Source organism: Papio anubis, chromosome 8 (genome assembly GCF_008728515.1).
Source record: "Papio anubis isolate 15944 chromosome 8, Panubis1.0, whole genome shotgun sequence".
Taxonomy (NCBI): Eukaryota; Metazoa; Chordata; class Mammalia; order Primates; family Cercopithecidae; genus Papio; species Papio anubis.
The window spans coordinates 77,264,801-77,336,165 of record NC_044983.1 but is presented as its reverse complement, the minus strand read 5'-3'; the positions used below and the strand labels follow the sequence as shown (position 1 = coordinate 77,336,165).

Sequence of the window (71,365 nt, the reverse complement as noted above, 5' to 3'; positions counted from 1 at the left end):
ACCTTTAGAAGCTGGAAAAGACAAGGAATTGGATCTTTCCCAGAGCCTTCAGAAGGGATGCAGCCCTGTCAATATGCTGATTTTAGGACTTCTGACCTCCAGAATTTTAAGATAATATTTGTGGGTTTTGTTTTACTTTATTTTGTTTGTTTTTTTGTTTTGAGTCTCACTCTTTAGCCCAGGCTGGAGTGCAACGTCATGATCTTGGCTCACTGCAACCTCCACCTCCCGGGTTCAAGCAATTCTCCCACCTCAGCCTCCTGAGTAGCTGAGATTACAAGCACTTGCCATCATGCCCAGCTAATACTTTTGTATTTTTGTAGAGACAGGGTTTCACCATGTTGGCCAGGCTGGTCTTGAACCTCAGGTGATAAGCCCACCTTGGCTTCCCAAAGTGCTGGGATTAAAGGCATGAGCCACCACATCCAGCCTACATTTGTATTGTTTAAAGCCCCTAGGTTGATGCTAATTTGTTAAAGCAACAATGAGAAATCAGTACATAGAACAAAAGACCTGATCCAACTTGGGGCAGGTCCTAGATCCCTCTTTTGAGAGCTGAAAGATGAGGAGGAGATAACCAGGCAAATGTGGGGAAAGAAGAAAGCATTCCAGACTATGAGACTGGTCCCTGAGGTTGGGCAGGAGGACAACTAGTAAGTCCAAATAAGTAAGAAGTCAGTGGAGACACGAAAGGAGAGAGTAGTTTTATATGTGGGAGAGAGGGAGGCAGGAGCTGAGTCATTTTTATAAGCTATTCTATAGAATGAGGATAATAGTATCTAAAAGTGTTGTTGTGAAGATTAAATAAAATAATCCTTTTAAGTGCCTGGTACGTAGTAAGTAATAATAAGAATTGCAGCTGTTATTATTAAAATTTGAATTTAGACTCTTCAAGATTTGATTTTGAACATGATGTGCAAGACAGACTGATATCCAGAAAGGAAAAATGATTCTGTCATGTGAACTATGGAATATCTCACTTTTTATTTGTTTTATTCATTGCTTGTATATTAGTCAGATATTGCCATGATGATGCTGTGTAACAAAACACCCCAAAACCTCAGGACATACAACAAAAGGATTTATACTCATGCTCACAGATCTGCAGGTCTAATGAGATCTCACTGGGCTGGAAAAAGACTTGGCTTGGTAGCTCTTCTTCAGTTTATGGATTGACTGAACTTGCTTCCAGTTTGTGGGCTGGGTTTGGGTATATTCCGCATGTGTTCATTCTAGGGCCCAGATTGAAGGGCAGTAGCTACTTGCCGCATGTTCCTCTCATGGATGGAGCACTAGAGCACAAGGGCCAAGCCAAACCTCATGTAAGGCCTCTACCTGGGTCAAATCGGCCAGTGTTCTGTAGGCCAAGGCAAGTTACATGGCCAAGTTCGAAATTAAGGAGGTGGTAAAGTACACCCTGCCCTCAGTGGGATGGAAAGAGAGATATTTTCTGACCTGTAATTCAAAGTCACACTTGCTAGTTTATAACACTTTGTAAATTTCATATTAAGGGATAATAATCTCAATTAACAACTATGTTCTATTTTATCCACATTTATTAATATTATATTTAGCAGAAATTTTTCATATGACAGATTTAAAATCTATACATAATAATATAACTTATGGTAAATAATCACTATAATATGGAATTTTAATATAAACATCACTGCCCTCTTTTCAAATGTAGAACAACACATTAGGCATTTTCCCCCTCTTAATTTTAATTTTTAAATGTTATTCTTCAGTAATCATAACTTTTTTTTAAAGGGTAGTCACTGAGGATAACTACAGAGACTAAGCTCTTTTTTTTGTTTTTTGAGATGGAGTTTCTCTCTTGTTGCCCAGGATGGAGTGCAATGGCTTGACCTCGGCTCATTGCAACCTCTTCTTCTCAGGTTCAAGCGATTCTCCTGCCTCAGCCTCCTGAGTAGCTGCAAATTCAGGCGCATGCCACCATGCCTGGCTGATTTTTGTATTTTTAGTAGAAACAGTGTTTCTCCATGTGGGTCAGGCTGATCTTGAACTCCCGAACTCAGGTGATCTGCCCGCCTTAGCCTCCCAATGTGCTGGGATTACAGGCGTGAGCCACCGCGCCTGGCCTAAGAGACATATCTGAGGGAGAACTGCTAGTGTTTAATGGCTACTTCCATGAGAAGTAAGAAAGGAGAAGTGGAGAATAAATCCAAGATTGACCGGTTGAATGAAACAAGTATGTGGTAGGCTGCCTTTGTTAGAAAGGGGATGATATGGTAGGAAAGTATCCCATTTTGGACTTCAGACACCGTGACAAATGACGACACATAGATAGAGCTATCAGACAGTTGGAAATAGCTACTTCACGTTTGGTAAAATGTTCTCAGGACTGAGAATATGGGTATGAGAGGCTTTAATATGGAAGCCATGGGAATTTCACTTGTATGAGGATGTAAATTCATAAATGGACCAAAGACATAAACATAGTGAAATAGATGTGTTTAAGTAGCACCTAGAGAAGAAACCAGCAAAGGAGACTAAATAGAGAAAGCAGTGACAGCAACTGCAATCCTGGCTACTCTAATCATCTGATGTTCCATGAGGTGTCCAAGAACTGAAAAAAATAAAAATATATCCAGAATAATTGGACTGACAAAACATGTATTTGCCACCTATCTAGAACATTCCAAACACCTAGTAAAATTCCCAGAAACCTGTTATTGATTGATCTGATCAACTTAAACATAAAATCTAGGTAAGCGGCTGATCCCTAGATCCAAGAATACCAGAAGTCTTTAGTACTTGCATTTTTTGTCCTGGTTCATCCACTAAATTCAGCCAATCATTTAATGTCTATGAACTGGTTTTCTCATCTTAATAAAAGAAAAGCTATGGAGGCTGGGATAGCCAGATGACATCTTAGGTTACCTACAGCTCTAAAATTTAAAGTTTCTCCAGAGACTCAAGCAATTCTGAGATGGAAATCTTAAATAGATTGACTCAAGAGCAAATGCAGAAGTAATGATTACTCTTTCCTAGTGTCACCCTTCCCCCTACCTCAATGATTAATGATTGGGAATCCCCAGAAGGATATGGGAGGCATAGAATACTTTTCTAGTTCCCGTCAAAAGTGCTGGGTGATTGTCACCCATCCACACTGAGTGGTGCCTGGCATCACATTGGTGGAATGGCATTCATATGTAACCCACCGAGAAGTACCTCTCCTTCAGTACCTTTGCAGTGGCTCACCAGACACCTGATACTCCCCTACCTCCCAGTGGAATCCCATAAGCTTTCTTCAGGTAGTTGCGCTAAATGAGTCTGAGTTCTCTGAGGAACTCTGTAAGGTTCAGTACACATTCAAGGTCTCAGGAGTTAAGATTTCTCCCCACCCCCCACCCACCCACCAACAAAAAAAAAAAAAAAAAAAAAAAAAAAGGACAAGATAAAGAAAAAGAAACATTAACTTTTAAAAACCCCTGATGACTGTTTTGCAAGGGGCATGTATGTTACACTATATAATCAAGTAACACTGGTTGAGGGGTGGCTCAGGAATTGAATAACCAGTGTCTGTCTCTTCTGCTTGATGATTGCAACACTGTGTGCCGGGCACTGTTCTGGTTCCTGGAGTTATATTAACTTTTAAAAAAATAAATAAAAGAAAATTTCTGTGAAGCCGTTACTGATTTTCGTGGTTGTACGCAGGGAACCGCGGTACGCAATCGTTCAGAAAGGCAGGTGGGCATTTCTTTTTTTTTTTTTTTTTTTTGAGACGGAATTTCGCTCTTCTTACCCAGGTTGGAGTGCAATGGTCCAATCTTGGCTCACTGCAACCTCCGCCTCCCAGGTTCAAGCGATTCTCCTGCCTCAGCCTCCCGAGTAGCTGGTATTACAGGCATGCGCCACCACGCCCGGCTAATTTTGTATGTTTAGTAGAGACCGGGGTTTCTGCACCCTGGTCAGGCTGGTCTCGAACTCCTGACCTCAGGTGATCCGCCCGCCGCGGCCTGACAAAGTGCTGGGATTACAGGCGTGAGCCACCGCGCCCAGCTGCAGGTGAGTATTTCTTTAAGGACTGGGCGAGAGGCCTTCCGCTCCGAGAACACTTACAGAAAGTGGCCTTTCCTGGTCACTGCGAACGCACCTAGGACACAGCGAACAGCTGGCTTCCGGGCCCCGCCCCCACCTGTAGACTCCGCCTCTGGGTCCGCCACTCTCCCGTCAGGCGCCGCGCGCGCTCATTGCCCGACCCGTCAGGCTGTGTCCCGCCCCTTGCGGCCCCGGAGAGATGGCGGAGTTGGACATCGGGCAGCATTGCCAGGTGGAGCACTGCCGGCGGCGAGGTGATCGGGGAGCCCCCAGCCCCCATCCCCGGCCACGGGATACCGGGGCTCCGCTTTGGCTCCGCGGATGATGGCGGCGGGTGAGGGGAGGCCACAAGGCTGGGCAGAGCCTGAGGAGCGGGGTGAGAGCGTTTCTCCTGGGGCTGCAGTGAGATCGGTTGGTTCGTGTTTTCGTTGGCCGTGAGGCTTTGAAATGACTTGTGGTATCCTTGGAAGGAAGGTATCCTGTTTCAATTCCTGAAAACGTACCTTACAGTGTTCATTTTGGTTTTCGAGTGTGCCGTGTCCGAGCAGTGCACGAAGCCCACTGCTGGGTCGCGTGGCGCACACTTACCCTGCTGAGCGCGGGGATGGGACGCGTAGGATTGGTCTGAGAGTGTTGTCTTTTGGCTTTGCCACTGCGACCTACAGCCAGCCACTTTCCCAAACTTTTTGTTTACTTATCTGTTACTTAGCCGTCAGGAGGAGTTGGGCGAGATCAGCTCGCCCAACTGGTATTCACGTGGATTTGTGTCCGGAAGAAGGTACTTCCTTAGCTTGTATCAAATTCTCAAAGGCATCCTGATCCTCAGATTATTCCACCAAATGGTCATCATGCTCTCCTAGCTCTGTCATTCCCTGATTCTTATTATTATTGTTTGAACAAACATTTACAGATTATTGATTTTGGTGCTTGGACCACATAAGGGTGTAAACTAGTCATTTACATAGAAGACCTTTCCAACTAGTAAGCTGCGTTTTAGAGAGAATTAATAATATGGCGATGAGCTCTCCCCATTGTACTAAGAGACCTTGGGATATACCTAGTCCAAGGTAATGTGGCACTGGCTTCAGGATGCCATACACCTGGAAAAGGCAAGTTTTTGGAGCGTTAGAACCACACAGACTGCTCAGTCGTTGTTACTAGGTTTCACACACTACATAAGGTAGCAAACAGGTTTAATCTCCCCTTGCTACTTCAGTCATTGGTATCAAGTGCCTGAATACGGTGTCAGGGACTCTGAGATTTAGCCCAGTTTCAGTGGAGTTCCATAATTGATTAGTGATTTCTACTGTGGGTGTGCATGATAGGACAGGTGACAATCCCTTCTAGGTTCTTGTTACTTATACTATCTATGTATCTTTCACCACTGGCTGTACTAACAAGACAGTGTGACTTTTTTCATGTGGAAGCTTAGCCATTTGGGTTTTGACTGTAAATTATGTGTGTCTGTGCCTGATCCCCCACTAGTGAGTCCAATACACATTATATGCCATTCATGACATAGTTCATTTTCCTTTACAGCTATTTATCTTTTTAGTGTCAATAACTGAGATGAGGCCAGGCCTATCTGTTTGGGACTAGTGGAAAGCAGTTAAGATTTAGACTGTGTCAAGTGTATATCCTAAATTTTATCTCCCTTCTGGAGGGATTGAAGGATGGTATCAGGTGCTGGGAAATTGTCTTGACTTACCTCTTTCCCCTGGGTCCTTCTGGTTTGCATCTAATAGATCATTATTAAAAGTCTCAAAATATTAAGCCTCTCCACCCAGTCACTGCAGTATTGTTCTTTTTTGTTTGTTTGTTTGTTTTGTTTTCAGATGGAGTCTGGCTCTGTGGCCCAGGATGGAGTGCAGTGGCGCCATCTCAGCTCTCTGCAACCTCCTGAGTTCAAGTGATTCTCCTGCCTCACAGCCTCTTGAGTAGCTGGGATTACAGGCATGAACCACCATGCCCAGCTAATTTTTTTGTGTTTTTTTAAAATTTTTTAGTAGAGATGGGGTTTCGCCATGTTGGCCAGGCTGTTTTCAAACTCTCAACCTCAGGTGATCTGCCCGCGTCGGCCTCCCAAAGTGCTGGGATTACAGGCATGAGCCACCGCGCACGACGCCTTGCAGTATTGTTCTGAGTTGAGTGTACTCAAAAGAAGTTAATTGTTGTATTATTCTTATTAATTATAGTTACTGTATTACTATTCTGATCTTTTATATATATCTCATTTGGTTTTTATAAGTACACTATGAGGTCTGTGTGGCCTACAGCATAGATACAGATATAGATATATTCACACATGCATACACACACATATACATATATACACAGAAAGGATGTGCTTATCTCTTTATACCTGTCTCTGTATCTACCTGTCTATATCTTTCTATTTTTTCTTACCCAGTAATAGAGCTTTGGTTTTCTATATGTTTATTTACATACGTATATAGAAACACACACACATATACTTTATACTAACTACTATATATTACCTCAAATTATATATATTTGAAATACCATAAATCTTATAGATGTATATATAAACATAAATGTATTTGAATATAGTCAAGCTTTGGCGATATATGTATATGTTGTTCACACACAGATATATATTAGTACACAGATATATATATAAAAATATATATATTTATTGGATATATAAAAATATACATATATATCCAAAGCTTTACTGTTAAGTAACTTGCCTAGCATTGTTAGATTAGTAAGCAGTGAATCAGAATTGAATCCCAGGTTTTAACTCCAAATGCGGAATTTTTGCAGTATACTGTCATCAAAAACAACACCTAGTAAATCTGGGAAACAAAACAAAAAAGAAAAAACCACTAGAACTTATTTTTGTCTGACTTAGTAAAGTTACAAGTAACATCTATTAATACCTTCTGTTAATCCAATTGCTTTCTGTCACAGTTGTTGAAGTTGTGATTACTTTTGTTAGAGTGGTTACATAGTGCTTGCTACACTAGGATATTAATCAAAATGGGAAATTTTTCCATAGAGGTTGCCTTCTTGCTTAAGAAAACTAAATCAAAATCAGATACTGACCAGTATATACATTTTCTCTCAATTTTAGATTTTCTTCCATTTGTGTGTGATGATTGTTCAGGAATATTTTGGTAAGTTAAGTTTTTATGCAGGATTTGGGAGTAATTTTAATGTTTATTAATATGAGATTATTTCTGAAAAGTAGAATGATTTAAAGTAATTGTTACTTTAGCCATTGATCATTGATATTCTGTATCGTTATAGGCTCTGATTACTTCTTCATATATGTGACTAATTTTTAAACTTCCAAAATTGGGGTTATGTATGTGAATTTTATATAAAAGTTATATTTTTGTCTTTTAATTACAAGGAGAAAATAATATTCACAATATAAAGAATATGGTAAAAATCTAGTTATAATTATTACTCTTTATTTTAATTAATAAAATGAAAGCCCAATCTGTAAATGCCTTAAAATAGGAATCACAGCATTTGACTACGTTACATGCCAAGTAAAACCTGGGAATTAATCAAGAATTTTGGAAAATGGATTTTCCTTACAGTTAAACTTTAAAATGTCAAGTATTTGTTTTACAAAATAGAGCACTGAAAGAATGATTTTTTTTCAGAATATAATTCAGAATGATTTGTTGGAAGTAAATAAAAGTAATGTATATTTTTAAATTATTTGGAATCAGAACACTCTTTACATTTTACTGCTGATGATCTTTTAGAAATAAAAAGAGGTGAAAGATACGTTTATATTTTCATGTACCCTAAAGCATTCAAAGTAAACATAATTTAGGGTAGTGAATTGTTTTACTCATTCAAGTTGAACATTTGTGTTTTAAAACGTTTGAGACTATAGATGCTCCATCTTTAATTTATCTGACATTTCAGTTTTTTCTCATATTCAAAGTTATTAATGTAGTATGAGCATAATGTATCTTAAGAATATTGAACATTAAAATATCGCAAATTACTGCAGTTATCTTTAAGTATGTTATTTAAATAAACACTTACTATTATTATTTAAGCCTTGAACACAGAAGCAGGGAGTCTCATGGTTGTCCTGAGGTATGTTAATACTTTTCCGATCTGATAAAATGTATTTGTATTTATGTACTTTTATTCCAAATTTGATTAGATTTAAAGCCAGTCAGTGTCACAGAGATTAAAGTTTGGCACACTAAACTGATTAGGTAAACAGGCTTTTGCTTCATTTATATTATTTTTCTCTGTTTGAAAGAAAAATTGTTTTACTTGGTATTTGTAAATGTTTATCCTCATAATTCTTATTCTTTAACATTTGTGTAGGTAGCCCACTTACAGCGTAAGGCTATATATTTATTTGTTTGTTTTGTTTTGTTTCGTTTCTTTTGAGATGGAGTTTTGCTCTTATTGCCCAGGCTGGAGTGCAGTGGCCTGATCTTGGCTCACTGCAACCTCTGCCTCCTGGGTTCAAGTGATTCTCCTGGCTCAGCCTCCCAAGTAGCTGGGATTATATGCATTCGCCACCATGCCCAACTGATTTTTGTATTTTTAGTAGAGATGGGGTTTCACCATGTTGGCCAGGCTGGTCTGAAACTCCTGACCTCAGGTGATCTACCCGCCTTGGCCTCCCAAAGTGTTGGGATTACAGGCGTTAGCCACCGCGGCCATCTAAGGCTATATATTTATAAATATACACTTAAGTTAATGTCCTCCTTGTATATTCCCTCCAGTTCACTGTGTCCTTCACTGTTGTGTTCATTTTCACTGATGCCCGCTGATAGGATCTGTGGTAGTAAATCATTCTGGCTCAGTCAGCCTAAGATAACCAGGAAGAAACCTATAGTATAATAAAATTCCTACCCTAATTTTGCACAAATCATAAGTTAAGAAAGGTCTGGCAAATAGAGGTCAAAATATTACCCTTATTACTGGTAAAGATAAGTTGAATGATGAAGCTCAGCATAAAGCCAAATGGGTTTGCAAAGAAAATCCAGAATTAGGCAGACTTGCCCAGCAGTCACAGCAGTACTGGACCAGGTTAGGCTTTCTCCTGAAGGCAGTTCAGTTCCAAAAGGAAGAGAGAAAGCTAAACCCACCATGTTCAATGTGTTCTAACACTTTTCAGTGGACATTTATTCCTGCCCACCATTTACCAAGTGCTTTACCAAATATTTTCACATCTGTTTTCTCAGTTATAGAAAGTTATTAAAGTTACATGAGATTCAGTTGAAATCTGATTCTTTCGAGTTTAAATGATCAGTCAAAATTTGATTCTTTGAAGTTTACGTGATCTATTTGAGGAAAATTAAAATTACCTAGCATGTTGATTTTATGCAGCGTTAACTGGAGGAAATATTCAGTCATACAATAAAACTTACTGATGTTTCTTGCAGTTTATAAATCTATCCTGTATTTTCTTTTTTCTTAGGATATAATTTGATTTCTCTGAATGTCTCTCAGATAATTAGATTCTATTAATTAAATACTGAAACATCGTTAGGCCATTGCAACAAGTTCAAAAAGATACTTAAGTTAATTCCAGTAAGATATAACTATTATTTATAAAAAGAAATTCCCTTTGGTTGTAGTTTTCAAGCAATTATTTCCCTAAGTTTACTCATCTTTAGAAACCTGGTTTGTTAATGCTCAGAATAGCCTGGCTGATCTAGATTTTTTTTTTTTTTTTTTTTTTAGTCTTATAAAATCTTTTCTTCCTGTGGTGGAGTATTTGCTGGTAATAAAAATATGAAATAGGGCATAAAGAATAATATATGATTACGAAAACTGTCTTTAACCTTTTATCTCACGAATAAATAAATATTTTTAAGTGTTTTATTCTCTGAGTTAAGTATTTTATCTCCTAAAATTAGTGTGGAAATTAGATTGACTTGCCATTTGAGGGTTGATGAGATAATTACCTGAGCATATCATGGGGGCATCTTTGTATGAGACTGTTACAAAGCAGGTTAAAATTATAGAGCGTAATTAAATAGTCATTTCAACTTGACTTAGAAGACAAATATACCACAGTAGGAAAATTATGAAAATGTGGAACAGTCAGCATAGTAATCATTTGTCACACAAAACATTCATTATAATCTTTATGTGAGAGTAAGTAACTTGCTCTAATAAGTTTAAGCAAAAATAATATGAATGCTGCCTTCTAGAATAGACACATTGATTTGGTTTAGGTCTGAAATGTAATACATTTCATCCTTTTTGCATTTTCAGGTGACTGTAATCAATGAGAGACTGAAGACAGATCAACATACATCTTACCCATGCTCATTCAAAGACTGTGCTGAGAGAGAACTTGTGGCAGTTATATGTCCTCATTGTGAGAAGAATTTTTGCCTGAGGTGGTTGATCACTTAGGCTGTTCACACTTTGTATATCTATTTAAGTCCTATACAAACACATGAACTAGTGTCACTCTTCTGTTGCTCATAGACACCGTCATCAGTCAGATCATGAGTGTGAAAAACTGGAAATCCCAAAGCCTCGAATGGCTGCCACTCAGAAGCTTGTTAAAGACATTATTGGTAAGTATCTAGAAAGTGTGTTTTGTTGCTTTCCTAGTTCCAGAGCTCCTGCTTCTTATGTCTACTTTCCAATTACGGGAGGCATCATTAATAGCCCTAGTGGTATTTGTATTAACTTGCATTTTGATGATATTCTTGTGACAGTATATCTTACGAGGTCTACCTGAACAATGAAAATTTGGAAATTATTTAGAAAGTACTCCACCATAAGTACTTATCTCTTTTGCTGAGCCACTTAGATTAGCTAGTTAACCATTGGTCTAGAAATTGTATTCATGAGATTGAAGTAGTCAGCTGCTTTCTCTACAGACTAAACTCTAAACCTAGTCAGCTGTGCTGTGAATACTGCTGATAATAAGAGATACCAGAAATGAATGTATCTGTGACTTAAATCAGTCTTTCTGACGGTATGCTAGCTCAGAATTTTTATTCCATATTAAGGATAGTACCTTTATTAAAATCTTACATATGCAAATCTTAAGGTTGTCTGTAGAAGCATTAATGACTGCTTTAGGTTGAATAGGCTTAAGTTGGAAAGAAGCACATTATGATGAATTTTTTGATGTGGAGATTGCTTAGATCAATCTCAATGATATTTTTCCATTGACCATGTAAATACAATACCTATACAATGAATGTGGTCTCTGTATATCTCTCTTGTGTGTAATTTATATATGTTTCAGGGCCATAATTAATAAGTGTTTTATAATGAAACTCTATTTGTAATGTGAAAGTTTTATGTGATTACATGCTTATACTTCTTAGATTCCAAGACAGGAGAAACAGCAAGTAAACGACGGAAAGGTGCCAAAAATAGTGAAACAGCTGCAAAGGTTGCATTGATGAAATTAAAGATGCATGCTGATGGTGATAAGTCATTACCACAGGTTGGTCTTAGAGATTTTTTAAAACACAAAAATTTCAAATATAGTTGAAGTCCTCTTTGTGTTCCTCCTTCCCATCAATTAACAACTAACCTAAACCTAGTATGTATCATTCTTAATGTTGCATGGTGTATGTCAGCATAAATAATACATAGTTTTATGAGTCTTTTCACTTTATAGACATGACAGTGAACCATATGTGTCCTTCTTCGTGTTGGTTTTCTTTTTCCCACTTGGGATGTGCTGTTAACATTTATCCATGCTGAGACGTGTAGTCAACAAAATTCAGATTTTTTTCAATTTTTCGCTATTATAAACTGTCTGTGGCGACCATCCTTGTGTGTATGTAGAAGAGTTTCTCTAGGACTGTTCCTTTAAAACTTCACAATATCAGTTATTTTATATAACAACCCAATATATATATGCATACCCTAACACAGTTTAGTTGAATGGTACTTACCCTTAATATGTGTTATATTATAATATTTGTTATTCTATTTTAAAGATTGTTAGTCAGAACCTATTAGGTTGATTTTCCAACCTCTGATGGATTGAGACTCCCAGTTTAAAAAATGCTACTTTAGGGAATATACCTGGAAATAGAAAACCTGGATTATGGGCTTTGCTGATCTTCAGCTTTACTAGATATGATCAACTTCCTGTTGTCAGTGGTTGTACTCATTTGACTCTTTCTATTAGTGCTTTCAACCATGTCTGTTTTTGGCCATTTATTCCTTCATAAAAATGTTAGGATCACTTTGCCCTATTCTGTGAAATTATGATTTTGATAGGAATTATGCTAAATTTTAGATTAGAGACAGTTGACATCTTTAGAATTTTGACTTTTCTGTCTATGTCTGTGGTATATCTTTCCAACTTTTCTTTAGGTTTTCTTTTATGTGTAATTATAGAAGTAACATTTTATAATGCCTACCATAAATATTTATATACCTTTTCTTAGTTTTATTCCTAGGCTCTTTATAATTTTTGCTGTCATTATAAATAATACCTTTTTTAAAAAATTACATTTTCCTAACTATTGTTGGTTAATGTTATGTTGACCTTCTATCTGGCAAATAAATTCCTAATAGTTCCCATATTTTGTAGATTTTTCTGGGCTATTTTCTTTGGAGTTATATCTTCTCCAAATACCAATTTTTGTGGATTTTTTCTGCAGATTTTCTCTTCTCTTTTGTCCATTATCATTGTTTGTCTTAATGTTGAGATCTTCAGAACAATGTTGAATAATATGGGCAATAGAAGGAATCATCATGTTTCTGACTTTAATGCAAATGTATCTAAAGTTTCCTCAAGTATTAGATATACTGTAAGTTAGTGTTAGTAGCCTTTTTCTTGATACTATTATTTCTTTCTATTCCTAGTTTGCTAGGAATTTACATTATGAATGGATATTAAACTTTACTGTAAATTTTTTTCTTACATCTAGTAAGATCATTGTTTCCTCATCAATGTAATAAGTTTTATCAATCAGGTTTCTGTCATTAGATCATCAAATATTCCAGGATAAATCACTTGACTCTGGTATATAATTCTTTTAAATTGATTTGCTAACATATTATTTAGTGTGTATTTGTGACATTAATAGCAAGATTATGCTCAAAAATTAGTTGAGCAGCTTTCTGTCTTCTATTCTTTGAGGCAGTTGTAGAGGGTGGGAATCACTTGTTCTCGAAGGTTTCGTAACCCTCAGTTGTAGTAACTCTTGGAGAATTCCAAATACTATTCCAATGTGTTACATCTTTCTTTATCTGGATAATCTATTTCTTCTGAAGTCAATTTTGGTAAATATTTTTCCAAAAAATTGTTTGATGTAGATTTTTCAGTTTATTGTTATCAAGTTGTTGAAGTTACTCTGTTATACTTCAGAATCTCAGTGTGTCTTTAGTCATTCTACTTCTTTCTTAATATTTTTCATTTGTACTTTTCCTTCTTTCCCCTTTAAACAGAATAGCTACAAGTTTATCCTTATTTTTTCTTAGTGTTTTCAAAGAACTATGATTTGGATTTAAAGACCTCTGTGTTTTGTTTTCTGTTTCACTAATTGTTGCTTTTTTATTATTTCCTTCTGCTTTGTTTAGATTTTTCTCTAATGTCCTTTTTCCAGCCTTTCACATAGAATGATAATTTATTTATTTTATTTTTGTTTTGTTTTGTTTTGAGACAGAGTCTCATTCTGTCATCCAGGCTGGAGTGCAGTGGGGCAATCTCAGCTCACTGCAACCTCGGCCTCCTGGGTTCAAGTGATTCTCCTGCCTCAGCCTCATGAGTAGCTGGGATTACAGGTGTGCACCGCCACACCCGGCTAATTTTTGTATTTTTAGTAGAGACAGGATTTCACCATGTTGGTCAGGCTGGTCTTGAACTCCTGACCTCGTGATCCGCCCTCCTTGGCCTCCCAAAATGGTGGGATTACAGGCGTGAGCCACTGCGCCCCGCAAGTTTGTTTATTTTATTTTATTTTTTTGAGACGGAGTCTCACTCTGTCTCCCAGGCTGGAGTGCAGTGGCCGGATCTCAGCTCACTGCAAGCTCTGCCTCCCGGGTTTAAGCCATTCTCCTGCCTCAGCCTCCCGAGTAGCTGGGACTACAGGCGCCCGCCACCTCGCCTGGCTAGTTTTTTTTTTTTTTTTTTTTTTTGTATTTTTTAGTACAGACGGGGTTTCACCGTGTTAGCCAGGATGGTCTCCATCTCCTGACCTCGTGATCCGCCCGTCTCGGCCTCCCAAAGTGCTTGGATTACAGGCTTGAATATTTTTAATATACTTCTTTAGATGTAACAATATACTTTTTTGGTGTCTTTATTTTGATACCATTTCAAACAAAGGCAAGTTACAAACATAGTACAAATAACTTTTCCATACTTTTTACCCAAATGTACCAATTATTTATATTTTGCCCTGTTTGCTTTATCATCTGCTGTCTCTGTCTATATGTACCATATGTATATGTGTGTACTTAATTTTTGATCCACTTGATTTATTACTTTCTCAGGTTAAAATGTCCTACTATGGATGTGGTTTTGCTAATTTTTTTATGTAACTCTTATGGTTTGTAGAGTTATATATTATCAAGTGCATAGAATTTCTTCATTGTTATATGTTCTTTATGAATTTTGCCTTTAATCCTATTTTGAATTATAGTATTGTTTCACTAGCTTTCTTTTGGTGAATATTTAACAAGTACGTAATTTTTTCATCCCTTTATATTTCAACTTTTTTTGTTGTTTCATTTTAGGGTGTCTCTTGTAAGCAGCATATAGCTGGACTTTGTTTTTTTAAAACCAGTTTGATAGTATCTCTCTTTTGTAGGTGAATTGAATCCTTTCTTGTTTATGGTGGTCATTGGTGTATTTGAACATATTTCTTCCATCATATATTTTCTTCTCATCACCCTTTTTCTTTGACTCTTTCTCTTTCCTTTTGTATTGAATTTGTTCTGATGGCTTAGAGACGATTGATTACAGTTTTCTTATTTTATTGACTACCCCTGATATTTTCCTTTTTTGAAATTTTATTTGATTTTTTTAAATTGCAAAGGTAGTACAAGCTTTTAACAAGTGTAACTATCAAAAGATGCATATGGAGAAAAAGCATACATACTCCTGTGTCTCATCCATTTCCATCCCATGAAGCAGCAGTTCTTAACTGAGAGCAGTTTTGCTCCTTAAGGGGACATTCAGCAATGTCTGGAGACATTTTTAGTTGTCACAGTTGGGAATGGGGTGCTCCTGGTATTTAGTTGGTAGAGGCCAGAGATACTGTTAAATTCATACATTGTAGAGGACAAGGCCGACAACAGAGAATTTTTTCTTGGCCTAAAATGTAAATAGTGGCAAAGTTGAGAAGACCTGCTCTTAAGTATTCAGTAATACTTACATTACTTTGCAATTCTTCTATTACTTGAAAGATAACAGTGAAAACATCTACAAGACTTACTTTGAGATGGTCTTCTAAAACATTTCATCCTTGCAACAAGTTTATAAGGTATGCACTATTAACTCTTACCCAAAAAGAGTAACATTCTATTAACATAGCTGGTAAGTGGAGAACTACGAATTGAAACTAGGCAGTCTGGTTTCACAAATCATCTTTTTCACACACTTAACAATATATCATAAAGCATTCTATAAGTTTGTAGATAAATGTTTTTCCCTTTATTATTAATGTTTGTGTGTGTATAAATGTAGACATACTAGAGATATATGTGGGTGTCTATATGTTTATACATACTTACATGTATAATATATACCTGTGTATTGTATCCATGTATATACATATATGTGTAAGTATGTATTATGTGTGTATATATGTGTGTATATCATTTTACATAAATGAAAATGTATTCTACTTGTATATGTATGCAAAAGCATAAAGAATATTTTTCTGTCATTATTTTATAAAAATGGTATAATTCATTTAGTCAACACACTTAAAAAAAATGCTTTCTATATACCAAGCCCTGATGATACAGTAGTGAATAAAACAGACTCCCTCCTGCCCTTATGAATCCAGAGTTCCTGGAGTTTATATGCCACTGGGCTGAGACATATTAAATATATAATAGTTCGTGTAGTCATTAGGGCTATAAATAAAACTAAAGCAGGTTTGGAGTAGATTATATATCCTTCTCTCATTAATGCCTAGTAGAAATTCCCTCAAGTGAGTTGGTGTGGCCCTAAATCATTTTCTTTACAAACTGCGTCCTCTTCTGTGGTGTGGGTGTACTGTGGCTTATTTTGTCATTTTCCTGTTAATGAGCATTCACTTTGTTTCCAGTTTTGGCTACTGTGCTAAGTAGCCTGTGTGGTACTTTTCTTTCTGTGAGATAAATTCCCAAGAGTGTGTTTGCTGTGTCAAATGGTATGCATATTTTAAATTTTAATAAAAATTGTCAAACAACTTTACAAAGAAATTACAATTCACATTTCAAATCAAACTTCATTGACAGATTGCCTATACTAAGCATGGTTTTGTGGCTCTAGTTTTTTAATCACCTTTAGTACTTACAACTCTTCTGAGATATATTTTTGTCCGAATTTCACAGATGAGTAATCTGGAGTTAAGTATTTTTAAGAGCACTAACTTGGTAAGAGCCTGCCATTCTAACCAGTTCCGTGTACTGCCTCTTGTGGCCAAACATGAGAGTACCCTTTTTCTCCATGGGTTCCAGTAACTGTTAGCATTCTTTTTAATATTTTACAGTCTGGTGGCTATAAAAAGATATTTCATAATTGCTTTAATTTGTATTTTTGTGACTACTATTCAGTTTGGACAACTTTTAATATGTTTTTTAGGCATTTGGAATTGCCCTTCTCTGAATTGTTATTGAGTAGTATCCTTTGGTCATTTTTCTTTTGGGATATTTTTCTAATTGTTTTGTTTGGTCAACTTATAGGAGCTCTCAGACTATAAAAGATGTTAATCCTTTATCTATAATCATTATTTGTAAATTGTTTTTCAAATCTATCAGTATATTGATATTATTTACATTTCTAATTGACATAGCAATATTTTACATTTAAATTTTCCAAGTTCTGTCTTTTCTTTGATTCCTGTTGTGGTTTTCCTTTGGGTTTTGTATGTTGGTTTTGTTTTGCATTAGCCTTTTTTTTTTTTTTTTTTGTGACGGAGTTTTGCTCTTATTGCCCAGTCTGGAGCGCAATAGTGCGATCTCAGCTCACTGCACCCTCTGCCTCCTGAGTTCAAGCAATTCTCCTGCCTCAGCCTCCTGAGTAGCTGGGATTACAGGCATGCGCCACCATGCCCGGGTAATTTTTGTATTTTTAGTAGAGACAGGGTTTCACCGTGTTGGTCAGGCTGGTCTCGAACTCCTAACCTCAGGTGATCCACCTGCCTCAGCCTCCCAAAATGCTGGGATTATAGGCGTGAGCCACTGAGCCTGGCTTGTTTTGGATTAATCTTTAATCCACCTGTTTTTTTGGTTAGCATATGATGTGAGCTAAGGGCTTAATTTTATTTTCTTCCAGTTGTTTAGGTAGTTTTGCCATCACTGATTATTTAATAAGTTATCTATGTTTTATTGGATTGAAATACCAACATATCACCTTCATGAAAAGTTGAACATTTTATTTTCTGTATATGGATTTATTTCTTAATTTTCTATTACAGTCTACTCATTTTTTACTCATAAGTTAATACCAAATTGATTTGGTGCAATAGCTTTATAAAATGTTCTATATCAGATCATGCAAGTCCCATCCATATTTTTCCATTTTTTCTTAGTATTTTTATTAGCATTTATTTATCCTTCTGAACGTTATGATTATTATATCCAGATTTTGAAAAATACCACTCTTAGGATTTCTAGGTTACCATAATGGGGCAAGGTTGTGAATAACAGACTTCAACATAGCCTGTTAAAGAAGTTAGACTCTTTAAAAGCAAAATGTGGAAACTGAGAGTATGATTATAAAAAGCAACAGATAACACAGCGTAGTCTTAGTTCTATGAAGTTAGGTGAAGTACAGTTCGAATTCCCAGCAGTATCTACTAGCAATTCTAGGCTTTCGGCCTGACTCAGAACCGTTCCTGAAGGATTCACATTGGATTTGCTTTATATGCTATACATTAGTGTTGGAAGAAATGACATTTTTATGACATTGTCTTTCTTCAAGGACCTTATATGTCTTTATTTATTCAGATGTTTTATTCCCTTCTGTAATATTTTATATTTTTCTTCTTTTATGTTGTATTCCTTATTTTCATTGCTACATATTTTATGGTTTTTGTTTAGGTTGGGAACAGAATATTTTCCCTACTTCTATTGCCAAGTACTTGTTACTAATAAAGAGAAAAAAAAATCTTGAGTTCTGTATACTCATATTATTCAGCTACATCATCAAAATATTATTAATTTTAGGAGTTTTTTTCTACTAGTGTTTTTCAATTTTCTAGTTAAAAATTATACCTCATTAACAAATAAGAATAGCTTTAATTTTTTTCAGTAATTATACTCATTATTTCCTTTTTCATACTACATTGTCTATAATCTCCAATATAATATCCTAAAATGATAATGGTGGTAACAGCTATGTGCTTACATTCTTAACGTATATAATTAAATATCAGTGTTTTTCTCAAAGCCTAAACTTAGTTGGTAGTATATCCTCCTGAATACGAGCTTGAAATGCTTTATCCAGTTGACCCTCTCCTATCCCATCATCTTTTTTTAACATAAAAATTAATAGCTATTAAAATTTACCAACACTTTTTTTTTTTCGTTTCTCCTTCCTTAGGGCTCACTTTTATTTTTGCTAAATTACATTCTTTAGCAGTTCATTCAGTAAAGGTCTCTGGTAATAAACTCTATCAGTCTTTTGTTTGTTTGTTTGCACATGCCCTTATTTTGCCCTTACTTTTAGCTAGATTGTCTATTAAACTTTCTCATCACTTTAAATATACTTTGTCATCTATTATTGGAGGAACATCTGTGTCAGTCTTACTCTATGAGTAGTCTGTCTTTTTTGGTAGCTTTTAAGATTTCTTGTGCTATTTTCCAATTTCTGTGGAATGTTTCTACGTGTGGATTTATTTTAATTATTCCGTTTGCCACATTGTAAATTTTGACTTTTTGGAAAATTGTACTCATTTTCTCTCTAAATAGTGCTACTTCATTTATTCTTTTCTGAATCTCTCGTCGACATACTTTGGGGATCTATAGTTGTTTTTGTTTTTTTTTTTTGAGACGGAGTCTCACTCTGTCACCCAGGCTGGAGTGCAGTGGCACAGTCTCAGCTCACTGCAGCCTCCACTTCCTGGGTTCAAGCAATTCTCGCGCCTCAGCCTCCTGAGTAGCAGGGACTACAGGCGTGTGCCACCACACCTGGCTAATTTGTGTATTTTTAAGAGACAGGGTTTTGCCATGTTGGCGAGGCTGGCCTCAAACTCCTGACCTCAAGTGATCTGCCCACCTCAGCCTCCCAAAGTGCTGGGATTACAGTTGTGAGCCACTGCACCCAGCCTATAATTGTTTCTATCTTGTATTTCTTTATGCGGTATTCTGGATGACTTCCTCGTGTCCATCTTATAATACATTAGGCCTTTTTATTGAGGATTATAGAAGCTTATCTATAATAAATTTTGAGTGTTTTACTCCAGAAACTATTTTTTAGTTTTCATTTTTTTGACTTGGATCTTCATGTCTTTTATGTTTTATTTGTGCCTATTTTGGTTTTATAACTTCTTGTTTCCTTTTTTATCTAATTGTGCATCCTAAATACCTTTTTTTAATGTCTTTTTAAAGTTCAGCTGTCTTCATTTGCCCATAATGAGTTAATCTTCAGTTTGTTTTGAAATTTCAGTTACTAAATTTAACATGTTCATCTTGAATAGGAGGTTCTTCCTATATCTCTCCTTCCTCTCACTCACAGATCCCTGTCTAGCAATTTTATACTTAAGTCAGCATTCAGCAGTAACTTTAGCTGCCCTTCCTGGAGCAGAGGTCCCACATACTCCTCTGCTTCCGAGCAGGGAGCCTGACCCAGGAGCTTTATACGTATCTCCCTGTGGTGCTGTTACTTCCTCCTTACCTATAAGCTGACCTCCTCTTCTTCTGGAGCCCTGAGAGTCTGTGACTCAGCCAGCCTATCACCTTGCATTTCCTTTTCATTTTTGATCCTCATACATATTTATCTTTTTTTTAAAAAAAAAGATAAGGCTATATCTTATTTTCTCTTTCTGTATTTATCTTCATGCTACTTTGTTTTTAGAGCAAGTAATATTTGATTATAGAGGTGGCTCACAGTTTGAATTTCCAGTGATTCTTGTTTTTTCTTTTAATACTTGTTACCTGTAATAACACACCCTACTGTTGGATTTGTCTTCAACAAATCCAAATCCCTTAGTGCTGAGATGGGAATTGTGTTGAATTTATTATTTCTCAGAATAATTGTGATCTTTCCCCCACAACTTAGAGATGCTCCAGTTATGCCAAAATTTTTGTTTTAGCAAGAATTGACCTGTAAAGCCAGCACTTTTAAAAAGCAGTTTTTAGGAATCAGTGAAGAATAAAAGGCCAAGACTTTTGCTCCTACTCATTCTTTCCTGCTTTTTTTGTTTGTTTGTTTTTGAAATAGGGTCTTACTCTGTTGCCCTGGCTGGAGAACAGTGGCACGTTCACCACTCATTGTGGCCTCGACCTTCTTGGGCTCAAGTGATCCTCCCACCTCAGCCTCCAAAGTAGCTGGGACTACCGGCACACACCACTATACCCAGCTAATTTTTTGTGCTTTTTGTAGAGATGGAGTTTTACCGTGTTGCCTAGGCTGGTCTTGAACTCCTGGACTCAAGCAGTTTGCCTTCCTTGACCTCCCAAAGTGCTGGGATTATTGGCATGAGCCATCATGCTCAGCCATCCATTTTTTAATTAGGCAGGAAAATACAATATAAGGAGAGGGCAGATAGGATATAGAATACTAGAGAAATCCTTTCCAAGTCCTTTCTTTCATTGATAAGGTACTTGGAGTTTGGAGGTCTTTTTCTATCTTTTTTTCTTTTTCTTTTCTTTTCTTTTTTTTTTAATGTTTCCTTGTTCCAAAAAGTCCTTCTGTCTAAATACATAGTGAGGTCTTTCACACAAAAAGAAATGTTATATGTGTTAGAAATCTTTGAATTGCAAGTGACAGAAACTTGATTCCAACTAGGAAAATCAAAACAAACTTTTTCCCTCATATAATGGGGAATAATGAATTGATCTGGTCTTAGGGGATGAATAAATTCAGGAACTCAGATTATGTTGAAAGAGTTCATCTGTTTTCTTGTTATTTCTCTTTCTCCATTGACCTCATTTTTTCCCATTTGAGGAAACTTTCCATATTGGTTCAGGAACGACTGTGAGGTGACAGGGTTCACTGCAGGCAGCTCCAGGTTTAATTTGATAAAACTTAAAAAAATTAAGGAGTGGCCGGGTGTGGTGGCTCATGCCTGTAATCCCAGCACTCTGAGAGGCCGAGGCAGGTGGATCACCTGAGGTCAGGAGTTCAAGACCAGCCTGACCGACATGGTGAAACCCCGTCTCTAGTAAAAGTACAAAAATTAGCCAGGTGTGGTGGTGCGTGCCTGTAATCCCAGCTACTCAGAGGCTGAGGCTTGAGAATCACTCAAACCCTGGAGGCAGAGGTTGCAGTGAGCCGAGATTGCGCCATTGCACTCTAGCCTTGGCAACAAGAGCGAAACTCCATCTCATAAATAAATAAATAAATAAATAAATAAATAAATAAATAAATGAGACTGCTGTTTGTCTCCTAAGCTATTGAACATAAAATCCCAGGAACAGACCCTGATTGGCCTAACTTAGGCCACATGCCAGTCTTTGCACAGATCACCCTGGCCAGGGTCTTGGTCCTATGCCCATGCATTTATGTGTCTTTTTGGCTACTGTGATTAGTATTCCAAATAGCAGATACCTTGTTAGAGGGTAATTCTGCTCTGACCAGAAGAGGAGAGGAAGGGTTGGTACCAGACAAAAACTGATGTCTATTTTGTCTATGTAATGGTTGTTTTAACTTTTTCTTTTTACAGACAGAAAGAATTTACTTTCAGGTTTTCTTACCTAAAGGGAGCAAAGAGAAGAGCAAACCAATGTTCTTTTGCCACCGATGGAGCATTGGAAAGGCCATAGACTTTGCCGCTTCTCTAGCCAGTCTTAAAAATGACAATAACAAATTAACAGCTAAGGTAACATCTCGTTATAGTATTATTTCCGTAAAGGTTTTATGATGTTCCATTCAAGCGTGTTCATTTACTACAGTATGACTTACTTCTCCCTTCACAGAAATTAAGGCTGTGTCACATTGCTTCAGGAGAAGCCTTACCCTTGGATCATACTTTGGAAACCTGGATTGCTAAGGAGGATTGTCCTTTATATAATGGTGGAAATATAATCTTGGAATATCTTAATGATGAAGAACAATTCTGTAAAAATGTTGAATCTTACTTGGAATAGTCATTCAGCAATTCAAGTCAGAAATCACAAGGAAAATTCTATTACATGGTTAAGTCCATTTCTTTTACTACAGATACTGTTTTTGTAATTTTTTAAAGTTGCTTTTTAACTTATTTCCCCTTATGTCACATTTTAAATTATGAGTTTTCTATTAGAATTATTTTGTTTTAAGTTTAACTGTGTACTGATCCTCAGTTATTAGCAAATTCTTATATTTAATTAGTTTTCATTAGGTTATGCTGTAGTGACAACAACAAAGGTGTATTTCCTGGTGGGTGATGTCAGCTGTTGATTGGCTGTGGCACTGCTCTGTGTCATCTTCTTACCATGATCAAAGGTGAAGGAAGGACTCTCTTTTGGGACACTGTCATTGTTTTAGCAGAGAGAGAAAGAGATTGAAATACACTTCAGTTTTCTCTTAAAAGATGCATGTATAATACTTGCTTTAAGCAAGTCATGTGGCCAAGCCTAGCATCATGGAGCCAGAAAGTATAGCCTTGCTGTCTATGTACATCATGATGTATAAATTGATATATGTACATGAATTATAGAAACTTAGAGGTCATCTTTATTCAGTCTTATAATTTTTACATGAAGAATCTTAGACCTAGGAGAAGAAAAGAATTTTCTTTCTATTACCTAACTAGATTGGGGCATATTTCTGATAAAGACTCACCTCTAGTGAGATTCATCTTTTTTGTTTGTGTGACTATATTACATATGAGAAGAAAGATGGGATAGCTCAACTTCATTATATACCAAAGCAAAACACATGCCAAATGGTGACTACATTTTACCAACAAATTTAGACGAGTATTCTTGACTAGTGTTTACTATCTATACCCCCAAAACTACTACTATATAGACAGAATAGAAATTATTTCTAGTTGTCCTTTTGTTTTTTTCTATTCTAATTGTCATGGACATATGTAGTGGCTATAGGTTTACTTAAAAGGAATAAACTTGGATTGCTCATTTGGTTTATTTCCTTTCTAATTCTTCATATTTTTATGTGAGGAATGGAGATAATTTCCAACTTTTATTATGTTCTTATACTTTCATTCATTAGCATAGTTATTTGAGTTCCCATGAAATGTAGAGATTTGTCTCTAATTGCCATGATTAATACAATGAAGATGTGTATACATACAGGTATACCTTGGAAATATTGTGGGTTCAGTTTCAGACTACCACATAAAGCAAATATTGCAGTATATTGAGCCAGACAAATTTTTTTTGTTTCCCAAGGCATATAAAAATTAAATTATGTTTACACTATACTATAGTCTGTTTAATGTGCAATAGCATTATGTCTAAAAAAAGTATATACCTTAAATAAAAAATGCTTTATTGACAAAAAATGCTAATAGTCTGAGCCTTCAACCATTTGTAGTGTTTTTGCTGATGCAGGGTCTTGCCTAATTTCAATAGCTACTGACTGGGGCGGTAATTACAGAAGAAGGGGGTGGCTGTGACAACTTCTTAAAATAAGACCACAGTGAAGTTTGCCACATCGATTGACTCTTCCTTTCAGGAAAATTTCTGTGTAGCATGCAATGCTTTTGATAACATTTTTTTCCTGAGTAGAACTTCTTTCAAAATTGAAGTTAATCCTCTTAAACCCTACCACAGCTTTATCAACTAAGGTTATGGAATATCTAAATCTTTTGTTATCATTTCAACAATGTTCATAGCATCTTCACTAGGAGGAGATTCCCTCGTATTTTATTTATTTGTTTGTTTGTTTATTTATTTATTTATTTATTTATTGTTTCTGAGATGGAGTTTTGCTCTTGTTGCGCAGGTTGGAGTGCAATGGCGTGATCTCGGCTCACTGCAACCTCCGCCTCCCAGGTTCAAGCAATTCTCCTGCCTCAGCCTCCTGAGTAGATGGGATTACAGGCATGCGCCACCACGCCTGGCTAATTTTGTATTTGTAGTAGAGATAGGGTTTCTCCATGTTGGTCAGGCTGGTCTCAAACTCGCCACCTCAGGTGATCCGCCCGCCTCAGCCCCCAAAAGTGCTGGGATTACAGGCATGAGCCACAATGTCTGTCCGAGATTCCCTCTTAAGAAACCACTCTTTGCTCATCCATAAGAAGCAACACCTCATCCATTCAGCTTTTGTTAAGAGATTGCAGCAATTCAATCACATTGCCAAACTCTACTTCTACTTCTTGTTTTCTTGCCATTTCCACCACATCTACAAGTATAAGATCATGAATTGCAGATCACAATAACAGACGTAATCATAATGAAAAAGTTTGAAATATTGGGAGGATCACCAGACTGTGACACAGATACACAAAGTAAATGCATGCTATTAGAAAAATGGCTCTGGTAGGCCCGGCATGGTGGCTCACACCTGTAATCCCAGCACCTTGGGAGGCCGAGGTGGGTGGATCGCTTGAGGTCAGGAGTTCAAGACCAGCCTGGCCAACGTGGTGAAACCCCGTCACTACTAAAAATACAAAAATTAGCTGGGCGTGGTGATGGGCACCTGTAATCCCAGATATTGGGGAGGCTGAGGCAGGAGAATCACTTGAACCTGGGAGGCGGAGGTTTCAGTGAGCCGAGACTGTGCCACTGCACTCCAGCCGGGGTGACAAAGCAAAAAAGACTGCATTTGATTTAATCTGATGCAACATAAAATGGAGCGCCATAAAATGTGCTATGCTTGCACTTATATGCAAAGTAGTGTAGCAGATACTAATTTAGTAGATAATAAGTATGCTTATGTTCCAATAACCCTTTTATCAGAAAGTATAACACTTAAATATATCCCCAGATACCAATAAGTTTTAATGACAACTAATACCGTATGTTTATCACAATTGCTTGCACATACAAGAAGATCAACACATGGTCATGCAGTTGACTAAAACTATGCCGGAAAAATAATAACAAGGTTGAGAAGTGGGGAAGTAAGGCTGACAGGACTTGAGTTAAACCTAAGGAGAATGAAGAAGTCCTATCAATGATTAGATAGTAAAAAGGCAAGGCAGTCTGGATGGAAGGACTCATTAATATTAGCAGGCTTACTGGTGGTAAGTTAGGTGTGGTCCCAGATAGTGGAGCAAACTTGTCTGGTGGAGACAGGAGCTAGCATCCTTAGTACTGGGACTGGTGCCTACAGCAGGAGCCATCTCCTAAAGAGAACAAGGTGTGGGAGAAAGAAAAGACTCAGTTTCTAGTGCTCTATTTCTAAATTACTCAGCAGACAACTTTCTCAGGCTTTCTATTAGGGTTTTCAGTTGAGGATGCTTACAAAAATTTTAAAGATTCACTCTCCCCACTCCACTCTAGCATCTTTCCACCTGCTTGCAGACAAAATTTTAAGTAGGAAATCCACAAAGAGAGTAAAAGTGTTTTAAATTTACGTAAGTAGTGGAAATAACAATATAATACAAATGGGTTCTAGTTTAAAAAATCAGGCAGCAAATGCTAGGGAACTTCAAAGAGTTCATGGAAAAACTGAAAGATAAAAATAGGCCAGAGCTGGGCACAGTGGCTCAAGCCTGTAATCCCAGCACTTTGGGAGGCTAAGGTGGGTGGATCACTTGAGGTCAGGAGTTGAAGATCAGCCTGGCCAATGTGGTGAAACCCCATCTCTACTAAAAAGACAAAAAACTAGCCAGGTATGGTGGTGCACGCCTGTAATCCCAGCTACCTGGGAGGCTGAGACAAGAGAATCATATGAACCCGGGAAGTGGAGGTTGCAGTGAGCTGAGATCATACCATTGCACCCCAGCCTGGGTGACAGAGCAAGACTTCGTCTCGGAAAAAAAAAAAAAAAAAGCCAAGTGTGGTGGCTCACACCTGTAATCCTGAAACTTTGGGAGGCCAAGGCAACAGGATCACTGGAGCCCAGGAGGTCGAGGCTACAGTGAGCCATGATCTTGCCACTGTACTCCAACCTGGGCAACAAAGTGAGACCCTTTCTCAAAAAAGAAAACAGATAAAAATACAAAACATAAACTTTATTTTTCAGCATAAGCTCCATCGAGTTTAAGACACTTTTGTAAGCAATGATACCATCCAGTTAGTCCATTCCACAATAAATGATGGTCCTGGATATTTAATCATGTTATTGCAGTCTTTGCAGTCTTTTTATTAACTAAAGAAAAATGGGTGCCCCTTTGAAGTTATTTTTTTTAAAGATTAGGAAACAAGAAGTCAGAAGAAGCCAAATTAGAACTCTAAAGTGGATGTCTAATGATTTACCATCAAAATTCAAAATTGCCCTTGTTTGATGAGAGGAATAAGCAGGAGCATTGTCCTAGTGGAGAAGCAATCTCTGGTGAAGCTTACCTGGGCATTTTTCTGCTAAAACTTTGCCTGTTTCTAAACACTCTCATAATCTTTTTTTTTCTTTTTGTAGAGGTAGGTTTTGCTATGTTGCCCAGACTGGTCTTGAACTCCTGGCCTCAGTGGATCCTCCTGCCTTGGCCTCCAAAAATGCTGAGACTACAGGCATAAGCTACTGTACCCAGCCTCAAAACACCATTATAATAAGCAGGTTATTGTTATTTGGCTCTCCAGAAAGTCAACAAGAAAAATGCTTTGAGCATCCAAAAAAACAGTTGCTATGACCTTTGCTTTTGACTGGTCCAGTCCACTTTTATTTTGACTGGACCGCTTCCGCTTCTTGGTAGCTATTGCTCTGTTTGTGCTTTATCTTCAGGATTATTTTGGTAAAGCCATGTTTCATCTCCTGTTACAATTCTTGGAAGAAATCCTTCAGGATCTTGATCCCACTTGTTTAAAATTTTTATTGAAAGGCAACTGAAATTTTAAGTAGAAAACCCACAGAGAGAACAAAAGTACTCTTGTCTGTAGCTGATCTGGGTGCAATAGTTTCAGTACTCATCAAGTGGAAAGTTTGCTCAAGTTTAATTTTTCTGTCAGCATTGTGTAAGCTGAACCAACTGAGACATCTATGGTGTTGGATATTGTATTAGTCCATTCTCGCACTGCTATAAAGAACTACCTGAGGTCGGGCACAGTGGCTCATACCTGTAATCCCAGCACTTTGGGAGGCCAAGGCGGGTGGATCACCTGAGGTCAGGAGTTCGAGACAAACCTAGCCAACATGGTGACACCCCGTATCTACTAAAAATACAAAACCTTTCTGGGCGTGGTGGCAAACGCCTGTAATCCCAGGTACTCACGAGGCTTAGGCAGGAGAATCACTTGAACCTGGGAGGCAGAGGTTGCAGTGAACCACTACAGCGCCACTGCACCCCAGTCTGGGTGACAAGAGCAAAACTCTGTCCGAAAAAAAAAAGAATTACCTGAGAGTGGGTATTGTATAAAGAAAAGAAGCTTGACTCACAGTTCCACAGGCTGTACAGGAAGCATGTCTGTGAGCCTCAGGAAACTTAAAATCATGGCAGAAGGGGAAGAAAGCACATCTTCACATGGCCAGCAGGAGACAGCATGTGAAGAGGGAGGTGCTACACACTTTCAAACAACTAGATCTCATGAGAACTCTATCATGGGACAGCACTAGGGCGATGGTGCTAAACCATCAGAAACCATGCACATGATCCAGTCTCCTCCCTAGATGTCCCTCCTCCAACACTTCCTCTCATTACACTTCTACACGAGATTTGGGTGGGGACACAGAGACAAACCATATTAGATATTGTCTGTGCTATAATCGCTGGTTCTCTTCAATGAGGGCACAAACAAGAGTAATTTTTTCTTCACAAATTGCTGTGAATGGTCTGGTGCTGTTGGCTTCATCTTCAACATTGTCTCGTCTCTTAAAATGAATTATCCATTTGTAAACTGCAGATCTCCTTGGGGTATTGTCCTCATAACCTTTATGTGAAGCATCAGTGATTTCACCATTCTTCCACCCAAACCTCACCGTAAATTCGATGTGTGTTCTTGTTTCAATTTTATCAGAATTCATGTTTCTCTGATAAAAGAGCTCTTTTCTAAATGTCTTATCTTTGTTAGTGTCCCTCACTAGATCCTGTTGAGACATGTTATAAAAAGTCAGTTTATTCTGGTGCAAAAAAAATTTGAAATTCACACTTTTTTATAACACATATTTTCCTTGAAAATTTTGAAGAACCCTTATATAGATGAATGATAGATTATCAAAGTTTTCCTAAATTTGTCAGGCTTTATTCTTCACAGTTTTCAAATGAAAGGGCTTGGAGAAACCGAAGAACTAAAAGGGTTGCAGATAGAGTCCTGAAGGGAAAGAAAAATTGATATACTTACATCTTCGACCTGGGCAACAAAAGTTATGAGTCAAGATATTTGGTCACATAATCGTAAAGATAAATTAGGTTTTATGACATTTTTGTTTTTTGTTTTGTTTTTGTCATTTTAAAATAGGGATGTTTTAACTGAAATATCAATGAATAGTCCCATTCCCTATTCTCACCATTGGTACAGTGGATCTTGTTTTCCTTAATGTGGTACATATTAATAAAATTTATGAGATCTAAGGTCTATTGCATTTGAAAGATTAACTAACATAAACGGTATACTTTTATAAAACTCGTTCAAATGACAAAAACGGTTTCACATTTTTGAAAAACAAAATGATCTAAAATACTTAATATGAGCTGGCATTACCTTGAACACATTGCATCATGATTACATGAAAGAGCTGCTGAAACGGTCATGTGTTTGGAGACTACTACATCTGTAAGCTTAATAGTAAACAGTTGTTTGGTTGGTTGGTTTGTTTGCTGCTTAGCATCAGGACATCCACTCCTTGTGTGGGAAATGTACAATTGTGTGAGTCTACGGGTTGAAACCCAAAAAGCCTGATGCTTTTTCTCATTCCTGGCAACCGAGGGATATGACCAAATTGGGTCAATTGAATGCCCTTGCCCCTAACTGTGAACAGAGACTAGTGTTACAAAGAAGGAATAAGAGATTGGAATCAATGCCAGTGTCTTTCCATTGCCCCATCGCGTCAGGGTCCAAGTATCCAGGAGCTGTGGTCCCTTAACCAGCCTGTACCTTTGGCCATGGCACCAGCTACCTACTTTCCCTATGTTCCCAAGTTATCTGGTAACCATTCAGGAAATTATTTTCCTACTTAAGTATACAAAAATCAGTGTCAGCTTTTGCTTGACAGATTCAATCATCCTTCAGAGATGTAGGAAAACTATCAGCAGCCAAGGGATGCTGCCAAGGCCAGTGTCTGGACTCTGCAGTTTTCTAACTTGTGATATTGGGTCACCCCACTAAGTTCCAGGAGAGCAGCAACTGCATCTGGCTTAATCATTATGGGGTGGCCAGCTCCCAACTCCATGCCCTAGGCAAACAGACATTCAGTGAATATTTATTTGACTTTGACTTGATTGAAGAAAATAGTAACACTTGAACTCTAGGTGTCCTCAGTATCTATTACAGATTTCTTGATCATGACTGCTTTAAATTTTTTTTTTTTTTTTTTAAACAAGAAAACTAATGAATGATGACCCTACGCTTTAAATTCAAGTAAATAGAGGGCTGGTTTTTTGTTGTTTGTTTTTTTGTTTGTTTGTTTTGTTTTGTTGCATAAGCAGAAATGAGGAATTCAAGAGGAAGAGATTAGATTTCTGTTGTGATAAATCGAATCTGCTAAATGCCAGGGCTTTTTAATTGTCTTAATCACAAGTTAAACCAGTTGTGTTGCTGCCTAGATGGCTATATATTTGTTTAAAAGTACAACAGTCCCTCCTACTGGACTTTGATCCTGCAAAAGCAACTGTTATCTAACTCACCCTCAGACTGTCACTGGAACACCTGCATGAAGAATGTTCTTTCATTTTTTAAAAAAGATTTTGCATATATGATTTATGTCAGCTTTCAAAATGATTAGAAAACTTTTTATTTTTCTACTTTTGCTGCTTGTGACTATAGAAGAAGCAAGGATGTCATCTCTCAGTTTTCTGAATATAGAGAAGACAGAAATACTATTTTTCACAAAGACTAAAGAAACCATCATTGTAAGTTCAAGCTACGAAGATAAACAGCCTAATTCCAGCCACCTCTTTGTGAAAATAGAAGATCCTAAAATACTACAAATGGTGAATGTGACCAAGAAGATCTCATCAGATGCTACAAACTTTACCATAAATCTGGTGACAGATGAAGCAGGAGAAACCAATGTGATTATTCAACTCTGGGATTCTGAAGGTAGGCAAGAAAGACTCATTGAAGAAATCAAGAATGTGAAAGTCAAAGTGCTCAAACAAAAGGACAGTCTTCTCCAGGCATCAATGCCTATTGATAGAAATATCCTAATGCTTATATTACCACTAATACTATTGAATAAGTGTGCATTTGGTTGCAAGATTGAATTACAGGTGTTTCAAACAGTATGGAAGAGACCTTTGCCAGTAATTCTTGGGGCAGTTATACAGTTTTTTCTGATGCCATTTTGTGGATTTCTTTTGTCTCAGATTGTGGCATTGCATGAGGCACAAGCTTTTGGAGTTGTAATGACCTGCACCTGTCCAGGAGGGGGTGGGGGCTATCTCTTTGCTCTGCTTCTAGACGGAGATTTCACATTGGCCATTTTGATGACTTGCACATCAACATTTTTGGCTTTGATCATGATGCCTGTCAATTCTTATATATACAGTAAGATATTAGGTTTGTCAGGTACATTCCATATTCCTGTTTCTAACATTGTGTCAACACTCCTTTTCATACTTGTACCGGTATCAACTGGAATAGTCATCAAGCGTAGAATACCTGAAAAAGCAAGCTTCTTAGAGAGAATAATTAGACCTCTGAGTTTTATTTTAATGTTCGTAGGAATTTATTTGACCTTTACAGTGGGATTAATGTTCTTAAAAACAGATAACCTAGAGGTGATTCTGTTGGGTCTCTTAGTTCCTGCTTTGGGTTTGCTGTTTGGGTACTCCTTTGCTAAAGTTTGTATGCTGCCTCTTCCTGTTTGTAAAACTGTTGCTATCGAAAGTGGGATGTTAAATAGTTTCTTAGCCCTTGCCATTATTCAGCTGTCTTTTCCACAGTCCAAGGCCAATTTAGCCTCTGTGGCTCCTTTTACAGTAGCCATGTGTTCTGGATGTGAAATGTTACTGATCATTCTAGTTTACAAGGCTAAGAAAAGATGTATCTTTTTCTTCCAAGATAAAAGGAAAAGAAATTCCCTAATCTAACAATTAAAGCATTACTGAATTCCTACTCTGGGTGGGGCACTGTGGGAGAGTGAAAGAATAACTACAATGATACCTGCTCTTAAGCCACTTATAATCTAATTAAAAATCTGACATTGGGGGTAGAGAATACACACACACACACACATATATATGTATATGTGGGTGTATCTATATATATACACACACATATCCGTACATGCTAAGTACTCAATGAGTGGTGGAGATGATAACACGAAAGTTCAGAGGAAGGAGACAGCTTTTTTTTTTTTTGAGACAGAGTCTTGCTCTGTCGCCCAGGCTGGAGTGCAGTGGCAATCTCAGGTCACACATCCTCTTGCCTCCAGTCCTACATTCTCCTCCTCAGCCTCCATGAAGCTGGAGACTACAAGCGCCTGCCTACGCCCAGCAAATTTTTTTTTTGGAGAGACGGGGTTTCACTGTCTTAGCCAGGATGATCTCGATCTCCTGACCTCGTGATCCGCCCACCTTGGCCTCCCAAAGTGCTGGGATTACAGGCATGAGCCACTGCACCTGGCCGGAAGGAGACAACTTTGCAACTGTGTTGGTTTGAGAATGTTTTGTAGGCTGTGATGTGAATATGATACTTTCAGTGGTCTCCTATATGATCAATGTTAGATTTTAGGAAAATTAATCTGACAGTGAGTAGAGGGTGGAGAGAGAGGCCACAAGCCAATTTAGAAAGGTTTAGGGAAGAAGCAATATAGTGCAAAAAAAAAAAAGTGATAGCACTGAGAATTGAGAAGAGCACTGGCAATTGAATTATAGGCTGTTTCTGTAGGAAATGCATTCACTATAAAGAAAGAAAGAAGACAGAAGAGAAACGAGGTCGAAGAGCTGACCCTGTGTTGCAGGGTAAACAGTAATGCCTTTGGTAGGTTAACATGGAAGGCAGGAGAAAGCTCAGCTCTGAGGGCAGAGATGCCACATTTGCTTTAAAACATAACTCATTTTGATGTGCTAATGAGAGCTCCAAATAGAAATTTACAAATTCATTCACTGAGTGAGAATTTACCAAATGTCTGCTATATGGGTGTTCCTTCTTTAAATACCTAGGATATATCATAATCACTAAAGAAGTTTTCTATTGCTCCCTCCAAGAGGGAAGTCTCCTTAGGGAAGGTTGGAAGAGTGAGGAGCTGGACGTCATGCCAGGAAGCAGAGTTTGTGTTGCTGTCCCCTCCCGCCCACAACCACCTGGGCACAGCAGATATTCTTAGGTTTGGGAACAATGGCTGCAGATGGGACTGTAGTTTTAAAAACTGCCCCTTTGGGAACTCAAGGGCCATGCATCCTGTACTGAGGTCTCTGCAGCCATGTGAACTACCTTCACAGCATCAGAGAAAAGATCCTTTAGATTTGTGAGACCAGTTTCCAGCCCTGCTATATTCAAGCCTGAACACTAAGACTTCCCTGTGCACCAGCAGATGTTTACTTCCTTCACTTTCAGTAAGGCATTTGGAAGCAGAACAGCCTCTTCGGACTGAAAAATACTGAGTTACCTGAGAACAAATGTGAAGTAGACGTTGAGGTGAGGCCTCTTGGAAAAACTGGACTTCCTGCTCACCTGACATAGGAAGCTTGAAAGGTTTTAATTTGAAGGGATAAGATATTTGATATTTAGTTTATTTTACTTCAAACTGTTTATGCTGATTTTAGCAGTTTTTTCAAGTCACTGAAACCGTATTCATTTACATGAACTTAGATGACGGATGACTTTTCTGCCAAAACTTGGGAAATATTAGTTGGTTACGAATGAACACTTGTCAGCATGCAGTTGGCAATGTTTTTATTTTAAGAAGATTGGCAATGAAGAACCGAAAAACTAGCCTTGGAAACCTTTTGTTTTTTTTTTTTTAATTTAAGAAAATTAAAGTATCATTTGATAGGCATCCAAACCAGATACCTAAAGCATCACTCTTTTTTGATTAAAGACGTGTGTTGGTCCTTGTGAGGTGTGAGAATTGAGTCCAGTCCAAATCACTCGTCTCTATGACATTTCATTTGAAACATATTGGTGACATTTTGTCTTTTGATTAAATAAAGAGAAACACTAACTTCCTAAGCGAAAAGTCAAATAACTAACTTACTTTCCTGGTCCAGTTGTAGCTAGGACATCTTATATCTGTGCGATGCTTTTTGCACTATGATGATGTATGTACCACGATGTCACTCTTTCTTTCTTTCTTTTTTGAGATGGAGTTTTCCCTTTTGTTACCCAGGTTGTAGTGCAATGGTGCTATCTCAGCTCACTTCAACCTCCACCTCCCAGGTTCAAGCGATTCTTCTGCCTCAGCCTCCTGCGTAGCTGGGATTATAGGCACCCACCACCATGCCGGGCTAATTTTTGTATTTCTAGTACAGACAGAGTTTCACCATGTTGACCAGGCTGGTCTTGAACTTCTGACCTCAGGTGATCCACCTGCCTCGGCCTCCCAAAGTTAATGGAATTACAGGCGTGAGCTACTGCACCTGGCCAACTCTTTCAAGAAGAAAAAACATTTTAAGACCATAACTAGTCCTTGTACCTCATATAATGTGATCTGATTGTGCCATATATTCCCAGTGTGTAAACTTTTGTAGGGCCAAAGAAAAAACTTCCCTTTTGTCCTCTGAAGGTTTGCTGAACATCAACCAACAAAGGCAGATAAATAGAAGAAAAGGATTTTATTTCATCATAGTTTTATGTGACTTGGGAGCCTTTAGAATGAAGACCCAAAGGTATAAGGGGGCAGTCCATTTTATGCTTAATTTCAACAATGTATGGACAGCTGTGTAGAATATGGTTGGACAAAGAGGGTATAATCTAATGCTATTAGACGGGGAAATCCAGTAAGACCTGTCTGCTTAGATTCTTCTTGGCCTCTCTCCATAGGACCCTCTTTGGAATGGGGGTCTTATGACCTAAACTCAGACAGGGTTAGTCATATAATTTCTTTGTGGTCAGATTTTACATGGAAACACAGGGAGAATGCTACAGTTATATATATATATATAAATTTTATTTATTTTTTATTTATTTATTTTTTTTTAGATGGAGTCTCGCTCTGTCACCCAGGCTGGAGTGCAGTGGTGTGATCTCGGCTCACTGCAAGCTCCACCTACCGGGTTCATGCCATTCTCCTGCCTCAGCCTCCCGAGTAGCTGGGACTACAGGCGCCCGCCACCACGCCTGGCTAATTTTTTTGTATTTTTAGTAGAGATGGTGTTCCACCATATTAGCCAGGATGGTCTCGATCTCCTGACTTCGTGGTCCACCCACCTCGGCCTAAAGTGCTGGGATTACAGGCGTGAGCCACCTTGCCCGGCCTAGAGTAGTATTTTAACGTTTTATGGCTGGCTTTATAAAAAAGGGATCCTGATTTCTGGGACCTGATGTGGGAAAGAGGAATTCTAGTTTCTGTGACTAGTCTAGGGAAGAATGTGGGACCAGAGACAGGAGAGCAAAAGGAGTCAGAAAAATTTTTGCTCCTAAGGCTGCTTCTGATGCCTTTATTGTGGGGTATCATTTTCTGAACCCCAAAACTTTGAACTCAGTGTGTTTCACTCTCTGCTCTTGCTGTGTGACCTGAGGACGAATCACTTAACTACCCTGAGCCTCAGTTTCCTCATCTGTCTGACAAAGCTAATCATACCTTTTTCAAGAAACTGTTAAAACTTTAAGGAAAATAATGCATATAAAAACACAATTCGGCCAGGCGTAGTTGCTCACGCCTATAATCTTTGGGAGGCCGAGGCAGGCGGATCACTTGAGTCCAGGAGTTTGAGACCAGCTTGAGCAACATGGTGAAACCCTGTCTCTACAAAAGAAACAAAAATCAGGCGGGCGTTGTGGCAGGCGTCTGTAATCCCAGCTATTCAGGAGGCTGAGGCATGAGAATCGCTTGAAACCGCGAGGCGGACGTTGCAGTGAGCCGAGATCGCACCATTGCACTCCAACCAGGGCGACAAAAGTGAAATTCCGTCTCAAAAAAACAAAAAAACCGCACACAATTGATTGAAGCATAGTAAGTCCTCAATAAATAGTATGTAAGAAAATTATCAATAATTGGGCAGATGGTCCTGGTGATCAGTTATTTTTATTATTATTTTTTAATCTAGTATAGGTTTACCAGCTTTAGGTTAGCACCTAAAAACTGCACAATCGGAATCATATCTGCAATCTGGGTTTTGTCAAAATAGTACTATAGAGTAAATGGGAGAAAGAAGAAAGCAAGCTAAATGGGAAACTGTGAATGAATGGAGGATGAAAGAAGAAAACGGCAAAATAGAGAAGTAATTTTTAAAACTTGAGAGATGAAAAGGCAAGCAGGAGAAAAGAACCGGAAGCGATAAAGAAGAGGCAGTGTCTGATGCTCCAGCGTGGATCAGAACCCGGCCGGGCCTGGCAGAGGCTCGCAGGGCGCAGCTCGGGGCGGGGCCCAGCAAAGCAACCACGCCCCCTCAGGAACCGAGTTTTTAAAGGCGGAACTTCCTGTTGCGAGTAGCTCCTCTACCTCCGGAAGAGCCGAGCGTGATAACACCAGGCACAGAGCTAGCCGGACGTCCTCCAACCCAAGGTGAGACCGTTATTTTCCTCACGCTCCCCTCGCCACACCCTCCGGGTTCAGCGGGCGCTGTGTGTTTCCCGAGCGGCCTCTTCCCTCCGCAGGGGCGGGGGCGAGCGCTGTGCGCGGTAGGCGCCTAGGGCGGAGGCCGCCTTTGGGTGACCCCTGCCTGCCGCGTTATCCGGAGCTACCCTGGGCGACCAGGAACAGTTCCGACATTGGAGTAGCGGTTGGCTTACGCGACCTCACTTAACCTCTGTGGCGGCTTCTATAGAATAATTGCCCCTTTTCATGTCCCCAACTCTGAAAAGCTCCGAGAAACTTGGTGCATCCCCAGGCCGAGGTAGTCACTCTAAGTGATGGGGTAGCGCCCAGGTCCTGTGCTGCCGCAGTCGCGCTGCTGGGACAGGTGGCCTGGCTCCCACACTGGAAGGCTGTGACCAGGACTGAAACAGGAGAAACAGTTCAGGTGTTTATGGCTTTGGGAAAATGAAAGTGAGTAAACTACAGACCCTGCCCATCAATAAATATACTGTGATTTATAGAGATATGACTATATGTTATATATAACTATATAAAAAAAGATATATAAAATGTACTTATATACTTTATACATAGTATATAAATATTCTTATGTATAGTATATTTACTTATATATAGTATATAAATATATAGTGTGTATATATCTTAAGTGTGTGTGTGTATATATATACATATGGTTTTCATCCACCATTCCTGGCTCATAACTCCCATAGCCCTTGACAGGAATCTTGGCTCACCTTTCTGTCTTAGAACTGACCATGAAGAAATTCTCTGACCTACCTTGTCTGGTTGTAGATCTTAAGACCCCCATTTCAGTAGGGGTCTTGCCCCATATACAGGAGAAAGGAATGCTGGACAGAGGTCAAGATGAATCTGAAGACAGTCCTTGCTGGGTTTCCACAGTCAGTCTGCTCCATTTGGATCATACTGATTTTGTGGGATCACATTTCTACGCAGTTGTCAATCATGCCTATCCAACGATGTCCAGACTCAGAACCTCAGTTGCTGTCTGCTCAAGTAACTTACATGTTTCTATCTGCAGGCCATACCTGTGCGCTCAGGATCCATGATTTAGCTGCATAACTGACATCTTTTGATTTTACAGAGGCCTCTCATCTTCTGCTAATTAAACTCCTGATCTCTCAAACTCCTACCTATATCCCAAACTTGACTCTTTTTTTCTTGCTCCCTGTTTCAGTAGACTGTGACCATTATCCATACAGTTGCCAGAGTGGGAAATCTGGACTCTTCCTGTCCCTGGTACTCTGTAGCCAATCTGTTACTGATTTCCTCAAAACAGGTATCTCTTGACTCTCTTAACTTCTCTAACAGCAAAGCTTCCCTCCCAGGTTTCAGCCAATCATCAGGTATCCTCCCACCACTGCATCCTGAATGTAAATCTGCTAACCCTGTATCCACACCCATTTTCTACCCTTCTATTCAGTAGCCACAATGAAGTGATTCCTGAAGCCTCTTCAATCAGTGTCTTATCCGTAAGGCCCCCCTAGGGGATGATCCCCACTACCTCCCCAGCTTTATTCCTCCTGTTTCCCTTAGTCTGAGCTGTCACACTGAGGCCCTTCAGTTAGTCTTCATGCACCAGGCATCCTGCAGTTGAGTGAGTTCATGCGTGTTCACTTGTTCTTCTCCTCTTGGTTTAATCTTGTCTTCAGGGAAACCTGATCTGATGCCTAAGTCCAGGTGAAACCTCCCTTTTAGACGCTTCTCATTGCACTTCTCCTCCTTAACTTTTATTATTCCAGTTGTTATTTTGCATGTAGTCTTTAGTTTTTTATTAATATTGAGTCCCTCCTGGAAAGTGTGAACAGGACCTGATTTTCCTCCCCATGGTGCAGTGTATAGCATATAATAGGTATTCAGTAAACATCTATTGAAGGGTGAAGGACATAGTGACTTCTGGGTGGAGAATCCCTAGAAGAGACAGTAGCTTTTGAAATGGGTCCTGAAGAATTTGTAGAGTTACATTAGTGCTGTTAGAAGGCAGGAGTGTGAGAGGCTTGAGCTGTTTCTGGCAGGAAAGCAGGTACAGCTTGAGAACATCTAGTTCTGTTAAGACTAGTGGAGCAGAATGGGAGTAAGAGTGGGAAAAAAAAGTTTGGAAACTTCGTGAAGAACTTGAAGGAGTTGCTTATATGACTCACAGAGTGGCTTCCTTTAAAACAAAATTTTAAAAAATGTTTTATCAGGAAGAAAAAACAACAGGTAGAAATTTGGCGTGTGGGACTTTTGCCCTTCCTTTCCACTCCTGTCCTCTTTCCTATAATGTGGGCCCCAAGATGAATAGTCTTCAAGATGTAACTCTGTGTCTATTATTTTCTATTGGAAAGGAGACAAAATTAGGGTTGCTTTTTAAATGGTGCCACAGTTTTTAGTCTGACAGCTTAAAAAGCTTTACTGTGCTAGATGCAGACTTCAGAGTGTGATCAAGCCAGTGGTGAGTTATTTTAGTCTTCAGAAGTCAGTGGAAAGCTGGACAGTTTGGAACACGAATACATGTTCGGTTTTTTTTCCCCCTCTCTGAAACTCAGGGAAACAAATTTGCTTTTTTATTATTTTTTTGGTCCTGGAATTTTCCTTTCTCAGAATGTTATAATACAAAGAGCAATGGACTTTAAAATCGGAATTGAGTTCAAGTTCTGTGTCAGTTGTCTGTAATTTTGGGAAAATTATTTCTCATCTCTGAGCCTTAAGTTCTTCATCTTTACACGTAATTTTTTTTAGTACCTTTTGCTGTTTCCCTTCAAGGTTCTTTTTTAGTATTCCCAGTGTTCTTTCTCTTGTTTTCACTTTATTCTCCTCCCAAATATTATGCTAACTTTTAAAGTATTTCTTGCGTTGTTTCTTATCTATTCTCCAAACGAATGTTTTGGGTTTTTTTTTTAAAAAAAGTGTAATATGGTATGGACACACTGGGAAACAATTTCATAGAATAGTCTTTATTATGAAAATATTTTAATATAGAAATGAGGTAATTTAGGTGAGAAATGTTTTTTACTGGGTATAGGCATAAATCTTGGGAAAAACTCTAGGGCAGGGGGTGAATCCTGAAATGACAGTCTGTTTCTAATTAAGATGCTTTTGTGAACTAACTATTCTATAATTAAGAGTACTAAGACAGTTGTAACTACTTTGTACAGATATTTGTCAAATTTTTTCAGAAGATGGCTGATCCTTGGCAGGAATGCATGGATTATGCAGTAACTCTAGCAAGACGAGCTGGAGAGGTACGAGCTAAGATTTTGTCAGTTATAATGTGATTGGTGGGGACACTGTGTTGTTGCCTTGTTTTGTTTGTTTTGGTTTGGTTTCTTTTTTTGAAACGGTCTTGCTTGTCACCCAAGCTGGAATGTAGTGGCGGGATCATGGCTCACTCCAGTCTCAACTTCCCAGGCTTGGGCTCAAGCAGTCCTCCCACTTCAGCCTCCTGAGTAGCTGGGACTGCAGCAGGCATGAGCCACCATGTCCAGCTACTTTTCATTTTTTAAATTTTTGTTTGGAGATGAGGGTCCAGGCTGGTCTTGAATTCCTGGACCACCTTGGTCTCCCAAAGTGCTGGGATTACATGTGTGAACCACCACACCCAGCCTGCCTTGTTAAATAAAATACATACTTTGATCAATCTACATTTATTTTCATTTTACTAAATACTTGAAATAGAGCGTATACCCTGATTTTATATGATCAAATTTTCTGTGATGACAGTTGTGAATCTAAAATAAGATGTAAGATTATATAATTTTTGTTTTTAGAAAGACGTAACTATTAAAGGCTTATTTTATAGATGTAAGATATTTTTAAGAATGTCTTTAAAGAATATTATTTAAGACAGATTGAATGTCTTAAACCATTTATGTATTTTTATCTGTTTGTTTAAAATTATGCCTTTTCTATTTGCTTACCAAAACCTCTTTTTAGGTAGTTTGTGAAGCTCTAAAAAATGAAATGAATGTTATGCTGAAAAGTTCTCCAGTTGATTTGGTAACTGCTACAGACCAAAAAGTTGAAAAAATGCTTATCTCTTCCATAAAGGAAAAGTATCCATCTCACAGGTATTTTGATTTATTCTGTACAGGAAATGTTTATTATCTCACCTTTGGGGTTCTGCATATGAGAGTAGCTTGACTACATGGGTCTTGCTAAGGTCTTCCATGAAGTTACAGTCAAAGTGTTGGTCAGAGCTGCAGTCAACTGAAGGTTGGACTGGAACTCAAGGATCCATTCAGTCATGTGATTGTTGGCAGATGTCAGTTCCTGGGGGAGTTGTCTGCTGGTAGCTTCTCTCAGTTCCTGACCATGTAGCCTCTTTACAGAGTAACTCACAACGTGGAAGCTGACATCTAGTCCGGTGCAGGTGGCACAGGGAGGGAGAAACAGTCTGAACCAGATGCAAATTAGAGGGGCATTTTGTGAACAAGTCTCCAAAGTTTTGTATACTGTCACTTACACTTTATTGGTTAGAAACAAGTATCTGTGCATAGCTCACACTCAAGGAAGGGATATTAGGCTCTGCCTCTTGAAGGGAGGAGAATATTAGAGAGTGTCTGGACCTTTTTTTAGTCAGAGTCTCGCTCTGTCACGCAGGCTGGAGTGCAGTGGTGCGATCTCGCCTCACTGCAACCTCCGCCTCCCAGGTTCAAGTGATTCTCCTTCCTCAACCTCCTGAGTAGCTGGGATTACAGGCACGCACCACCATGCCTGGCTTATTTTTGTATTTTTAATAGAGACAGGGTTTCACCGTGTTGGTCAGGCTGGTCTCGAACTCCTGACCTCATGATCTGCCCGCCTCAGCCTCCCAAAGTGTTGGGATTACAGACATGAGCCACCATACCTGGCCCCTATTTTAAACATCATTACATTTCCTTAATGATTTCTCGTCTGCTGCAAATGTGTGTGTGGACGCACCTTACCCTGGTATAACATCTTAGAATTTGAATTTTGAAATTTTTCTGCGGGAAAGAAATTAAAACTTCCTTACATTTATCAGTCTTTACCTGAAGGAAGAAGAAGCAACAATAGAAAAGTGTAGGGTACAGACTTTTGCTATGTTTTTTTGTTTGTTTGTTTGTTTGTTTTTGTTTGTTTTCCTGAGACAGAGTCTCGCTCAGTTACCCAGGCTGGAGTGCAGTGGCGCAATCTCAGCTCCCTACAACCTCCACCTGCCAGGCTAAAGCCATTCTCCTGCCTCAGCCTTCCAAGTTGCTGGGATTACAGGTGCCTGCCACCATGCCTGGCTAATTTTTGTAGTTTTAGTAGAGACAGGGTTTCACCACGTTGGCCAGGCTGGTCTTGAACTTCTGCCTCAGGTGATCTGCCCGCCCCAGCCTCCCAGAGTGCTGAGATTGCAGGCGTGAACCCCCACGCCTGGCCTGCTATGTTTTATAGTACTCTGTGTAGCTAAGGAAATGTTATGATTTGGAAATTGTTGAAATCAATGTAAAGATTAAAAGTTTGTCCTGCTTGCTTTTAGTTTCATTGGTGAGGAATCTGTGGCAGCTGGGGAAAAAAGTATCTTAACCAACAACCCCACATGGATCATTGACCCTATTGATGGAACAACTAACTTTGTACATAGGTATGTTTTTAAATTTCTAATATAATTACTCTTTGCATATTAACTGGATTGACCTGTAGATACTCTGTTTAGGAACATGTACACTTTAGAAAATTGTATACTTTGTTTATGCTTCTTTATTCTAATAAAGTGTATATAAAATGTAATAGTGGAGCAAAATGTATTATGCAGACTTATCAGATATGGAGGAGGTAAAGAAATATTAATGTGATCTTGTCCTGTGGTGCCAAGTGCCCTGTTCACCATTCTTTTTCCCACTGTTGGCACTATCTAAAAAGGGAAGCAAACAACATTGCTGCTTTGAGAGTGGGAAGGGCACTTTGCCCTGAATGCCATTTTCTGTTCTTTGAGTGGCACATACCATAGATTTATATGGATCTACTAATATGGATCTATTAGTAGTAACTATGTAAAAATATGTTTTGTTTGTTTCTGTTTTGTTTTTTGAGATGGAGTTTCGCTCTTGTTGGCCAGGCTGGGATGCAATGGCACAGTCTCGGCTCACTGCAACCTCCACCTCCCAGGTTCAAGCAGTTCTCCTGCCTCAGCCTCCTAAGTAGGTGGGGTTACAGGCACCTGCCACCACGCCCAACTAATTTTTCTATTTTTAGTAGAGGCGGGGTTTCACCAGGTTGCCCAGGCTGGTCGTGAACTCCTGACCTCAGGTGATCACCTGCCTCAGCCTCCCAAAGTGCTGGGATTACAAGCGTGAGCCACTGCACCTGGCCAAAAATATGTTTTCAAAAAATAAAAATAAATTTTAAAAATTTAAACTATGTTTAAAAAAAATGTATTTTAGTAAAACTAATGCAGTCACTCTTGGAGAGTGTTGTCGACATAGAATGAGTTCAGTCCAGGAGTGAAAAGCAGGGTTAAAAAGTGCAGGGGAGGCCCCTCCCCTTAGCCCTTAGGGGGATGGGGTTGGGGCCGGGACCAGCAAAAAAAAAAAAAAAAATTGCTTGGGCGTTAGGATCAATAGACTTGCATTCTGGTGCTTTTTTGGTGGCTTTTTCACCTTAGGCAAGTTAGTTAACCTTTCTAGGCCACAGTATTAAAAAACATTTATAAAAAGGCCATATTAATAGTACTTGCCTCGTAGAATTGCAACTCAACTCTACGAATAGTACATTCATATAAGAACTTAGTATAGTGCCTGGCACAGAGTAAGTATATGATATTACTAGAAGAAAGCCTGATGGAATTGCCCGTGAGAGTTAAAATTATAGTAGCTGCTTCTGGTGGGATTACATATAGATGTCATATTTGAAGTTCCCATGTAGTCATACACATCTGTACTATATATACAATCCTTGAAGTCTACAAAGCTAAGGTTTAGAATCTATATGTGATAGAATGTTGTATCTTTTAAATGTGGAAAGATGCTAATATATTTTCACAGAAGAGAAGACTGTACAATACACTGTGTATCGTATCTTATTTTTGTTAAAAACTTTATTACATATTTAAAAGTTTTTATTTTCAATAGCTTTAGTTTCAATAGTTGAACCTTGATCTTGTCTATTTCCTTGATCTTAATTGTCTTGTGAGTCAGCAGTTACAACCTGTGTTCAGACTATCATGCAGCTATGGAAAAATTTTGGCTCAAAGTCTACTTTTCAGAGGCCAAGCCTAAAGTTTGCTGTTGGAGTAGAGACAAGTGACAGTCATTTATTTTGTGCAGTGCAGTATTTGTGTTTATCATGATCTAGGACATAGGGGAAAAAAAATCACAGGCCAGGCGCAGTGGCTCATGCCTGTAATCCCAGCACTTTGGGAAGCTGAGGCCGGTGGATCACCTGAGGTCGGGAGTTCGAGACCAGCCTGACCAATATGGAGAAACCCTGTCTCTACTAAAAATACAAAATTAGCTGAGTGTGGTGGCACGTGCTTGTAATCCCAGCTACTTGGGAGGCTGAGGCAGGAGAATCACTTGAACCTGGGAGGTGGAGGTTGCAGTGAGCTGAGATCATGCCTTTGCACTCCAGCCTGGGCAACAAGAGCTAAACTTCGTCTCCAGAAAAAAAAAAAAAAGATAAAAGAAAGAAAGAAAAAGAAAAAATCACTAAAATATATGCTTTTTAACCAAATCGATTTAAAAGTTTTTACAGTTTTCTTTTTTAACCAAATTGATTTAAAAGTTTTTACAATTTTGGCTTTTTTTTTTTTAAAGGGGGACAGCGTCTCTGTCACCCAGGCTGGCGTGCAATGTCATGATTACGGCTCACTGCAGCCTTCACCTTCTCGGCTCAAGGGATCCTTCTGCCTCAGCCTAATGGGGAAGCTTGGACTATAGGCATGCACCACCACACTCAGATAATTTTGTAATTTTTTTTTGTAGAGACAGGATCTTGCCATGTTGACCAGCCAGGCTGGTCTCAAACTCCTGGGCTCAAGTGATCCTCCTGCCTTGGCCTCCTAAATTAGTGCTGGGAGAAGTGAGCCACTGTGTGCGGCCATGAAAAAATATTTTTACATAGCTACTATATTCATAGAATTTGACCTTCAAAAGATAGAAAACGTGGTGCAAAATGCCCTTCGCACTTCTATTTCGGGTTTCCCAGGATCCATCTCTGGAGATGACCACTGTTAGGAGTTTCTTGTGAATCCTTTCAGAGATGTTTCATGCCTGTAGAAGCGTCCTGTGTGAACGTGTGTGTGTGTGGGTATGTGTGTATAATACCTCCACTTTGTCCTGTTTACAAAGGGGTGTATACTGTACAAACTGTTCTGCATCTTAGATTTTGTGGGGAGTGGAGATGAGACTTCTTATAGGAAAAATTTTAAGAACACTTATATTATGAAAAGATTAATTTTATTAGCAAAAGTTCTATGTTGGTTAATTTGTGTTTTGTCCTTTTTTTTAAAAAAAGATTTCCTTTTGTAGCTGTTTCAATTGGCTTTGCTGTAAATAAAAAGGTATGTTTTTTTAAACGTATATTTGATTATATGCTTTGCTCTCATTTTCTGAGAAAAAGTAAATGTGTTTTCATAATAAATTCAGGTTTGTCTATATATTTGATTTATATAACTGCATTATTTTGAATATAAGCTACAGGACTGTTAAAATTTTCATGGTACATTTCCATTGAATAAAATTTAATGTATTCTAAGAAGCAGGAGTTGTAAGGAGAAAATATACACAAGTAACTGAAATACAACTCAGTATTTAGTAACCATTATATATGTGATAGAGTCAGATGGGATAGCAGTTGATACGTGATCCAAAATGCTTCGTGGAAGAGGTGAGATTTGAGCTGGGAATGCTTTAGTAGGTGTTAGTGAAGAAATACGTTTAGAAACCAGCAAGTAGCAGGGGCCAAAGCATAGCTGGAGTAGAATAAAACACATAGCTATAGCATTTCCTTGCATTTGGCTACTTAGTTGGTCTACACTGAAGAGTGGTTACTAACATTTTACCTACCTATCTTCAAGGAACTTTTCATAATGTAAAATCAACATGTATAAAAGCAGTTATAACATTTCTGAACGTAAAACACAAATTAGACAAATGACAGCTTAGCCCCAGGGTTGTATTAATTAGTGAGAATGTCCAGAAGAAGCTAAGTGAGCATTCAGTATATAATCAGCTCTGGGCTATGTGCTGGCCCTGCCATTGAACTCACAGCTCAGCACAAAGTTAGATGTGTGAACAGGTAAGATGATATGTGGTGGAACCGTGAAAAAAAATACTGTGGGAACACATGATGTCACCAGTTCTTCTGAGAGTGGGTTGGTAAAATCTTCATAACAGCAGGGGTCTTAGAAATTGGTCACGTGAGTCGGCCCTTAGAAAACTAGGGGTTTTCCAGATTGGTGGCAGGGGGGTGGGAGTGGGTGGGAAGAGAAAAGCGTTTTAATCAGAAAGAACAGCTTGGAGAAATTGAAGACCATGATATGTGTGGGGAATGGTGAGATGTTCATGGAGAGGGAAGTGCTCCAAGTGGCCAGGACAGAGGTTAGTTTGGCCTTACTGTGAGGCACTGTGGCCAGTCCATGCAAGAAAATTGTTTTTGTTTCTAGGTAGTTGGGAACCAGTAGAGGTTTTGAAGTGGAAAGTGACAGATAATTCTAGCAATGTAGAGATTATACTGGGGTGTGGGTGATTCTGAACTAAGTATAGGCAGTGAGAATAGCCAAGGAAATGCAAAATTGGGAAGTATTTTTAAGATTAAATATGAAAGAGATTTATGGGGAAGGAATGGGAGGTGATCAGGCAATGAGTGATTTTGTCTTTGAAATTCTGCAAGACTAAGTTTGGAACCATAGGTTCTTCCCCCGATTATGAGGTTGATGGGAGCCAAAATGAATTTGTGGACTGGAAAGAACCAACCTGTGTGAATATGGAGAGCTAAAAGGGAAATTGAAGCAATGGGAGAAGGAAGAAAAAAGCCTGAGGTGCCTAACTTTTCAGGGTGAGGCAGAAAAGAATGTTCTAAAGTCATAACTCTGAGACGAATTAGTAGGTGAGGTAGAACTAAGAGAATAATGCTGGGAACATGAAGGTAGTAAATTAAGTATTGAATAAGTGTTGAGCCAGCAGGCTCCAATTCGTCAGACAAGGCATTTGAGGCAATAAACAAAGTTTGTTTATATTCTCTGTGGTACTTTCAGAAGAATGAGTGATTTGGGCAGAAGCCACATTGTAATATATTAAGAGGAGAATAAGAGATGCAAAGTTACTCATTGGCAGCGAAGGGAAAAGGGTAGAATAACATTTCAAAAGTTTTGTAAGGAGGAGAGAAATTTAATGAGAAGGTATAAGAAGAAAAATCCAAGAGACGAGGGAATCAGCTGATGGAGCAGTTTTTGAGAGAATGTATGTGAGGGTAGGAGTCCTAACACCGGAGAAGTGTTCACTTGGAAAATAGGAAAGCCCTGTCTTCTGAGGCAGGAGGAAGAGAGGTAAGGTGGGTGTTCTTAGATCTGGACTTGGATGGGAGGAGAGTCAAGGATATCAGTTCTGGTGACCTCTTTCTCTTAATTAGTCTGGAAATTAACATTTTAAGTATCCCACAGTTTAGCCATTTCAGTCCATTGTTATTAGTCGGTATACCAGCTTCTCTTGTTATTTTCTTAGAAAAAAGTATATGAAAAATACTTAGGTTTGGTAAAGGAAACTTGATTTCCTCTGCAGATAGAATTTGGAGTTGTGTACAGCTGTGTGGAAGACAAGATGTACACTGCCAGAAAAGGAAAAGGTGCCTTTTGTAATGGTCAAAAACTACAAGTTTCACAACAAGAAGGTAGGGTTAATTCCAATTTTTGGTGCTATTCATATTGTGTACTCAATATTTTATTGTTTTCTAATGTTCACCTGTGGAATTCTCTAAGTGTTAACTGATTCATAAATTGTGTTTATTATCTCTTTATTCTTTTTTACTTCAGTTTTGAATGTGGAGTAGAAGTAGGGAAAGAAATGTAATTGAGCAAACACTTCAGGCTCAACATTATATTTTGTGATAGAGATAGGAAGATGATTAAGACTGGCTTCCGATTGTGAACCCTAAATATCTGAGACAGGTCTCAATCGGTTTAGAAGTTTATTTTGCCAAGGTTAAGGATGCACTCATGACACAGCCTCAGGAGGTCCTGACGACATGTGCCCAAGGTGATTGGGATACAGTTTGCTTTTATACATTTTAGGGAGTCATGAAACATCAATATGTGTAAGATGTACATAAAGGCAGGACAACTAGAAGTGGGGAAGGGGGCGGTGTTCAGGTTATAGATAGATAAATGACAAATGATTACATTCTTTTAAGTCTGTAATCAGCCTTTAAATACACAGTTGAGTCTGGCTCAGTGAATCTGCATTTTTACATAAACAATAGGGCAGAGGAAGCAATCAGATATGAATTTGTCTCAGGTGAGCAGAGGGATGACTTTCTGTCCCACACCTGTGAAGATAAGCTATCAGTCTACATTGCCAGGGCAAAATTCAGCCAGAACTGTTTTAGGGTAAAGATCTTGAGGTCCACAAGGAATTTCCTTGTGGGGAAATTGTAAGGGAGGTATGTAGCTCTTTTGCCTTTGTAGGTGTCTTATTTAGGAATTAAATGGGAGGCAGGATTGCCTGACACAGTTCCCAGCTTGACTTTTCCCTTGGCTTAGTGATTTTTGGGTCCTCAGATTTATTTTCCTTTCACACTGTCCTTGTAGAGTTCATGGTTTATGTTTTATCTACTACATCTAAAATTCTTTATAGAATTCTTCTGATCTGATGCCTCTAGGACCAATTACTACAAAGTAAATGGGGGGGAAAAAAGCCCATTAAAGCTGGGAGTCACTGAAAATGAGACATATATTTTATATGAGCCAAATGGCAATTTAAGTTCTTCCTTCTCTATTACATCTGTCGGCCTCAAAAAAGGAAGCACAGGCAAAATTAATGTAGAGAGTTTATTTGGGCCCAAGTTGAGGACTGCAGCCCAGGACACACTTCTAGATTACCTTGGAGTGTGCTCCAGAGAACTTAGCAGAGGCTCAGGTTTTTAAAGAAAAAGGGACACACTGGGAGAGGGGATGATTAGAAAAGTTGTACTTCAGAAATTCTCATTTGTTTACAGAAATAACATTGCTTAGTGATTGGCTATACACTGTTGAATTATAGGGTGTATGGCATTTTATGGCTGCTTGGCATCAATGAGTCTAGAGCCCCCATAGCAAGCGGCTTCAAGTGGTAATTATTTAACTCCAGGGGAGTGAGACTGTGTGCTGGTATATTTTAAATGCCTCTTTGGGCTTGATAATTTAAAGGTACTGGCATTCTGCAGATTAAAACTTTTCTTTTTCTTTATCACAGCTTACTGAAGTTTTGAGTTACTGTTCTTCCATAAACCACATCAAACATTTTCCACAGTTTGCACTTTGAGATTCTTTTCAGTGCAGCAAGAACTTAAAAGTACTTGCAAAACAATTTGAGTTTAGAATCTTTTTAGGCTTTTATACTTTTTCCCCTCAATCAAACACTTAATTTAAGAGCAGATTTTTAGGCTGTTTCCTTTTTATTAAAATCTAAGACCCCATGAAATGGAGGATGCATTCTTATTTTTCTAGATGTCAACATGTGAGAAAATACAAATCTTAGACCTGAAGAAATATGGTAGCTTTCATAGAAACAACTCTTTTCCTTTGCATAGTCGTTCTTCACTTTACAAAGTACTAAATTATGTAACCCTTTTTTTTTTTTTTTTTTCCTCTGAGACAGAGTCTTGCTCTGTCACCCAGGCTGGAGTGCAGTAGAGTGATCTCGGATCACTGCAACCTCCGCTCTTGGGTTTAAGCTATTCTCCTGTCTCAGCCGCTGGAATAGCTGGAATTACAGGTGCGCGCCACTCTGCCCAACTAATTTTTTGTATTTTTAGTAGAGACGGGGTTTCACTATGTTGGACAGGCTGGTCTCGAACTCCTGACCTCGTGATCTGCCCACCTCCGCCTCCCAAAGTGCTGGGATTACAGGTGTGAACCACTGTACCCAGCCCTAAATTATGTAACTATTAGAAGTAGTACAACAGTTACAGAAATGCTCAAACACAGCCACAGCTGGTGAACATACATCTCAACTGGTGAGAGGAGGTGAGATGTGGGGTGTTTGGTGTGTCCTGAGCTTCAAATGGAAAACCTTGGATAACCTGTCAGTCTTGTAAATGGATGTCAGAGAATTTTACTTTTGTTGTAAAGTAAAATTTTTACTTTTACTGTAATTTTACTGTAATTTGTTTTCTTTCAAATCTATACATAAATCCCTTATTGAATTTAATCTCTCCTTTTTCCTTTTTAAATATTTAAGGCATTTGCTGTTTCCCACTAAAGATATTGTGTATGCAGGCAAATTGGTTACATTATATACTTTTTCAGGAAGGGCCTAAGCAGCTGGACTCTGATGCTTGTAAAAAGGATCACTTGGGGATAATTAATTAATCAGTATTTTATTATTTAAACGCTTATAAAGAAACACGATAAAACAAGGAAGAGGGATACAAATGCCTTCTTCTGAGTTACAAGTGTCAGATACTTTCCCGAATTCTAAATATTGAAACGTAACTCTTTCTTTTTAGATATTACCAAATCACTCTTGGTGACTGAGTTGGGCTCTTCCAGAACACCAGAGACTGTAAGAATTGTTCTTTCTAATATGGAAAAACTTTTTTGCATTCCTGTTCATGGGTAAGCTCTTTACCATTATTCTCTCTTTCTCTCTCTGTATACATGTGTACGTGCATACACACACCTTTTTTTTTTCCTGTACCATTTTAGAATGAATTATATTCATCATGGTTTCTGAAGAATAGGGAGATTCTGTTCCATAACCATGAAAACATTGATTTCATAAATATACTTTTTATCTAATTTGTCATCCATAGTCAGTTTTGTCAGTTAATCTGCTAATGTTTTCTATAGATTTGCCTTCCAACAGAGTAGGATTCAGTCTAGAGTCAGCATTATTACTTTTAGTTGTCGTGTCTCCTTAGCCTTATTTGATCTGGAACATTTCCACAGCCTATGAAATTACTTCCTTTAAGTTTTCAAATTATTTGCATAGAAGTCTGTAAGATAGACTCTTGTAATTAATTTCTGGCTTCTCTATATCAGTGGTTATTTCCCCTTTGTCACTTATTTTGTCTATTTGTGCGTTTTTCCTTGTTTTTTCTCAAAGAATCAGGATTTTAACTTTAGATGGTTTTTTCTTTTCTGCACAATTATTTTCATCCTCGTGCTTTCTTTTGGTTTACTTTGTTTCCTTTTTTTTCCTTTTTGATTAGAAAATTTATTTTAATTCCTTTATGTTTATTGATGTAGGTATTTAGGCTATGAATTTTCATCTCATCACTGTTTTCATTATATCCCATAAATACTGATGCTTATTTTCATTATAATTATTTTTCATGAATTCTGTAATTTGCTTGTATTTCCTCTTTTACTGAAGAGTTATATTAAATTTTCACAACGCGAGTCTGTCTTAGTCCATTTTCTGTTGCTCACAATACCTGAAACTGGGTAATGTATATGTATAATGAAAAGGAATTTATTTCTTACAGTTATAGAGGCTCAGAAGTCCGAGGTCAAGGGGCTGCATCTGATGAGGGCCTTCTTGCTGGTGGGGATTCTTTGTAGAGTCCTGAGGCAGCACACAATGTGACATGGTGGGGCTGAGCATACTAGCTCAGGTTTTTGTTCTTCTTATGAAGCCACCAGTCCTAGTCCTATGATAACTCATTAATCTATTAACCTATGAGTGGATTAATCCATTCATGAGGGCATAGCCCTCTTAAGGACCCCACCTCTCAGTACGGCTAGATTGGGGGTTAAGTTTCAACATGAGTTTTGGAGGGAACAAACATTCAAACCACAGCATTCCACCCCTGACATTCCCCAGATTTGTCTTTTTCCATACAAATACACTCATTCCATCCCAGTGTCCCAAAGTCTTCACTTGTTCTATCACGAACTTAAAAGTTTAAAGTCCAGAGTCTCATTTGTGAGCCTGTGAAATCAAAACAAGCTATCTGCTTCAAAGATACAATAGTGACACAGGCATGAGACAAACATTCCCATTCCGAAAGGGAAAATTAGGCAAAAAGAAAGAACAGGCTGTATGCAGGTCCACAACCCAGCAGGGCAGACATGAAATCTTAAAGCTGAAGAATAATCACTTTTGACTGCATGTACCACCTCATGGAGACACTGGGGGTCGAGGGCTGGGTAAAGGCCCCTGGCAGCCCTGCCCCTGTGGCTTTGCAGGGTGTAACCCATATGGCTACTGGCATGGGTTGGAGTCCAGTGCCTGAAACTTTCCAAGGTGTACCTTGCATGCTGCTGGTGACTCCACAGTTCTGAGGCCCAGGTGGTGGTCCTGCTTTCATGGCTCCACTAGTCAGGCATTACCCTGTTGGAGACTCTCTGTGGTGTGGTGGCCTTACTTCCTGGGCTCTACTAGGCTTTACCTTGGTGGAGATTCTCTGCTACCAGTAACCCCACAGTTCCACTGTGGCTCTGCCCTTCAGACAAGTCTCTTCCTGGGCTCCCAGGCTTCCGAGGACAATCTTTGAGACCAAGTGGAGGCTTTCCAGCTCTTCCTTTATGCAAGCTTGCAGAATTAGTATCTTGCTGCTAACATTTACAACTTATACCTTGTAGAGATGTGGCATAAGCCACACCTAGGGTCACTTGACCTTGGCTGGGGTGCAGGGAGCACAGTCTAGGGTGGCCCTGGGCAACCAGCATTGGAGAGTATCTCAGGCCTATTCCGTGAAACCATTCTGCGCTCTTCTGGGCCTGTAAAGGGAGGGGCAGCCTTGAAGATCTCTTAAATGCCTTCAGGTCCTTTCTTTCATTGTCTTTAGAAATAAACCTGGCTCCCGTGTAGCTGTGCTAATCTGTTTAGCAAATGGTTCCTGGCTAACTCTTGGTTTCCTCCTTTGAACATACCTTTTCACTCTTTACTTGGCCAGGCTAAGAGCTTTCCAAATTTTTTTGCTCTGCTTCCTTTCTTTTTGGTTGTTTGTTTGTTTGCTTTGCTTTTTGGAGATGGGATCACACTCTGTTGCCCAGGGTGGATTGCAGTGGTGCAGTTATAGCTCACTGCAGACTCACCTCCTGGGCTCAAGCAGTCCTCCCACTTCAGCCTCCCAAGTAGCTGGGACCACAGGTTTGCATCACCACATCCAGTTAATTTTTGTATTTTTGGTATTTTGTGTAGAAATGGGGTTTTGCCATGCTACCCAGGCTGATCTCCAACTCCTGGGCTCAAGCAATGTGCCCAAGTTGGCTTCCCAAAATGCTGGGATGATAGGTGTGAGCCACTGCATCTGGCCACTCTGCTTCCCCTTTAGTTATAAATTTGTCTTTAAATTACTCCTTTGCTTGCAAATCTCAGCAAAGTGGCCAAAAGCAACCATGAAGCTACTTCTATAATTTGTTTAGAAATTTCTTCTGCCAGATACCCTAATTCATTACTCTCAAGTTTAGGCTTTCAAGAAACCCTCAGTCAGCTGGCTGCGTTGGCTCACACCTGTAATCCCAGCACTTTGGGAGGCCAAGACGGGTGGATCACGAGATCAGGAGATGGAGACCATCCTGGCTAACATGGTGAAACCCTGTCTCTACTAAAAATACAAAAAATTAGCCAGGTGTGGTGGTGGGCGCCTGTAGTCCCAGCCACTCGGGAGGTGGAGGCAGGAGAATGGCGTGAACCTGGGAGGCAAAGCTTGCAGTGAGCCGAGATCATGCCACTGCTCTCCAGCCTGGGCGACAGAGCGAGACTCCGTCTCAAAAAAAAAAAGAAACCCTCAGTCATGGACACAGTTCAGACAAGTTCTTTGCCAGTTTATAACCAGGATGGCCTTTCCTCCAGGATCCAATACCTTATTCCTCAGTTTTATCTGAGACCTCATCAGAATACTGTTCCTATTTCTATCAGCATTCTGGTCAGAGCCACTTAACCCAATCTCTAAGGCATTCCAAACTTCCCTGGCCTTGTCCTCTAAGCCCTCACCAAAATTTTCCTTAATGCTTCATTCACGGAAATGCAGGCATTTTCTAGCCTGCTCCTCTGAATTCCTCTATCTTCTACTATTACTCATTTCAAAGTTGTTTCTGCATTTTCAAATATTTGTTATCAGCATCACCCCACCCTTAACCTATAAGCCATGAACCTAGAAGGCAAAGCCCTCATAACCTAATACCTCTTAAAAGGCACCCCCACCAATACTGCCACATTGGGGATTAAGTTTCAACATGTGTTTTGGAGGGGACAAACATTCAACCATAGCAGATACCTTTTTGGTTTTTTAAAAATTTCATCTTTAATCTCTAGTTTTATTACATTATAACAATTCTGCTTTCTGAAACCTGATGTTTTCTTTGTGCCCTATTCTGTGATCAATTTTTATAAGTTTCATATGCACTGAAAAATAGTAAAATTCCTTATTTCCAGGGTATAACATTCAATATATAGCCAAAAGATTTACTTAATTAATTTTTTTTTTTTTGGGTCTATTTGCCCTGTCTTATACTGAGAGTCTCTGATGTATCAGTCTTTTATTATTAGTGTGTTTCTCTGTATTTCTCCTTGCAACTCTTTTATTTTATGTAGGTGGAAGCTATGTTATTTGATGTCTTTTTATAATAGTTACATACTTAGTTTATTGTATACTTTTTATGTATTCTTTGCCTTGTTTCATGCTTTTGTGCTTGAATTTTACTTTGACATCAGAATTGCAATTCCTGCTTTTTTTTTTTTTTTTTTGGAGACAGAGTCTCGCTCTGTCACCCAGGCTGGAGTGTAGTGGTACAATCTCGGTTCACTGCAACCTCCGCCTCCCAAGTTCAAGCAGTTCTCCTACCTCAGCCTCCTGAGTAGCTGGAATTACAGGTATGCATCACCATGCCCGGCTTTTGTGTTTTTAGTAAAGACGGGGTTTCACCGTGTTGGCCAGGCTGGTCTGGAACTCCTGACCTCAAGTGATCCACCCACCTCTGCCTCCCAGAGTGTTGGGATTACAGGCGTTAGCCACTGTGCCCAGCCCCTGCTTTCTTACTTTTCCTGTTTGCCTGATAAATCTTTGTCCACCCTTTTAGTTTTAGTCCTTTGAACCACTGCATTTGAAGTGTGCCTGTTGTATACAGCATTGCATGGAATTTCACTTTATAAGTCAATTTGAAATCTTTTTAACAGATAGGTTAGGCCTATTAATTTATTGATATGACTGCTTTTGTCTGAATTCTGTTGTATTATTGTGTGTTATAATTACTGTCTGTATGATGTTATAGTTACTGTGTTCATTTGATGTGCCTTCTCTGCCTCTTTTAAAATTTCTTTTTGTGTTTATAAAGATTATGTTTTATTCCAGCAGGTTTCTTTTGTAATAAAACTTTTATAGTACTTTTAATATTCTTTTCTTACTTAACTATTTACTTTCTAGAATGTTTTGGCTTCACCTACTGCCTATGTAACAGTCTCCCAGTCCCCTTTTCTCTCTCTTTATCCCAGTTTTAAAGTTGCATTCTGTCTACTTTGCCAGAACATATTATATTTACATATTCTTCAACCCATGACCCCGCTCTTTGATCCTAGTTCTTCATTTGACGTTATAAAATGCTCGCAGTCCTTTTGTGAAGTGTTCCAGCCACCTTTTTAATTGGATGAAGTTCATCCTTTAGTAGATTCCTTGGGGGATATGTGCACAGTTTTCCCTGAGTTTGGGTATTTTCCAAAATGCTTTTCTGTGGCCTTGAGACTTGAAGGACAGCTTGGCTGGGTATAGTATCCTTAATGAAAGTATAAATTTCTTGAAAATGTTCTTTCACTGTTGCCTTGCTTTCTATATTGTTTTTGAGAAATCGAATGCAAATCTAATTTTTCTTGGCTTTTATCTTTTAACTGGAGGCTGTTTTTTTTCCCCCCCTTAATTGTTGGCTAACAGTTTTTAAAGGATGTATCTTAGAATTGCTCGTTCTGGGTCAGTTATCTGTTTCAGTATATAGGCTCATGTCTTTTTAATTTCTAGGAAGTTTCCTTAAGATACAGTTTAAGTACTCGTGCACTTCTGTTTTTTTCTTTAAAGACACCAGTAGGAATGCTCCATCTCCTTTGTGTCTTCATTTCAGCCATTTTCTCTGTTTCTTTTTACTTCTTTCTTTTATTGCTTTTCCTAATTTCTCTTTATTAAGTTTTCTTTTCATCTGTTCTTTTATTGGCACCTTGTAATTTATTCTTCATTCCTGACATAGTTTTGTCTTTTATTTGCCCCCCCCCCCCCCATTTCTTTCCTGAGTTCAGCCATCTTGTTTTATGTATGTATTTTGGTCCATTTCTGCTCTTAGTTTCTATATCGCTGATGTAACTTTTTTTTCAGTATTCACAAGTTTTTGTTTGAAAGTATTTAATTCGGATTGGATTGATATTCATTTTATTCCCCTTCATTGTTGGTTTTGGGGGAGAGACTTTACAACAAAAAGAAAAAACAAAACCATTTTATTAACAGCATCTGATGTTTTGCAGTAGTTTTGTGTGAATGTGGTCTACTTTTTTCTACTTTCACTTCATTTTGTGATTAGGGTTCCTGCTTTCCAAATATCTTATTTTGCCAGTTGTGCCCTCCTGTGCGTTTTCTTTTATGAATATCTACTGGTTGTAGATAGAGTTGGCTTGTCTTTTGTTTATCATTCATTTCTGCAGGATCCTTAAGTTTTCACTCTTAGTTCCTACTTTTCCTTCACTTGTTTCCAAGGAGTACCATCTCTGCTATCTTACCTGATTCTCCTTCAGAATCACAGCTTCTCTGAGGCTGCCTGGTCAGGTTCTGCATGTTTTCTAGCCCCTTACCTGTAGCCAGGACTATGAATTACCAAGTGCTGATCTGTGCTCAGTGTTTCTGTTTTTGTGTTTATTGTCTCACTGACTCTTTTCTGAGGGTGGTTTTGTCTTTGTTCCCTGTGGGTCCTCTGCTCCTCCCTGTTCTTCCTCACAAAGTCTTTTCTGCCTTCTCTCCCCTACTCTGTGTATCTTTGGGCCTCCGGTGCTCTGTTAGAATGTATATGTTTGTTTTTCTTCTACTTAGATGTAGTTTGAGAGTTTGTGTTTCCTGATTTCTAACTGATGGAATGGGTCCTACGGGTTTTATTTTTCCTCCTGGTTGATTTCATTTTATTATTTTCCAGGAGATGTATAGGGAGTTCCAAATTGGCATGCCATTATTATTCTCCAAACCTCAGAGTCCCTCTATAATGACAGTTTAATAAATGAAGAAATTAAAAGGAAATATTTATCCTTACTTTTATCCTTAAATCTTCAAGAAAAGCTAAAGGTTTGAGGTCTGTCACTTTAGTACAGTTAACACTATCTTATTTTTTATTTATTTATTTTTTTTGAGACGGAGTCTCGCTCTGTCACCAGGCTGGAGTGCAGTGGCGCAAGCTCGGCTCACTGCAACCTCTGCCTCGGGGGTTCAAGTGATTCTTCTGCTTCAGTCTCCAGAGTAGCTGGAACTACAGGTGCCCACCACCACGCCCAGCTAATTTTTTGTATTTTTAGTAGAGACGGGGTTTCATCATGTTAGTCAGGATGGTCTCGATCTCTTGACCTTGTAATTCACTTGCCTCGGCCTCCCAGAGTGCTGGGATTACAGGCGTGAGCCACCGCACCCGGCCATTAAATATTATTTCTTTGACCATAGTTGTTTATATGAGAAATCATAAAAATCCTTTATTAAACAAAATATGGTGATTGTGAATAACAGCAGGTAATATTTTCACCATCTAATATTTCTATCTTTTTCTTTGTGAAAATATCACTGAGTTACAAGAGTCTTAGAACTGATCAAAGATATCTAATAATCCAGCCTTATTTTGTAGATGAGTTGACTGAGGTTCAAGTAGGTGATGTGGCTGCTTGAGATGGCACAGCTGGATGGAAGTATGACTAGAATCCTGGCTCCCAGATCATTTCTCTTTCTTCAATATTGCACTTCTCTTAGGAGTCAGACTCTTCAAAATATAGTGGACTATGTACAAACTAATTATGTACTATACATATGTGGTCTATATAGTAATGAGTAAAGTAAAAGAGAGTCTCTGTCAAATAGCTACAGAACCTCCCAGAATGATGCCCTTGAGGGAAAGGCAATAAACTTGCTGCTACACTGTGCTGTCTTGAAGCAAGGACTGTAACCACAGGCTATAAAAAGGTTATCTTACTCATAAAAAAACTGCAAGAGGTTTACAACTTTAACCTTTAATTTTGCTGTTGGCTGAAATAAAAACTAATTTTTACTTCAGATTTTTTTCAAAAGTATAACCAGGAAAATATTACTAAGAAGTACTAACTTACTGATTGCTTTTATAATCTTTTGCATTCAGCTGATTCTTCAGTTTTGCAATGGGATTTCAGAATTACTTATACAAAACAATTAAACTAAAGAGAGTTATAATCTGAATGAATGCTTTAAACAAGCAGAAACAGTCTAATAAGTTCCTAAGAACCAACATTTATGAGGCAAAGTACATTATTCTGAATCCATTTCCTTTGTTTAATTTTCAGGAATTCATGCAGATGAAATCCACTATGTATGGTATATGATCTGACATTATGGTTTAGAGAATAATTTTATCATAAAATTAGCTATTTTTATTATGGACATTTTATATGCTAGGCACTCTGCTAGGTGCTATCTTATATTAGCTGTACTCATTACAAATATTAGCTGTAGTCATTACTACATTTGTCTAAAATACATTGGAATCTTTATTTGATGACATGACATGGAAGCAAACTCAAATCTTTGTGACATCAAACGTAATCCTTTTTATAATATACCATGTTAGCTATATAGGTGGACCACAGCTGTATAGGAGGACCACATAAGATAAGATTCAGAATACATAGTGCAGAATCTACACCGTAGTCTTAATTACCTGGTAATTAAGTAATCTGTTTAGTAATCCTTTCATCATATTTTCCATAAAAGAATATTCTCTTGCTGATTGCAAGACCACTTGCTTGAGATCCCATGATGCTCATTAGAAGTGACGGAAGCACCACTAGTAGGTATCACTGTTTTTCGGCTAGCCTAGGATTCTGTATCTGAATAGAATACCAGGGAATTAATTATGAAAGACCTTGGTATTTGCATTCTATGATATGAGATATCAAATATCACATATCTCATGTGAGAAGTGGGGAAATGCACTTTTCTTTATAACTAAAAAACTGCCACTAAAGTTAATTTGATTTTATTTATCTGGGAAACAAACATCTGTGGAAATTTGGTGCACTTACTAGTACTTTCTCAGATTTGATGTGCTTCAAAAACATATGACGGAAAACATGCCAAATCAATGACATCATGTTATTCTAATCCTTTTTAAAATTTCTTTGGCATAAAGGATGTACTTAGGTGCAATTTTTTTGTTTTTATTTTTGAGATATAAAACAAATGCCACATTAGTCATCAGTTTCCCATGTTTTTAAATAAACTGTGAAAGATCTCATTGAACAGAACTCACTCCCTTATTACCATCGCTTTAAACAGTTGCAGAAAGAATTTGTGTAAAAACCACTTGAAAGTAACTAGCAGACATGATGATGTTTGTCTTCTAAATACACATTTCAGTGTGTATGTCTTTAATAAAAGGGACATTGTGTAACATAGCCACAGTACAATGATAAAAGGGAATTAACATGGATACATAATCTAATATAAAGACTTTATTCAAATTTTGAACATTTTAATCCAACGTCCAGTCTAGAGTCATGGATTGCATTTAGTTGTCATTTCTCATCAATTTCCTTTAATTTAGAACTTGCTTAGTCTTTGTCTTTTATGACCTTGACGTTTTTCAGAGGTATAGGCCAGTTATTTTGCAGTCTGTCTCTTGAATTTGAATTTGTCTAGTTTCCTAATGATTATGTTTGGATCATGGATTTTTGGCAGGAATGCCACAAAAGTAATGTTCTGTCCTTCTCAGTGCATTTTCTCAGGCACATTTCTTTTTGTCCCATTTTGAACGATAATAACTTGGATCACTTGGTAATGGTAGACCATTGTAAAGATGCTATTTTTATATTGTACTTATTGTGTATCTTGTGGAGAGACACTTTGACACTCTGTAAATAACAGACTTTCACCCATTAATTTTAACATTGATGATTCTTTACTGAATAAATTATTGCTACAATTGCTATCAAGTGTAGTCATATTCAACTTAACTTGAATTCAAGGAAGAGGTGCTATGATAGGGCAAACCTACAGTAATTTTCCACGGCAGGGTTAGGTCTGTGCAGAGCCTGGCATGCTGTTGTTGCTTTAGGCACATGTATGACGCACACCCAGTTGAGAATGACCCGTATCATGATATTTTACACCTCCTAGAGACTATTTGCATTGTGGGTATGTGTATATGTGTGTAAAATAATATAAGCTTTAGTAGCTGGATTTAGACAACTATTAATATACTTGCATTTCATTATTGTAGAATTAACCATTATCTTTATTTTTTATGAAAAATTATTGTTTTAATGTTTATCTTATTAAAGTATTGCTTTGTGAGGGTTTTGTGATTTATATAATATACCATGATAATTAGATTTATACATATTTTTATTTTACAATTAGATATCACCTCTTAAAATCTTTATCCTCTAGACTGTTCCAAGTTTCTTCAGTTGACACTTAAAGTGAAGTTAAGGAGGAATATCTTACTTGCATGGATTATTTTTTCCAATTTTATTTCTAAATTCTATTTGTTAGGATCCGGAGTGTTGGAACAGCAGCTGTTAATATGTGCCTTGTGGCAACTGGTGGAGCAGATGCATATTATGAAATGGGAATTCACTGTTGGGATGTTGCAGGAGCTGGCATTATTGTTACTGAAGCTGGTGGCGTACTAATGGATGTTACAGGTAGAATTATGGAGAGTGAAGCAGATCTCCACACATCTGTTATACTTTTCTCCATATGTAAAATTTAAAAAACTTTTTGATATATGTTATACTGCAGCTTTTGAAGCAGAAACAAGCTATGTAATTGTGTGCAAAATCAAAATAAACTTTAGGAGATAGAGGTAAGGATAAGAGGTAATGGTAATGTGAGACTTACAATGATAAATGGCTAATCCTTTTCTAGTGTGAGTTTCAGGTACTCCTGAAAGGCTGTAGAAAAAGCCTAGACCAAGTTTGTCCAACCTGCAGCCCATGGGCCACATGTGGTTCAGGATGGCTTTGAATGCTGCCCAACACAACTTTGTAAACTTTCTTAAAACATAATGAGTTTTCTTGCGATTTAAAATTTATTTTTAGCTCATCAGCCGTCATTAGTGCTAGTGTATGTTATGTGTGACTCAAGACAATTCTTATTCTTCCAGTGTGGCCCAGGGAAACCAAAATATTGGACACCCTTGGCCCAGACAGTCACTGAGTCTGAGGCTTATACCCAGAGCTCTTTGAAGGTGACAATGGTGATAGTTGATGATGGACTTCCTCCACCATCACTTTCTGTGTTGAGACTAGAGAAATTAAATAATTGCTTTCAACTGATCGTGAAAATTTTAAACTGAAGGGTGAATCTGGGTTGAAAGAATTGACCAGTGATCTGGGAGAAAGGCAACAAAGAAATAAGGAATTGGGAAGGTCAGTGGTATGAAAATCCATTGGATTCACATTTTCTGTCGTCCATAGATTCTTTTTTTTTTTTTTTTTTTTTTTTTTTGAGATGGAGTCTCGCTCTGTCATGCAGGCTGGAGTGCAGTGGTGCAATCTCGGCTCACTGCAAGCTCGCTCCACCTCCCAAGTTCACGCCATTCTCCTGCCTCAGCCTCCCAGGTAGCTGGGACTACAGGTGCCCGCCACCACACCCAGCTAATTTTTTTTTTTTGTATTTTTAGTGGAGACGGGGTTTCACCATGTTAGCCAGGATGGTCTCGATCTCCTGACGTCGTGATCCACCCACCTCGGCCTCCCAAAGTACTGGGATTACAGGCATGAGCCACTGCTCCCGGCCCTGTCCATAGATTCTTAAACAATAAAGAGGTAATAAGAATGCACAAAAATAGAGAAAATATGACATTTTCTAACTGGTATGACTTCATTATTTACTCAAAAATTATGCTTAGAAACTTAGTTATATATTGTCTAAGCTTATACGTTGTAGAAATGTAACAGAGTAGATTTTTGATTAAGAAAACTGAAAGTATTAAAATGTTATGTGACCATAGTACATATTGCTATACTTGTTTTATATGAATTATTTTTGTACCAGATAAAACTATTTTTCATACTTGTTTGCTCTTAGGTGGACCATTTGATTTGATGTCACGAAGAGTAATTGCTGCAAATAATAGAATATTAGCAGAAAGGATAGCCAAAGAAATTCAGGTTATACCTTTGCAACGAGACGATGAAGATTAATTACGGCAGCCTCATAGTCAATCCCAGTTGCTTTTCCCCAGACTTGATGACTCATCGATGGATATGTGTTTTGGATGTATGATATGCTTGGTTTAGATTCCCTTTGACCAGGTTAAAAATTTGGAACTTGTTCCTTATTTTACTCTGACTAGGTTTGCAAGAATTGACATAATGTTTGTTTCACTGATTTAAAACATTTTGCACTTAAGGATGTACTTTAGAAAACATACCCAGGAAGTACAGTTGATAAATATAATATCAACTGAAATAGTCAATTAGCAATTTTGTGTTTCTAAATATCTATGGTCCCCTGAAATTTTGACTTACTATATAGGTGCAGAGACACCCGCTTAGAAAGTTAAATGTTCAGAAAAACATTTCTCTTTAGTTTCAAAAACCATATATAATTAAATTTGTAAGGACATACTGAGTACCCTAGGCCAACATTTTTTTCTTTGCAGAGAACCTTTTGTGTTTTATTCTTCAGTGTTCATATAGCACCTGGCCCATTATATGTCTGGGCAACTAAAAACAAACATTGTGAGAATGAATATTTTTAAGGTAGTAATTCCTAGTTATAATAGATACATAAAGTAATGAACTCAGCATTCTGTATTTTTGCTTTAGGTTTGAAATAAAAATTATCTAGTTAAATTTTTTATGTTTCACATTACCATGCCATCAGATAGCATTGCTTATTGTGGGCATTTCTGCAGTGAATACATTTTCCAAAACAGTTAAATTGTCAGTTTGGATTTGCTTTAAAGTCCTGTATAAGAGAGAAGAAACTATTTCTATAATACAAAGCACTCTCATCAGATATCTGACATAATTAGATATAATATAACATTTTACTAAGTTCAGTAGGTGTTTATACTGATTTGATTGTGCTGGCAAATATACTGTATTGTTAATATTGAACTATTTATTTTTCTCTTAGTCTTGTTAGTTAATTAACTTCATTGCCGCTGGATTCTCTTCAGCCTTTAAAAATATTTCTTAGTGGTCATTGCTCTGCAGAACTCAAATAGAAAATTGTACTGGTTCATAGATATCTTTAAAGGGTTAATTTATTGTTCAGCCTTATCCCTTGGCATGTGAACAGACTACTAGACTTATTGTAGGTTCACATGAGCTTTGTGTTGTAAAATGAAAAGTGCTTCTATAAAGTTTTCAAGGTAGGGAGTGATTTTATTGTTGTTTATATCTAATATATTAAAGATGTGTGATACTAAGGTTTAAGTGCTATAATTACTATGTTTGTACTGTTGATCACATGTACTTAAAACATCTGATACTGTATTCTTGGCTGGACGTGGTGGCTCACACCTATGATCCCAGCACTTTGGGAGGCAGATGCAGGTGGATCACAAGGTCAGGAGATCGAGACCATCCTGGCTAACACGGTGAAACCCTGTCTCTACTAAAAATACAAAAAATTAGCTGGGCATGGAGGCGGGTGCTTGTAGTCCCAGCTACTTGGGAAGCTGAGGCAGGAGAATGGCATAAACCCAGGAGGGGCCGGGCGCGGTGGCTCAAGCCTGTAATCCCAGCACTTTGGGAGGCCGAGGCGGGTGGATCACGAGGTCAGGAGATCGAGACTATCCTGGCTAACATGGTGAAACCCCGACTCTACTAAAAATACAAAAAACTAGCCGGGCGTGGTGGCGGGCGCCTGTAGTCTCAGCTACTTGGGAGGCTGAGGCGGGAGAATGGCGTGAACCCGGGAGGCGGAGCTTGCAGTGAGCCGAGATCACGCCACTGCACTCCAGCCTGGGAGCACAGCGAGACTCCGTCTCAAAAAAAAAAAAAAAAAAAATCTGATACTGTGTTCTAAGGTTGCACGTTGTTTTTGCAATTAAATTTATTTTAATTAAGATGATCATGAATAAAACTTTAAATTAATTGGTGTTTGTATTATTGTTCCCATTATCGTTATTATTATTTTTAGATTCAGGATCTCACTCTGTGCTGTGGTGCAGTCATAGCTCACTGTATCCTCAAATTCCTGGGCTAAAATGATCCTCCTCTTTCAGTCTCCTGAGTCTCTTATGGGACTATAAGTTCATGCCACCATGCCCTGCTAATGTTTTACTTTTATTTTTGTAAAGATGGAGTCTTCCTATGTTTTCCAGGCTCCTTGGCCTCCCAGAGTGCTGGGATTACAGATGTGAGCCACCGAGCCAGGCCATGATATTTACATTATTAAAGTTAATAGTTCAAACTACTTTTAGAGGCTTTGTTTTGTTTTTGTTTTTTGAAGACAGTGTCTTGCTCTTCTGCTCAAACAGGAATGCAGTGGCATGATCACCACTCATTGCAGTCTCAACCATCTGTGCTCAAGCAGTCCTCCCACCTCAGCCTCCCTAGTAACTGGAACCACAGGCACATGCCACCATGCCTGGCTAATTTTTTATTTTTTGTAGAGACAGAATCTTCCTATGTTGCTTAGGCTGGTCTCATTGGGCTCAAGTGATCCTCCTGCCTCAGCCTTCCAAAGTGCTGGAATTACAGATGTAAGCTATTGTACCCAACATACTTTTAGAGGTTTTTGTGTTGAGTTACAAATATTTGAAACTTGCAAATATTATTTAATATACGTTCTTATTTTTTGCCTGTAATCTTTCCAACTTTTCTAAAAACCTACATTTTTTTATAATAGCTTTTACATCTATTTATTCTAAATGCAATTGAATATTTTGTGTCTGAAATTTCTTTAGATGCTGAAAAAGGATGAATGACAAGTGAATTATCTAACAATATTTGAAAATACTTTTTTGAGTAACAGGACTTCTTAGACTTCACATGTATATGTTGTAGTCAGGGTATATTATCTTTCTGCATGTGTATACATACACAGATACATACATAAAATATATGTACTTGAACACATAAAATATATGTACATAAAATATATGTACTTGCCTTTTAACTTAATTGTGTTCATTCTATCCTATACTTGTGAAGCATTATTTGGCGTTATTATGAATTACCAGCCTTTCTTAGAATTGGTTTACGATGCTAAATCAGAAGTTTTGCTGGGATATGTATTATTTCCACTCATTTGTCCTTAATTTTAAGATCTAGTCTAGAGCCTAAAATACCGTGTTTCAAGAAAACAAAAATAATTATTTTAAACTTTCCTTTTACCTCAGTTCCTTATGTTTACCCTGCCTCATTTAGAAAAAAAAAAAAATGTACTTTTTATTACTATTTAGTCACACACATAGTTTAAAATTTCAAATACTGCTACACAGTTCAGAATGAAAACCAGCATTTTCCTGTTCCATTCTATCCCACCCGAGTTCATCTCCTCAAACTCTTTTAGCAGTTGTTGCTGGTATTTACCTCCATCTTTGAAAAGGATAGATATGTTCTGCTAAATCATTATTTATTGGCTTCACTTCATCTCAGTTAACTTTGTATTATGGAAGCAGACCCCATGAGTTACTTTTCTGTCCTTTCCACCCTTCTACAATAGTGATATATAAATTTTTTTGTTAAAATTATGTCCATTGTTTAACTTAACGACTTTTATTAATTGGTTAGCTAACAAGTAGTGTATTATGACTACAGTTTCTTTCCTCTGCAACTTTTTATACTTTCTGAAATTAACAAATTTCTCCCAGGATTGTAAAACTACTTTATTTTCTAGTAAAATATTCTGTTCTGTGAGAACTATTTTTTTTTTCTCTCTGGAGATAACCCTTTTGGGGCCCTTTTCCTTTTCTTCTGTTTCAACTGGTTGCTGGCCAGGTGTGCTGCACTGTCCTTCAGGGCTTGCCTCTGCTTCTATGCTGAATTTTCATACCCTGGGTCTTTCTTAACTCATTTTGATGAGCCCATCTTCCAAGTGCTTCCTGTGAAAGTACTTGGGAGGTAAAATCTTGTGATCTCTGGTATCAGCAGATGTCTGTTCCTGCTTGCTGCATTCATAGTTTGCCTAGGTCTAGAATTCTAGGTTGCAGCAATGTTTCCCTCAGAATTTTGAAAGCATTGCTTCACTCAGTGCTTTCAGCATTGCTGATGAGACACTGTTCTGACGGTCACTCCATCGGTGTGTACTCTTTTCTGTTGAAGATCTTAGGATTTTCTCTTATCTGGATTTTTCTGATTTCCCTGTGATGATCACTGACTTACATCTTTTTCATTCCTTGTGTTAATTATTCATGTCTTTTTATGCTGGAAATTCATCCAGTCTTTAGTGTTTTGTTTCTGTGGTAACTTCCCCCCTTGCTTAGTCTCTTCTCTTTCTAGAATTTCTGTTTTTCAGTTGTTGAACCCTCTACATTTATCAACTTATTTCCTCTGTTTAACATCTTTTTGTGGCTGGGCGCAGTGGGTTGCGCCTGTAATCCCAGTACTTTGGGAGGCTGAGACGGGTGGATTACCTGAGGTCAGGAGTTTGAGACCAGCCTGGCTAACATGGCAAAACGTCATCTCTATTAAAAATACAAAAATTAGCTGGGCGTGGTGGCGGGTGCCTGTAATCCCAGCTACTCGGGAGGCTGAGGCAGGAGAATCACTTGAACTCGGGAGGTGGAGGTTGCACTAAGCCGAGATCAAGCCACTGCACTCCAGCCTGGGCAATAAGAGTGAAACTCCATCTCAAAACAAACAAACAAAAAAACATCTCTTGACTTTAGCTTCTAGGAGATTTCCATAACTTTATCTTCCAACCTATTAACTTTTAAAAAATCACTGTGTTCTTATTTCATTGACTAAATATGTTATCTTTCTCATGATATTCTTTTATATATTTTAAAACATATTCTAGGTCCTGCATTGTCCCTTTCAAGTTCCTCAGTTTTTAGTTGCTTTTTGTTCTTTGGTTGTCTTTTTTATTTGTTCTCTTTCATTTTTTAGCATCTTCAACTATCTAATGGTCCTTTGTTTTATAAATGTACTAAAATGTATAAGATACTGGTAAAAGTACTGCTCATAGGCAGATCTATAACCTTAGCTGGAAATAGAGGGATTGATTGTTAGAAATAAAAATATTTCATAGTCTATGTGATTGTCCACTTAGAAAATCCAAAAAAATCTGCAGATAAACCGTTAGAATTAGTGTCTTTAGTGATATCATTAGAGATAAGGTCAGTGTACAAAAATCAACTGCATTTGTATAAGCTAGCAATACTTAAGATAGAATTTGGTGAAGATTGTATTTACAGTAATGTTTTTTAAAGCCATCATATACCTAGATATTGTTCTGACAGACATGCAAAAGCTCCACACAGGAAAAACTACAAAACAAAAATATTGCTGTGAAAAATGTAAAAGATCATAGTAAATGGCATAATATACTATGTTTATGGTTTGGAACACTCAATATTGCTCAGATGGCAATCCTTCCCAAATTTATCTGCAGATTCCAGAAAATCCCAATAATGCTTGGGGGAGGGAGTAAAGAGGACTGAAATGCATATGAAACATAGAGAGCCCAAAATAGCTAAAACCATTTTAAAGCTGAAGAGCTATGTTAGAAGACTAGACCACTAGATACCAAGACTTGTAAAGATCTGTAATTACGACAGTGATATTAGCATAAGGCTAGACAAATAGACCAGTGGTACAGAGTGTCCAGAAATGAACCCAAACGTATAGAACTACGTAGTTGATAAAAATGATGTCATTGCAATGTAGTAAGGAAATGATCGTCTTTTCAATAAGTGGTATGGAAGCAGTTGGATATCCATATTAAAGGAGAACATAAAATATTGGTCCCATCATGCCATGCACACAAATCAATTCCAGATGATCCTAGACTTAAAAAATAAAAGGTGAAAGAAAGCTTCTAGAAGATACCTTGGTAGGCAAAGACAAGGTACAAAAAACAGGATACAAAAAGCCCTAACCCTAAAGAAAGACTGATAAATTGGGCTGCATTAATAGGTTTATCATTAAAATACACCATTAAGAGAGTCAGAAGGGCAACCCACAGAGTTTGCAATACATCTTATCTGAGAAATTATATTGAGGCTATAAATAACTCCTGTGTAGTGAAAAAAAAAAAAAAATCCAATTACAAAATAGGCAAATAATTTTACTACATACTCCACAAAATGATATATTCAAACAATAAATGTAAAAATGTTCAATGTTAATAGTCATCAAAAAAATGTAAATTAAAACAATCTTATACCACTACATACATCAGAATGGCTAGAGCAGGCCGGGCGCGGTGGCTCACGCCTATAATCCCAGCACTTTGGGAGGCCGAGGCGGGCGGATCACAAGGTCAGGAGATCGAGACCACGGTGAAACCCCGTCTCTACTAAAAATACAAAAAATTAGCCGGGTGCGGTTGTGGGCGCCTGTAGTCCCAGCTACTCGGGAGGCTGAGGCAGGAGAATGGCGTGAACCCGGGAGGCGGAGCTTGCAGTGAGCCGAGATCGCGCCACTGCACTCCAGCCTGGGCGACAGAGCGAGACTCCGTCTCAAAAATAAATAAATAAATAAATAAATAAAAAATAAATAAAAAAAAGAATGGCTAGAGCAAATAATAAATCCAGTGAACACGTAAACTAAATAAACCCCCAACATCATATGCTATTGCCAGGGATGTTCATTGGTATAACTACTTTAGGAAACTGGTGATAGCTACTAAAGCTAATCATCTGTTTGCCATAGGATCCAGCAGCTTCATTCCTCTGCACCTATTCAGCATACATGCACACATATATCACCAAAAGGCACATACAACTATTTTCATAGTAGCATTCTATTAGCCCTAAACGGTAAACAATGCAAAAGTCTACCAGTAACAGATGGATTTTCTTTTTTTTTTTTTTTTTGACATGGAATCTCACTCTGTTGCCGAGACGGGCACAGTGGCTTGATCATGGCTCACTGCAACCTTGAATTCCTGGGTTCCAGCATTCCTCCCACCTCAGCCTCCTGAGTAGCTGGACCTCCAGGCAGGTGCCACCATACTCAGCTAATTTAAACAAAATCTTTTTTTGTAGAGATGGAGTGTTGCCGAGGCTGGTCTCAAATTCCTGGGCTCAAGGATCCTCCCCACTTGGCCTCCCAAGTTCTGGATTACAAAGCCTGCACTACCAGGCTGGGCTGGTGGTTTCTCTTCTATCAAGTCACTCTAGGGAAACTCATGCATGCCCCATTGCATCCATTCTACTGACTCCCAAATATTGACCTACAGCCCATAATTTCTTTCTGAATTTCACCCCTTCCCTGCCACCGCCTCTCCAGCTCCTTCCTGGATGCTCCCTTCTGACCGCCCTCTTCTTGATTTCAATATGTCTCAAATAAAACAAATGAATTTTTGCTCAGAATTTTCTGCTACTCAACTGTTTTCATTTTTCTCTGCCCTTTCAAGTTAGCATTTGCTATATTTGATGTTTCTCCTTCCCTAGTCCTCACATCCAATTTTTCATAGCCAAGTTTTTTTTTTATCATTTGGCCCCACCTAACATTCCCACTGAATACTCCTGCCAGACTGGACCACTAGCTCTTCACTGGCCTCCTCTGAACCTTTTCAGGTGATATTCCTTCTCCCCAGAACAGCTTACGGTAATAGTAGGTTAATTTTTTTTATAATTGTGAAGATAAAGTCACAGTGATTCTCCTTTCTCTGGGAATTGCTCCCAACAAAAGGCTGTGCTTACTGTTACCATGTCTGTAGTTGGTGTGACTCTGTTCTCTGTTTACTTCAGAAGAGGATATCTGACTCAAGAAGACACATGAAATTTGCTAGGGTATTGGAGATTTTGAACCCAAAGACAGAGATTGGAAATAATTGGGAATCACTTTAGGTCAGCACTGGATAAGAAGTAACATGCATCTCAGGAGGCACCCTTCAGATTGAGCTGGGTATCAGCATTCAATCCCACAAGGCTACCTGTTTAAGAAGAATGGGAATATTTCATAGGTAATATGTTCTAAATTCTAATATGTCATATGTAATATGTTCATATCCCTTAGATAGTTTCTTCCTCCAAATAGCTCTTAAAATATTTTCCTTGATAGTAAATGTCATTTATGATATTTAGCATTTGTTGAGTGCACTGTACCTTGCGTTGTGTTAAGCACTAAATATCCATGATGATAATTAAACCTCACAATAACACCAGGAGATGTTATCTTCATTGTACTGAAGCACGTGTTTAATTAGCCCAATTTCCATGCTAAGGTGACACAGGTAAGTGGTGACACTCCTGCAGTGACACAGCTAGGGTCTGCAATCTTAACCCTCCTGCCCAGGGATCCTCCCCCTCCAGCTGCACATGGGAACCACCTGGGGAGCGCACAGACCGTCCACTGCTGGGGTCCCTCCTGAGTGGATCTGACTGACCAGGTTTGGAGGGTCACCTGGCCATCTGTATATTTTTTTCAAGTTTTCGGGTAACAATATCAGGAAGCCAGGATTGATAATTATTTTGTTTTCCAAGAGTAACTGATTTCTTAGAAGTAGCCAACTCACCCACTCACCCACCTCAACAAACCTCAGAGGGTCTTAGAGTATGACTTGATGCCTTTACATGGAAATGTTGCTGTAAGCCATGCCTTCGCCACCTGATGAGCCTGCTTGGAAATTATTGTACCTGCCTTTTTTATTTCCACAAATTAACACTAGATGGCAAACTACACACAGGGAATTATATGAAGCATTTCCATTTCTGAAACACTTTATTTTTTCTTCAAATAACCTCATTAGCCAATATTTGAGTTTAGTAATATAGTATTAAAACCAAGAGAATTCTTCATAAATTAAATTACTCCAGGTCATGGGTTAACTAGCATTCCCTTCAGCAGAGCCATAGGTGCCCTGGATACACTATGGCCTGGATTTCAGTTGTCTTAAAGGTTCAGCTGTTAAAAGATGTTTATTAATCATAAACATATAGAAAACAAAATTCTTATCACACCTGAGAACACTTTTCTGCCAATATATGTCAATATCCCTATTAAATAATTGACTCAGTAATAAAAACTTTTACAAATACTTGCTTACCTTTCAGGGAGCTTGTCATATCTCTAGGGATACAAGGCAGGGGGCACTTCGATGCTACTGTATGCCCACTTTCCTGTTCTTTTTCCTCAGAAACTGTTTGCTTGGATGATGAAGTAATGGAGGTGGGGTATGTGAGAAACATGAGAGAAGTATGCATTACTTACATTGAGGAACAGTGTAATAACATTGTCATTGATTTAGTCTCTCATAACTGGTAAAATACCTTCATATCCCTGACCTCAAAGTGGCAGTACTCATCCAGCTACCTCAGAGTTGGCAACATCACTCATCGGAGCTTACACATAAAGGTGAGGTGTGGGGGATTTGTTTGTTTTTTTTAAAAAAAGTACTTTATGTATGTGTGTATGAATGAGTGAATGACTGTGTCTGGCTCTGTTGCTCAGGCTAGAGTGCAGTGGTGCCATCATAGCTCACTGTAACCTCTAATTGATAGACTCAGTTGACTTATTGACCTTCCCTGCTCAGTCTCCCAAATAGCTGGGACTATAGGCATGTGCCACAACATCTGGCTAATTATAAAATTTTTTGTAGAGACTGGGTCTTGCGGTGTTCCCCAGGCTGATCTCAAACTCCTACTCTCAAACAATCCTCCTGCCTCAGCCTGAAAAGTCCTGGGGTTACAGGTATGAGCCACCGGGCCTGGCC

General features: G+C 38.3%; 3 protein-coding genes across 16 annotated transcripts; all 3 read left to right on the top strand.

Annotated features, from left to right (window-relative positions):
* Positions 1–4,204: 4,204 nt before the first annotated feature.
* ZFAND1 (zinc finger AN1-type containing 1) lies at positions 4,205–23,837 on the top strand. 5 transcript variants are annotated; one of them, XM_003902913.5, is made up of 8 exons: positions 4,205–4,319; positions 7,163–7,205; positions 8,112–8,151; positions 10,300–10,427; positions 10,519–10,610; positions 11,376–11,497; positions 22,053–22,208; positions 22,306–23,837. In XM_003902913.5, the coding sequence occupies exons 1-8, from the start codon at positions 4,265–4,267 to the stop codon at positions 22,474–22,476; spliced, it is 807 nt and encodes a 268-aa protein (XP_003902962.1). In that variant the 5' UTR covers positions 4,205–4,264; the 3' UTR covers positions 22,477–23,837. The 5 variants fall into 5 exon arrangements, with proteins under 5 accessions (XP_003902962.1, XP_009211517.1, XP_009211519.1 ...); XM_009213253.4 differs by having other exon boundaries at positions 4,236–4,441; positions 22,306–22,653; XM_009213255.4 differs by having other exon boundaries at positions 4,237–4,297; positions 22,306–22,653.
* A 4,047-nt stretch (positions 23,838–27,884) lies between these two features.
* Positions 27,885–31,805, top strand: SLC10A5 (solute carrier family 10 member 5). The gene has a single exon (XM_009213251.4). The coding sequence runs from the start codon at positions 30,291–30,293 to the stop codon at positions 31,620–31,622; it is 1,332 nt and encodes a 443-aa protein (XP_009211515.1). The 5' UTR covers positions 27,885–30,290; the 3' UTR covers positions 31,623–31,805.
* A 3,779-nt stretch (positions 31,806–35,584) lies between these two features.
* On the top strand, positions 35,585–62,960 carry IMPA1 (inositol monophosphatase 1). Of its 10 annotated transcripts, none has more exons than XM_017962139.3 (9): positions 35,585–36,199; positions 39,412–39,474; positions 40,166–40,299; positions 41,718–41,822; positions 44,693–44,738; positions 46,957–47,065; positions 49,880–49,988; positions 60,071–60,222; positions 61,610–62,960. In XM_017962139.3, exons 2-9 carry the CDS (start codon positions 39,412–39,414, stop codon positions 61,723–61,725), a joined length of 834 nt encoding a protein of 277 aa, XP_017817628.1. In that variant the 5' UTR covers positions 35,585–36,199; the 3' UTR covers positions 61,726–62,960. The 10 variants fall into 10 exon arrangements, with proteins under 10 accessions (XP_017817628.1, XP_017817626.1, XP_017817622.1 ...); XM_017962137.3 differs by having other exon boundaries at positions 39,409–39,474; XM_017962133.3 differs by having other exon boundaries at positions 39,388–39,474.
* The last annotated feature ends 8,405 nt before the right edge of the window (positions 62,961–71,365 follow it).

What these genes read in the sequence shown, in the direction of transcription:
- ZFAND1 (XM_003902913.5), top strand. Translation starts at nt 4,265, where the DNA reads ATGGCGGAGTTGGACATCGGGCAGCATTGCCAGGTGGAGCACTGCCGG. An exon ending in AGTCTCATGGTTGTCCTGAG is followed by an intron (nt 8,152 to 10,299) that starts GTATGTTAATAC and finishes TTGCATTTTCAG; the next exon opens with GTGACTGTAATCAATGAGAG. An exon ending in GTGATAAGTCATTACCACAG is followed by an intron (nt 11,498 to 22,052) that starts GTTGGTCTTAGA and finishes TTCTTTTTACAG; the next exon opens with ACAGAAAGAATTTACTTTCA.
- SLC10A5 (XM_009213251.4), top strand. Translation starts at nt 30,291, where the DNA reads ATGTCAGCTTTCAAAATGATTAGAAAACTTTTTATTTTTCTACTTTTG.
- IMPA1 (XM_017962130.3), top strand. An exon ending in TAGCAAGACGAGCTGGAGAG is followed by an intron (nt 39,475 to 40,165) that starts GTACGAGCTAAG and finishes ACCTCTTTTTAG; the next exon opens with GTAGTTTGTGAAGCTCTAAA. An exon ending in GAAAAGTATCCATCTCACAG is followed by an intron (nt 40,300 to 41,717) that starts GTATTTTGATTT and finishes GCTTGCTTTTAG; the next exon opens with TTTCATTGGTGAGGAATCTG.